This window comes from Schistocerca gregaria, chromosome 4 (assembly GCF_023897955.1).
Source record: "Schistocerca gregaria isolate iqSchGreg1 chromosome 4, iqSchGreg1.2, whole genome shotgun sequence".
Taxonomy (NCBI): Eukaryota; Metazoa; Arthropoda; class Insecta; order Orthoptera; family Acrididae; genus Schistocerca; species Schistocerca gregaria.
Window position 1 is genome coordinate 548,669,803 of NC_064923.1, and position 72,089 is coordinate 548,741,891.

The window sequence follows — 72,089 nt, forward strand, 5'->3', positions numbered from 1 at the left end:
TGAATGAAAAGATGGTAATTAAGACCACTAGAGGTTGCTCACAAGGAAGAGTTCTGTCTCCGCTATTGTGGAATCTAGTAGTGAATGAACTCATTGAGGAACTAAATTCCAGACAATCCTTCTGCCAAGGATACGCAGATGACCTTGTCATAGTAATACTTGGCAAATTCACTGACACAGTCAGGAATATGGCACAAGGAGGGTTGGACATTGTGCAAAAATGGTGCATTAAACAGGATCTGAGAGTTAATCCTAAGAAGACTGTTGTGGCGCCATTTACGAAGAGACATATTCAGCATGCAAGATGGAATCTAAGGCTCTTTGATGAAACTCTACCTGTGAGGGGGACAGTGAAATATCTAGGGGTAACCTTGGATGAGAAGCTAACTTGGACCCCTCATATTAAGAGTATTTGCTCCAAGGCAAAAAGCACTTTAGTGAGTACTAGTAGGGCTTGTCGCAAAAACTGGGGCCTAAGCCCCAGGGGTATGCACTGGATATACACCACAGTGATTAGACCTAGGATTTCCTATAGGGCCGTAGTGTGGTGGAAGAAGGTAGAACAGCGGGTTGCTGCTAAAGAGCTTGCTAAGGTGGAGAGATTGGCCTGCTTAGCCATAACAGGAGGAATCAACAGCACACCAATCGCTAGAATGGAAGCCATGCTGGATATGCCTCCACTTCACCTTTGGGTTAAGATGGAGGCAGCAGCTGGGGCATACAGAATTAAAACTGGTCAAAACTGGCCCTCATTCGGATATCCACAATCACACACTAACGTAGTGGGTGAGGTAAATATAGGTTGTTGTTGTTGTTGTTGTTGTTGTCTTCAGTCCTGAGACTGGTTTGATGCAGCTCTCCATGCTACTCTATCCTGTGCAAGCTTCTTCATCTCCCAGTACCTACTGCAACCTACATCCTTCTGAATCTGCTTAGTGTATTCATCTCTTGGTCTCCCTCTACGATTTTTACCCTCCACTCTGCCCTCCAATCCTAAATTTGTGATCCCTTGATGCCTCAAAACATGTCCTACCAACCGATCCCTTCTTCTAGTCAAGTTGTGCCACAAACTTCTCTTCTCCCCAATCCTATTCAATACCTCCTTATTAGTTACGTGATCTACCCATCTAATCTTCAGCATTCTTCTGTAGCACCACATTTCGAAAGCTTCTATTCTCTTCTTGTCCAAACTAGTTATCGTCCATGTTTCACTTCCATACATGGCTACACTCCAAACAAATACTTTCAGAAACGACTTCCTGACACTTAAATCTATATTCGATGTTAACAAATTTCTCTTCTTCAGAAACGCTTTCCTTGCCATTGATAGTCTACATTTTATATCCTCTCTACTTCGAACCTCATCAGTTATTTTACTTCCTAAATAGCAAAACTCCTTTACTACTTTAAGTGTCTCATTTCCTAATCTAATTCCCTCAGCATCGCCCGATTTAATTTGACTACATTCCATTATCCTCGTTTTGCTTTTGTTGATGTTCATCTTATATCCTCTTTTCACGACACTTTCCATTCCGTTCAACTGCTCTTCCAAGTCCTTTCCTGTCTCTGACAGAATTACAATGTCGTCAGCGAACCTCAAAGTTTTTACTTCTTCTCCATGAATTTTAATACCTACTCCAAATTTTTCTTTTGTTTCCTTTACTGCTTGCTCAATATACAGATTGAATAACATCGGGGAGAGGTTACAACCCTGTCTCACTCCTTTCCCAACCACTGCTTCCGTGTCATCCCCCTCGACTCTAATAACTGCCATCTGGTTTCTGTACAAATTGTAAACAGCCTTTCGCTCCCCGTATTTTACTCGTGCCACCTTTAGAATTTGAAAGAGAGTATTCCAGTCAACATTGTCAAAAGCTTTCTCTAAGTCTACAAATGCTAGAAACGTTTTTTTTCCTTTTCTTAATCTTTCTTCTAAGATAAGTCGTAAGGTCAGTATTGCCTCACGTGTTCCAACATTTCTACGGAATCCAAACTGATCCTCCCCAAGGTCTGCATCTACCAGTTTTTCCATTCGTCTGTAAAGAATTCGCGTTAGTATTTTGCAGCTGTGACTTATTAAACTGATAGTTCGGTAATTTTCACATCTGTCAGCACCTGCTTTCTTTGGGATTGGAATTATTATATTCTTCTTGAAGTCTGAGGGTGTTTCACCTGTCTCATACATCTTGATCACCAGGTGGTAGAGTTTTGTCATGACTGGCTCTCCCAAGGCCGTCAGTAGTTCTAATGGACTGTTGTCTACTTCGGCGGCCTTGTTTCGACTCAGGTCTTTCAGTGCTCTGTCAAACTCTTCACGCAGAATCTTACCTCCCACTTCGTCTTCATCTACATCCTCTTCCATTTCCATAATGTTGTCCTCAAGTACATCGCCCTTGTATAAACCTTCTATATACTCCTTCCACCTTTCTGCCTTCCCTTCTTTGCTTAGAACTGGGTTACCATCTGAGCTCTTGATATTCATACACGTGGTTCTCTTCTCTCCAAAGGTCTCTTTAATTTTCCTGTAGGCAGTATCTATCTTACCCCTAGTGAGATAAGCTTCTACATCCTTACATTTGTCCTCTAGCCATCCCTGCTTAGCCATTTTGCACTTCCTGTCGATCTCATTTTTGAGACGTTTGTATTCCTTTTTGCCTGCTTCATTTACTGCATTTTTATATTTTCTCCTTTCATCAATTAAATTCAATATTTCTTCTGTTACCCAAGGATTTATAGCAGCCCTCGTCTTTTTACCTACTTTATCCTCTGCTGCCTTCACTACTTCATCCCTCAGAGCTACCCATTCTTCTTCTACTGTGTTTCTTTCCCCCATTGCTGTCAATTGTTCCCTTAGGCTCTCCTTGAAACTCTGTACAACCTCTGGTTCTTTCAGCTTATCCAGATCCCATGTCCTTAAATTCCCACCTTTTTGCAGTTTCTTCAGTTTTAACCAACAGGTCATAACCAATAGATTGTGGTCAGAGTCCACATCTTCCCCTGGAAATGTCCTTCAATTTAAAACCTGATTCCTAAATCTCTGTCTTACCATTATATAATCTATCTGATACCTTTTGGTATCTCCAGGATTCTTCCATGTATACAACCTTCTTTTATGATTCTTAAACCAAGTGTTAGCTATGATTGAGTTATGCTCTGTGCAAAATTCTACCAGACGGCTACCTCTTTCATTTCTTAGCCCCAATCCATAATCACCTACTATGTTTCCTTCTCTCCCTTTTCCTACTGACGAATTCCAGTCACCCATGACTATTAAATTTTCGTTTCCCTTCACTACCTGAATAATTTCTTTTATCTCATCATGCATTTCATCAATTTCTTCATCATCTGCAGAGCTAGTTGGCATATAAACTTTTACTACTGTAGTAGGCATTGGCTTTGTGTCTATCTTGGCCACAATAATGCGTTCACTATGCTGTTTGTAGTAGCTTACCCGCATTCCTATTTTTTTTATTCATTATTAAACCTACTCCTGCATTACCCCTATTTGATTTTGTATTTATAACCCTGTAGTCACCTGATCAAAAGTCTTGTTCCTCCTGCCACCAAACTTCACTAATTCCCACTATATCTAACTTTAACCTATCCATTTCCCTTTTTAAATTTTCTAACGTACCTGCCCGATTAAGGGATCTGACATTCCACGCTCCGATCCGTAGAACGCCAGTTTTCTTTCTCCTGATAACGACGTCCTCCTGAGTAGTCCCCTCCCGGAGATCTGAATGGGGGACTATTTTACCTCCGGAATATTTTACCCAAGAGGATGTCATCATCATTTAATCATACAGTAAAGCTGCATGTCCTCGGGAAAAATTACGGCTGTAGTTTCCCCTTGCTTTCAGCCGTTCGCAGTACCAGCACAGCAAGGCCGTTTTGATTAATGTTGCAAGGCCAGATCAGTCAATCATCCAGACTGTTGCCCCTGCAACTACTGAAAAGGCTGCTGCCCCTCTTCAGGAACCACACATTTGTCTGGCCTCTCAACAGATACCCCTCCGTTGTGGTTGCACCTACGGTATGGCCATCCGTATCGCTGAGGCACGCAAGCCTCCCCACCAACGGCAAGGTCCATGGTTCATGGGGGGGCTAAATATAGGTATGGCTGGGGAAATGCCCGCTGAGTATATAATAACTCCAAACTGCTTCGACAAGCCTTACAACATAATAATTGGAAGTAGGGAGCTGTGGGAGAAAGCAGTTTGACACCATACGGGGGACATCGTTTGGTTCACTGATGGGTCGAAAATAGATCAAGGCATTGGGGCAGGGTGGTACGGGGTTCAGCCAAGACGGGAGAGCAGTATCTCTCTAGGGAAACTGGCCTCTGTATTCCAAGTCGAAATTACTGCAATCAGGGCATGTGTGGAGGAGCATATGAGTAGGAGCTACAATGAACGTAGCATCTACATCTATTCAGACAGCCAGGCAGCCCTGAAATCATTGGCAGCTCCTGCAACAAGATCTAAGATTGTTGCAAATTGCCAGAGGGCTCTGGTGGAGCTAGGGGAAGCAGTAGGGTGTACCTAGTGTGGGTCCCTGGCCACTCAGGGATCTGTGGCAATGAACAAGCCGATAGATTGGCTAGGATGGGGGCAACAACTCCATTTATTGGTCAGGAACCTGTCTTGACAATCACCAAGGCTATGATCAATTTAGAACTATGGAACTGGCTTAGGAAACAGCACGTAGCATATTGGACCAAGGTCCATAAACAAAAACATGGTAAGGTAATGATGCCCAAGCCATGTTTTAAAAGAAGTTCTGTAATCCTGGGATTGAAAAGGAAAGAGATCAAACTCATGACTGGACTGATGACCGGCCATGGGAACTTCAAAAAACACCTACACACAATGGGTATAATGGAAGAGGACATTAAATGTAGGATATGTGATGAGGGTGAAGAAACTGCATCACACCTAATCTTTGAATGCACAGCATTGGAGAGTAAAAGATACATAATCTTCGGGACAATTAGACCTAAAGAGATTGTGTCTAACAAAAAACTGGTAGTGGGACTTCTTGCACTATTTAAGGGCACTGGTTGGCTTTACTAGATATACAGGGAGCGATACCGGACAATAAATCTAGTTTCGGTGCGGGCAGTGGCATGTTAGACCTAAGCTGTGTTAGCTCTCCTGTTAAAATCAACCAATCAATCAGTGCTTATTGCCATGATCAAGAAAGCATTATACTGTAACGTATTGGTGTGTAACGAAAAATACCTATCTCATTGTAGCTATACCACACAAGTTACTACTAAAACATGTTTTACTTTCCAGAATAATACAGAAAAACTGTGCATGTATAAAGCGCAAAAGCAACAATGTAAATTGTGTCACTCATTAGTAGCGCCGTGATAAATCGTGTAGCTGTCAAATAAACAAACCACTGTGTCATGTGGTATCTCTCAGAAAGTACTTTAAATCCAGAATGTCTATTCAAGTAAACCAAAATGTTGCATTAAAAGGTAATTAGCAGTATATCTTCTAAGTATGTAAGCCTTATAGTCGTTATGTAATCGTGCAACTAACAAGCAAGAAGGTACACACAGTAACACTGTGTCGTCTGTCCACTGTAACAATGCATTCGTAATTGCTGTCTAAATAAGTTCCCTAGGTTCTTGACTGGATAGTTAACTTCAAAACATTGTTGCATGTTAACAGTTTCTCAGTGTAACAGAGCATACTAGTAACGTGACGTGAAAAGTTTTATGCCAAAGACTAAGTTAAGAAGCAGTTTATCTCTCAATAAACGGTTTTACATGTGAAATGTGGAGTAAACCTTTACTCTTCCTAGTACGCAGAGTGTCAACTTGAACGCAATTATCATGTGGTATACGTCGAATTCTGTAAGGTCCATTGTAAATCAGAAAGAATTTGTGACTCAGTGTTTCTTCTTATGTGGCAATGAAAGAGCCTTAATGAGAACTTTCTGGCCAATATATAGTTTCTTTGAATTTGCTTTACCGTGTAGTCTTCTCCTTTTGTCTGCAGCAGAATTTATATTTTTAATAGCCAAATCAGTTATGTTTTGAGTGGAAGTTTACGTGTATTCTGAAAAGATACAAGCTCTCTGATACTGTTTGGTGGTTCTTCATTCTTCAATACAAGAATAAGTGGTAAAGCAGTGGAGTCATGCGGCATTTCATTCAGCAAGTTCTGAAATAAATGTAAATATCTGTCCCAATACTGATGCTTTCTGTTATAAAAAGTCTGCAAAGCTTACTGATTTCTTTCATAATCCGTTCAGATGGGTTGCAATGTGGCGAGTACAATGAAATAAAAGCAGGTTTGATTTTATGATTCCGAATCATGCGTGACCAAATAGCAGATCTGAATTGCGGTGCGTTATCTGAAATGACTTTAGCAACGTATCCAACTTCAAGTAAGAAATTTTTAACAAATGCGTTGGATACAGACCGTCCAGTGGTTTTACGTAACGGAGTGAAACAAAGAAAATTTTGATTTAAGTTCAACAGCTACTAGAACGTACGAAAATCCATTCGATGTTCTGACAAGGGGTCCCAAGCGATCAACGCCAACAAATTCTTTTAATTTAGAAGGAATGATAGGAAACAACGGAGCAAGATTTGAGATGGTAGATGGTTTAGCTTTCTGACAAAGTTTACAAATGGACAACACTCTCCGAATTCTCTTTTCCATATTGTTAAAATAACAAGTAGTCCAAAGAAAATGATATTTTCGAGAACCAAAATGTGCGTTGCTGAAATGAATGTACCAGATAGCTTATTAACAAAATCGTCAGGGATGCAAAGTACCCATAGATTGTCATCAACAGTACAACGTTTGAAGAGTATGTTGTTTCTAACTAGATAATAATGCCGAATCTCTGTGTGTGTGTCTTTTCGTGCCATTTATTTTTGATGTCTTTCCAAATAGGATCTTTATCTTGTTCATGAGCAACATCTTTTAACGATATGAAGATGAAGTGTTCAAAGGCGACTTTCTGAATGTAAAGAATACTGAATTTTTTTCGAGTTTGCCGTCTGTGTTGCTTCTCTCAAGCCCAGCTGGTGCACGTGACAGTGCATCCGCAACAATGTTCTACTTGCCGGGAATGTAGACTGTTGTGAAGTGTAATTCTTGCAGAAACAGTGCCCAACGTTTTAACCTGTCATGATTTAATTAAGATATAAGAAATTGTAGTGCACGATGATCACTGTATACTTTTACGTGTTTACCAGAAAGAAAGAAACGGACTTTGTTAAATGTCCAAACGATAGCTAAAGCTTTTAATTCAGTAACGGAATAATTTTTCTCAGCAAGCGGCTGGCAAAAAAATTGTTTTCTGAACAGTAGTGTCATTTTCTATGGATTCTTGAAATAAATGGGCACCAAGACCGACTTTAGAAGAATCTGTGCTAAGGCATAAATCTTGTGACAGATCTGGATGAGCTAGTATTGGCGCGTTAAGTAGCGTTTCTTTCAAAGAATTGAATTCCAACTGTGCCTGTTCGCTCCAGTTTCAAATAGTATTTTTTCCAGTGAGAGCACAAAGTTTTGTTGAAACTAGAATTTGCACATTCAGAAGACGACGGTAAAACCTTACGAGACCTAGAAAACTGCGGACTTGTTGTTTTGCGTATGGAACTGGAATGGCTCTGATTGCTTCTAACTTTTCAGGATCCGGCTGAATGCCTTCAGAAGAAATAATGTGTCCCAAAAACTCCACCTTTGCCCTACCGAATTCAGACTTTTCCAAGTTAACTGTAATTGCAGATTCTGCAAAAATACGTAACACATTGTTGAGGATGCGATTATGTTGTTCCCATGAGGCTTCTGCTATTAGAATATCGTCCACATATAAGGTGATATGTCGTTTTAAGAACTCAGGTAATATGAAATTTAGCCCACGAATGAAAGCTACCGAAGAAATGTCCAAACCAAAAGGAAGCGAAACTGATAGCAAACGTCGAAACAAAGAAAAAGTTGCATCTGAGATTAATAGAAGACAACACTTTACACCATTAAAATTTTGAAGAATTTCTTCCAACGTTTGTGGTCTGTCTGTTTCATGAATGATGATAGTATTGATTTGTGTCGAATCTAAGACAAGCCTGATCGATCCATTTTTCTTCTCAACAACATGTAATGGATTGTTGTATGAGCTTACTGCAGGCTCAATAATGCCCTCGTCAAGCATAGACTGTATTTCTGTTCTGACACGGTCCCTATAATGTGCCGGAATTCCGTATGGTCTAACACAAAATTTAGTACACTCACGAACACGAAACTGGTATTGAAATCCCTTGATTGTTCCTGTTTTGTGAGTAAAAAGTGCGGAATGTGCTTGTAAAATCTCAAAAAGGTCCTGTCTATCAGTGTCATTATAATTCTCAAATGTTGAATTTTATTATGAAATTAGTCATTAGTATCAAATTCGTCGTCGACGTCATCCCTGTCAATACTTTCAGAGTGATTGTTAGTGTCAAGTTCCTTCGAAAATTCCGAACTGTTGTCTAACAAGAGGTAAGCCGATTAATTACCTCGTCATGGTTTGAGAGCCAATCTACAAATTCCAAAGCTATTGGCTTACCTTCTTTCTCTAAATTTATTTCAGCATTGTGAAAGTTTAAGATTGCTTTGTATTCCTTCAAAAAGTTACTCCCATTATAATTTCTGTCGACAATAATGGAACAATGAGAAAGTTAATAGTGAATCTGTGGTTTTGACGAAAGAATTCTAAGTTGGTTGTTGGCGTACATTTACACTTTTTCCAAAGATTGGACCTTGTAATTTAATCTTACGAAACGGAAGTGTGGGACAATCGTTCGATTTGTTGCAGTTGCTAAAAGCTATTTCACTAATTACTGAAGTGGGACTGCCAGATTCAAGTACTGCCGTAAATTTTACGCCATTTACTGTAATGTTAATTACAGGATATGCAATGTTGTTCTGTTTCAAAGTCGTGTTCCCGGAGAAAGATGTCCCTAATGTCTTCCATTTTTACGTAATTAATAGCCACAGCAGGTATGTCATCAACTTCATAAGTACTTTTTGTGGCTGCCAACGGTGTGAGTCATTGTCTACTGTCTCTTTGTTATCGCACGTCGTTATTCGGCTAAGGAGACTAAACTTCTACAATTTCGATACTTCGAGAGGGCACTGCCCTGTTTCAGTCCCGCCAGTTCTGATTAAATTCTGGTCTGTTGTTAAGATTATATCGTCTGTCGTCATGTCGGTAGTTTCTGTAATTTCTTTCTTGTCGGTTACGTGGTGGAGAATTTCTCCCTGAGTCGTAATTGCGCGGTGAGCTGTTGCATATGAAATTGTCCTGTCTCCCTTAATAATAATAGTTCTGGTTCCCATATTGTCTCTTTCTATGATTCTCTCTGTCATAATCATTACTGTGAAGAGGTGATCTTTTCCTGCAATTATTACTACTCTGCCAACGGTTGTCATACAGGTGGTGCCTCTTTTCGCTTCCGCGATTGTCAGTGTCAATTTCCAATTCTTGTAAGCGTCGCTGAAAATCTTCGATGTCGTCTTTGCAACGTTCTACCAAAATAATATGTCGTAAATGTTCAGGCAATTTGATTAAGCAAATGCGAATAAGTTCTGAGGGGCTGTATGGGTTTGACAGATACTGATTCTTATGCAACATGCCTTGAAAATATTTGACAAGACTGGAAAATCCAGATTGTTCGAAATGTTTCATCATTATGATGCTATGTTTTACGCGATTTTGAGTAGCTTGAGATCAATATGCTGAGAGGAAGGCATGATAAAATTCTTCTTCACTCTGACAATTGTGAATGACCGATCGCATTCTTAAAGCTGATTCATTCTCTAAGTAGCCACACGTAAATTCTAAGCTGTGCTCTATGACTAGTTGGGAGGAAAACAATGAGAGAATTGATGAAGCCCTGCTTTTAGACTGATGTTGTTGCGGGAATTCTTAAATATTTTGAATTTACGTGTAGTAATGAACAGCTTATAGTCAAAGTCATCATGACGGCGAGTCGCATATCGGTCATCGTTACGTCGTGTCGGCGGTTCCATCTCAACATTCGGCGCACCTTGCCAATTGATTTCATAATTTCTAAAATGCCCTGTGTTATTATTTTGAGGTTTTTCCGTGTTTCTATTTCCCTCTTTCCGTATTGGAGCACGAGTGCCTCTGAAATATGTAATTCTTGTATTACTTGTGCCAACTGATCTTGTACTTCCCAGATTTCTCTTTTGTGTTGCATATTAATTTGATTCTAATTTTGTTTGAATTTCCTGATTTGTTCGTACTCTTCTGTGTCAGTAAAGACTACCGGTCTTGTGTCATTGAGGCTATCGTCTACCTTCGTAGATAAATTATTTAGCTGATCCGAAAGTGCGACTACTTTCTCTGATAGTGAACTGATTTCCTCCGTGTGCCTTTCTGAACCAAGCTTCAGAATATCTACTGTGTCCTTTAAGTTTTGCTGAGTTTTTGCAAGTTGCGTAACCGAATCGGTAGATGCAACTGCGTGAATTGTGGCTTGCAAGGTGTCGTGATTTTCATTTACAGTTCTTTTATGGCTGCTTCGTGATTCTGTAATGCATTTTCATGCCGTGAAAAATTAGGTTGAAAATGCTCATAAGTTTGTGTTTCTACGTCATTACAGACTTTTTGACATTTCGATTTGAGTTTCAGTAAATCAGCAGTTAAATCTTCATATGTTTGTTTAAGTGGTTCTTTGTTTCTGATTTTGTTCCATTTGTTGCTGTGATTGTTTTTGATTTTGTTCCATTTGTTGCAATAATTTCAATAATAATGTTATTAGTGTCTGGAACATGTTTCTTTGTGCCTATCGGCAGTGCATTTGCACCGGCAGTATTCGTATTTAGAAAAGCAGAAAATGTGTCTTGACATAATTGAGAAAAAGGTGAGGACGCAGAACCTGAATCTACAGTATCTGCAAAATCTTGTCCTGTCATTTCTGATTCCTGAGGCGAATTGTTGCCGACCGATCAATCGACAATGCTTCCCTGTTCACTAATTGTTGCACTGTCTACACCATTATTTGCCGCCTGGTCCATTTCCCTATGCACAATTACCAAATTACTATTCTGAATATTTGTTAATTCATTACACAGTGGCGCTAACACACTAGGCGGCTCACATCGAACTGCCCAACGCTAAGAGCTGTTCACATCCAACTGACCAACACTACACAAGAGAATATTCCAACAATGAGTCCAACCAGCCACAGACTGCTCACAGCCCAGTCAGTGATTTTCATACAGAGCGCTACATGGCATTACCAACATAAAAACCTAGACAGCCTACTTACAACTTAGTACACACTATCACCAGCAGAGGGCTCTGCTGTGACAGTAGTGGGGCAACACACACACAGCCCCAATTTCAAGATGGCGGCTGTGACGTCACATACACACATCCCTGTGACGTCATTCAAGATGGCGGTCGTGGTGTCACATACACACCCCCCGTGACGACAATCAAGATGCCGGATTTGGTGGGTAGTTTGAATATTGGTGGAAAAGTGTCACACCTCTCTCCCCCAGAAAATTGGCGCGAAGTTCAAATTCCAGCAGGATAATGCACCACACCACTCTTACTTCTACTAAGCAAAAGAAAATGGCGAGAAATAAGGACTTGTCTTTAACATTTAACCAATTTCAAGCAGGTGTGTTCTCCACTGAGACTGGACTCCAACTGACTTAGTACACAGCGCCACCACCAGAGGGTGCTCTCATCTGTGATATAATCCAAGATGGCGGATTTTGGTGGGAAGATAGGACGCTTGACCTACCTCCACTAACCTAACCCCTCCCTAAAAAAATTGTGCCAAGTTCAAATTCCAACAGGATAATTCGTCACACCCGTGTTATCTCTACTAAGCATGGAAAATGGCGGGAAAAAAGTATTTGTCTCTATTATTTAACCAATTTCAAGCAGGTAAGAAAAGGGGTTCATTATAATTTCAACTACCTAGTTTCAACTGCTTTTCAAGGTCCAGACCACCACCTCTTCCTAGGAACTGCCGCCGAGTTTGAATTCTGGCAGTAAAGAAAGGTCACATCTGCTTTTGCTACCAACCTAAGAAAATTTTTGCAAACGAAGCTCACCTCCACTAACCTAACTGTCCAGGGCATAACCTCTTCCTAGGGCTTTCTGGTGAAAGGACTCAGCCCGCACTAGGCTGATGGAGAGAGGAAGGAGTGTACCTTATTTATTTGGAGGGGAGATAATTTATTTAGGGATGGAGTATATGTATGTATGTGTATATGGATGTGAAACTTGGACAGTTGGAAGAGCAGAGAGAAGACGGCTAGAGGCCCTGGAGATGTGGTGCTATAGAAGGATGATGAAGATCAGCTGGACAGACAAAGTAACAAATGAAGAGGTGCTTAGAAGAGTACAGGAAACCAGATCTCTGTGGAGGCACATCCAAACAAGAAGAGACAAACTTGTAGGGCACATCCTACGACACAACAATATCATTGGAACAATAGCAGAAGGAGTTATTGAGGGAAGGAATCGGCGGGGGCGACCAAGGATATCATACATGCAACAGATCATGAATGACGTTGGATGTAACACATATATGGAAATGAAGAGGAAAGCAGACAGAAGAGAGGAATGGCGCTCTGCTGCAAACCAACCTCAGGGTTGAACACTAAAAGAAGAAAGAAGAATATGTATCACAGAACACACGCTTTGACATGCTCCACAACATACAGACCTGCAAACTACTCCTACATAGCTCATGTATAAGACTCTACACACATGCTTGCTAATCAAAAGCTGGCCTATGCAGTCTGGAACCGCGAGACCGCTGCGGTCGGAGGTTCGAATCCTGCCTTGGGCATGGATGTGTGTGATGTCCTTAGGTTAGTTAGATTTAACTAGTTCTAAGTTCTAGGGGACTAATGACCTCAGAAGTTGAGTACCATAGTGCTGAGAGCCATTTGAACCATTTTTTGAAACCGTCAAAAATAACGCAATGCACAGCCTACATACATGCCAACCGCTCTTAAATAATGCAATGCATTTGCGTCCAGATAGCCAAACAACTCGTAAATTGTCAAAATAACAATCCATCTTAAACGCTCTGCTTGCTAATCGTCAACTTTCGATATCATACACCAACCTTTATTTAAAGAATTAGAGGCAGCACTACGACCCAGTGTATTTGCCACTGAGTCCAGAGCCCAACTGTCTTCGTTCATATCGATGCCACTAGTAGACGCTGTAGTGATGTCAGCTGATGATGCAAGTTGTTGGCTTGTTTTTGGGGAAGGTTACCAGACAGCGAGGTCATTGGTCTCATCGGATTAGGGAAGGATGGGAAAGGAAGTCGGCCGTGCCCTTTCAAAGGAACCGTCCCGGTATTTGCCTGGAGCGATTTAGGGAAATCACAGAAAACCTGAATCAGGATGGCCGGATGCGAGATTGAACCGTCTTCCTCCCGATTGCGAGTCCAGTGTCTAACCACTGCGCCACCTCGCTCGGTCCGATGACGCAAGTACCGTAATCTAAGATTTCGGCGAACAGTGTGTTCTCCACGAGATCTAGTACTCAGTACCACCAGCAGACGACGCTGTCGTCCTTTACGTGACGTAAACCAAGAAGGTGAGGGAAAATGCTGGGAAAACGACTCAGACTGCTCTGGGCTGCTGGGGAGAGTAAGGATGGAGGGCACTCTATTTACACTCCTGGAAACTGAAATAAGAACACCGTGAATTCATTGTCCCATGAAGGGGAAACTTTATTGACACATTCCTGGGGTCAGATACATCACATGATCACACTGACAGAACCACAGGCACATAGACACAGGCAACAGAGCATGCACAATGTCGGCACTAGTACAGTGTATATCCACCTTTCGCAGCAATGCAGGCTGCTATTCTCCCATGGAGACGATCGTAGAGATGCTGGATGTAGTCCTGTGGAACGGCTTGCCATGCCATTTCCACCTGGCGCCTCAGTTGGACCAGCGTTCGTGCTGGACGTGCAGACCGCATGAGACTACGCTTCATCCAGTCCCAAACATGCTCAATGGGGGACAGATCCGGACATCTTGCTGGCCAGGGTAGTTGACTTATACCTTCTAGAGCACGTTGGGTGGCACGGGATACATGCGGACGTGCATTGTTCTGTTGGAACAGCAAGTTCCCATGACGGTCTAGGAATGGTAGAACGATGGGTTCGATGACGGTTTGGATGTACCGTGCACTATTCAGTGTCCCCTCGACGATCACCAGAGGTGTACGGCCAGTGTAGGAGATCGCTCCCCACACCATGATGCCGGGTGTTGGCCCTGTGTGCCTTGGTCGTATGCAGTCCTGATTGTGGCGCTCACCTGCACGGCACCAAACACGCATACGACCATCATTGGCACCAGGGCAGAAGTGACTCTCATCGCTGAAGACGACACGTCTCCATTCGTCCCTCCATTCACGCCTGCCGCGACACCACTGGAGGCGGGATGCAAGATGTTGGGGCGTGAGCGGAAGACGGCCTAACGGTGTGCGGGACCGTAGCCCAGTTTCATGGAGACGGTTGCGAATGGTCCTCGCCGATACCCCAGGAGCAACAGTGTCCCTAATTTGCTGGGAAGTGGCGGTGCGGTGCCCTACGGCATTGCGTAAGATCCTACGGTCTTTGCGTGCATCCGTGCGTCGCTGCGGTCCGGTCCCAGGTCGACGGGCACGTGCACCTTCCGCCGACCACTGGCGACAACATCGATGTACTGTGGAGACCTCATGCCCCACGTGTTGAGCAATTCGGCGGAACGTCCACCCGGCCTCCCACATGCCCACTATATGCCCTCGTTCAAAGTCCGTCAACTGCACATACGGTTCACGTCCACGCTGTCGCGGCATGCTACCAGTGTTAAAGACTGCGATGGAGCTCCGTATGCCACGGCAAACTGGCTGACACTGACGGCGGCGGTGCACAAATGCTGGGCAGCTAGCGCCATTCGACGGCCAACACCACGGTTCCTGGTGTGTCCGCTGTGCCGTGCGTGTGATCATTGCTTGTACAGCCCTCTCGCAGTGTCCGGAGCAAGTATGGTGGGTCTGACACACCGGTGTCAATGTGTTCTTTTTTCCATTTCCAGGAGTGTATTTTCAGACAACTTATTTAAGGATAGAGTATATCTGTCACACACAAAACATTCACCCTGATGTGTCTGGGGTCATGTTGCACAGCCCACAGACACGCAACCAACTCGTAATTTGAGTACACAATAGCAAACTGCTCCTAAATAATTCTTCACCCTGATGTGTAGACACGCTCAGTACTCGTAAACTGTCCAAATAGCGCACAGCAGGGCCTACAGAGCCGCTCGCGAAATAATGCGATTAACGCGCGCAAGCACAGTCCAGTGCCCTCTGTCCAGTAGAGTACTCAGGAGGTAGTGATAAGTGACGCATCTGTCAGATGTCAAACTGCGCACAGCCCCTGCTCAGCTTCCTCAAGCATGAGGTGGCGGCACCCCCATTTGTACATAACACATGAGAAATTCCTGTCCGCTAGACACCGATGATGACATGATCGCACGTACAGTCAACGTAGCCATCAGTTGTCAAACCACCCACAGGCCCTACACCCCATTCATACATAACACCTGAGACATTCCTATCCAAATACGTATTCACCTACACACACGTGCTGACGTGATCAGGCGGGAGCACAACAGCGAGCTGCAGCCAAACGCAAGCCAAAGTTGTATGTTGGCGCCATTAATGACCGGGGGCTTATTTACAGAGCGCACACTCCATGCAGAGCCATGGGCATTCGGCATTCCTCGCTACCCGCGCTCTAACTGCGGTCTGGCGAAGATGCTGCAGAATTCCGTTCCACAATAACAGAACCTGCTTTCTTCTTTGCAGTTCTAACGGACAATATGTCATGTCTGACTCACGCTTCACCGCTCATAGCTGCATACCATCGCAAACGCATCTAGTAATGCTATCAATCTTATACTCAAGTCACATTGCTATCCAAAATAATAACCAAGTCTAACTCTACTAAATTCCATAGCCACCCAGACTCGCTTTCAAATTGTCTCAGCTTGAATACGCCAAAATTCCTGCCCTAACAGAACCTGTTTACCAAAATATCGCCGAATCCAGTCTTCCTCCTGGACATAACGTGATAGCCTTCCTGCCCTCAACATCTGCGAATGTTCTCACCACTCTTATATCCCACCACAATCAATCGAGGATTTTCTTTCTGGGGTTTTCTGTCGTTATTTTGCTAAGATTGCTAAATAGCACCGACAGTTCCCTCAATCTATACACCCCCAACCTGTTCTTTCTTTCTACAGACACTACACTCAGTGCTAATAAACTATTTTACACTGATCACCATTTTGCACCGACAACTAAACATCTACAGGTCATCAAATACATACGATACTCGCAAGAATATTGGAGCGTCAAACCGATCTCCACAGGGAATATATCACCGAGTACTGTTTTGATCTAGTAAACATGCAATTCATATCCCCCACCATACCAAATCATCCCCTTTACATCAGTGAACCAAAGTCACTGTCTCAGAACAGGTGTGAAAGACAGGCTCTTTTCCCTCCGGCACAAATGCGTTACTATTTCCGCTTTCTTGCTCACATTTCTACAGACATCTCTAGACTCGTCGATTAAAAGAACAACCATATTTTCGCCATAATATTATACCATTTTCGCCGTACTTCTCGATGTCCAGCACACAGCAGTAGCCTCCCGATCGCTAACGCAACGTAATACACAAGATATAGACTGTAAATTATTTCTCCACAAACACCAAACTTAAGCGAGGCACAGCATGCTGTAAGCCGTTGACTAACTAGAAACAAATAGAGTATGATGATATTTGCACTCTCGAATAGCGAAGTCGGTGATGGAACAGATTCCAGATGATCAATATTGTTTACAAACCAACTAGGGTCTTTCCCATGTCTACAGAACAGGCAAACGTGTGTCCAACACACCGCAAGCGATATTCCCTCAGCCGCTGGTGAAGTATCAGTGCAGCAGCAGTGCAGTAGCGAGTCGCATTTTAGCTTTCATATTTGTTTCGTAGTTTGATTCTTAATTTCTGTCCGAGTGTTTGTGCGCTTGCATATTTAATTACATAAAATCCTTGCGTATTCTCGTATTTGAGAGGAGTAATATTGCTTACTGATAGCCGTAGAGTATAAATTAGCGGAGTCGTTAGATACTACACTCCTGGAAATGGAATAAAGAACACATTGACACCGGTGTGTCAGACCCACCATACTTGCTCCGGACACTGCGAGAGGGCTGTACAAGCAATGATCACACGCACGGCACAGCGGACACACCAGGAACCGCGGTGTTGGCCGTCGAATGGCGCTAGCTGCGCAGCATTTGTGCACCGCCGCCGTCAGTGTCAGCCAGTTTGCCGTGGCATACGGAGCTCCATCGCAGTCCTTAACACTGGTAGCGTGCCGCGACAGCGTGGACGTGAACCGTATGTGCAGTTGACGGACTTTGAGAGAGGGCGTATAGTGGGCATGTGGGAGGCCGGGTGGACGTACCGCCGAATTGCTCAACACGTGGGGCATGAGGTCTCCACAGTACATCGATGTTGTCGCCAGTGGTCGGCGGAAGGTGCACGTGCCCGTCGACCTGCGACCGGACCGCAGCGACGCACGGATGCACGCAAAGACCGTAGGATCCTACGCAGTGCCGTAGGGGACCGCACCGCCACTTCCCAGCAAATTAGGGACACTGTTGCTCCTGGGGTATCGGCGAGGACCATTCGCAACCGTCTCCATGAAGCTGGGCTACGGTCCCGCACACCGTTAGGCCGTCTTCCGCTCACGCCCCAACATCGTGCAGCCCACCTCCAGTGGTGTCGCGACAGGCGTGAATGGAGGGACGAATGGAGACGTGTCGTCTTCAGCGATGAGAGTCGCTTCTGCCTTGGTGCCAATGATGGTCGTATGCGTGTTTGGCGCCGTGCAGATGAGCGCCACAATCAGGACTGCATACGACCAAGGCACACAGGGCCAACACCCGGCATCATGGTGTGGGGAGCGATCTCCTACACTGGCCGTACACCTCTGGTGATCGTCGAGGGGACACTGAATAGTGCACGGTACATCCAAACCGTCATCGAACCCATCGTTCTACCATTCCTAGACCGGCAAGGGAACTTGCTGTTCCAACAGGACAATTCACGTCCGCATGTATCCCGTGCCACCCAACGTGCTCTAGAAGGTATAAGTCAACTACCCTGGCCAGCAAGATGTCCGGATCTGTCCCCCATTGAGCATGTTTGGGACTGGATGAAGCGTCGTCTCATGCGGTCTGCACGTCCAGCACGAACGCTGGTCCAACTGAGGCGCCAGGTGGAAATGGCATGGCAAGCCGTTCCACAGGACTACATCCAGCATCTCTACGATCGTCTCCATGGGAGAATAGCAGCCTGCATTGCTGCGAAAGGTGGATATACACTGTACTAGTCCCGACATTGTGCATGCTCTGTTGCCTGTGTCTATGTGCCTGTGGTTCTGTCAGTGTGATCATGTGATGTATCTGACCCCAGGAATGTGTCAATAAAGTTTCCCCTTCCTGGGACAATGAATTCACGGTGTTCTTATTTCAATTTCCAGGAGTGTAGCAGTTGGATGGATAGAGTGTGTGCGTGCTGTGTGCGGGCGCAGGAGGAACTGGCCGCGGTTCGCGAGCAGCTGAGCGTGCTGTTGGCCACGGTCGGCCGCCTTCAGGCTGCTGCCTTGAGTGCAGCGACGGCGGAGGGTCTGGCACGTTGCTTGAGACACCCCAGGTGTCGCTAGCTGCGTCCGCTGACTCAGCCGCCGCGGCACCTTCTTGTGTACCCGACGCGTTGGGGCCGCCCTCACCTCAGGGTGGGTGGTGGACGGCAACGCGTTCGCATCGCTCGAGGTAGAGGGTCAATGTGGAGGCTGTCCGGCTGGCCTCGCCCATTCGTCCTGTCAGTGGGCAGGTGGCCGCTCTTTCAGCAGGGCCCGAGCAGGAACACGGGGGCAAAGGCTTGCTAGTTATTGGGAGCTCCAACGTTAGGCAGGTGATGGGGCCCCTTAGGGAAATAGTGTACAGGGCTGGAAAGGAATCTAATGAGCACTCGGTTTGTCTGCCGGGGGGCTTCATCCAAGATGTGGAGGCAGACTTGCCTGCGGCTGTCGAGCGTACGGGGTGCAGTCGTCTGCAAGTAGTTGCTCACGTTGGCACCAATGATATCTGTTGCTTGGGTTCTGAGGCGATCCTCAGTTCGTTCAGGCGGCTGACGGATTTGGTGAAGACCGCTGGCCACACATCTGGGGTGCAAGCAGAGCTCTCTATTTGCAGCATCGTTCCCAGAGTGGATCGGGGTCCTTTGGTTTGGAGCCGAATGGAGGGTCTCAACCAGAGGCTTCGTCGACTCTTTGACGGTCTTGGCTGCAGGTTTCTAGACTTGCGCTATTGGGTGGGGAATCGTAGGAGACCCCTAGATAGGTCAGGGGTGCACTACACAATGGAAGCGACTACTCGGGTAGCAGAGTGCTTGTGGCGTACACACGGGTTTTTTTTAGGCCAGGCAGTAGTCTCAGGTGTACTGATGAACACTCACCAGTCGACATGCAGGCAGGGAAATCAGGACGCACTCAGGGTAAAGACACTTCAGCTATCAAGATATTAGCAGTAAATTTTCAGAGTGTTTGAAATAAAGTTCCTGAATTTACTGCCCTACAGGAAGTGTGTGGCCTCGCAAATGATTCTCAGGACTGAGACCTGGCTGAACCCTGAGATAGGAAGTTCTCAAATATTTAGTGAGGGTTGGAACGTGTATCAGAAAGACAGATTAGACACCGTAGGAGGTGGTGTCTTCATTGCAGCTGACAAAAATATTGTGTCTACTGAAGTCGAAGTAGAGTGTGATTGTGAAGTTATCTGGATACTTTTAACAGGGCTAGCGGAAATAAAGTTAATTGTAAGGTGTCAAGTTCCACCGTGACAGTTCTAGAATCATTCAAAGGGAGTCTACATTCTGCATCACAGAAGTACCCGGATCATGCTATATTAGTCGGAGGCGACTTCAACCTACCTAGTATAGACTGAGATGTCTATGGATTCATTACAGGTGGTACATACAAGCCGTCGTGTGAATTACTTTTGAACACAATATCCGAAAACTGTCTTGAGCAGCTAAATCGACAGCCAACGCGTAATGGAAATATTTTAGATCTGATAGCCATGAACAGACCAGACCTCATCGACGGTGTCAGTGTTGAGACAGGGACTAGTGATCATGATGTTGTCATTACGACTATGGTTACGAAAGTTAAAAAGTCGATCAAGAAGGCTAGGAGAGTATTCTTACTAGAAAGAGCAAATAAGCCGTTGTTAGCATCCCACTTGGTAAATTAATAGACTTCATTTACTTCCGGTACGATGGACGTGAAAGAATTATGGGCAAATTTTAAACACATTGTAAATCACGCATTGGACAAGCATGTGCCGATAAAGTGGGTTACGGACGGAAAAGACTCACCGTGGTTTAACAGCGCAATTCGGAAAATGCTCAGGAAGCAAAGGCAGTTGCACTCGCGGTACAAGAAAGATCGGGAGAATGAGGACAGGCAAAAGTTAGTAGAGATTCGTGCTGCTGTAAAAAGAGCGATGCGCGAAGTATTCAACCACTACCACCGTCATACCTTAGCAAAAGATCTTGCTGAAAACCCAAGGAAATTCTGGTCTTACATAAAATCAGTAAGCGGGTCGAAGGCTTCCATCCAGTCACTCACTGATCGGTCTGGCCTGGCAACGGAAGAAAGCAAAACGAAAGCTGAAATTTTAAATTTAGCATTTGAGAAATATTTCACGCAGGAGGATCGTACGAACATAACGCCGTTTGAGTCTCGTACAGATTCCTGTATGGAGGACATAGCGATAGACATCCCTGGGGTTGTGAAGCAGCTGAATGGGTTGAAAATAAATAAATCGCCAGGTCCTGATCGGATTCCAATTCGGTTTTACAGAGAGTACTCTACTGCATTTGCTCCTTACTTAGCTTGCATTTATCGGGAATCTCTTGCCCAACGTAAAGTCCCGAGCGACTGGAAAAAAGCGCAGGTGACGCCTGTATATAAGAAGGGTAGAAGGACGGATCCTCAAAATTACAGACCAATTCTCTTAACATCGGTTTGTTGCAGGATTCTCGAACATATTCTCAGTTCGAATATAATGAATTTCCTTGAGACAAAGAAGTTGCTGTCCATGCATCAGCACGGCTATAGAACGCATCGCTGCTGCGAAACGCAACTCGCCCTTTTTTCACACGATATTTTGCGAACCATGGATGAAGGGTATCGGAAGGATGCCATATTCCTTGACTTCCGGAAAGCGTTTGACTTGGTGCCCCACTGCAGACTCCTAAGGTACGAGCATATGGGATTGGTTCCCAAGTATGTGAGTGGCTCGAAGACTTCTTAAGTAATAGAACACAGTACGTTGTCCTCGATGGTGAGTGTTCATCGTAGGTGAGGGTATCAGCTGGAGTGCCACAGGGAAGTGTGGTAGGTGCGCTGTTGTTTTCTATCTACATAAATGATCTTTTGGATAGGGTGGATAGCAATGTGCGGCTGTTTGCTGATAATGCTGTGGTGTACGGGAAGGTGTCGTCGTTGAGTGACTGTAGAAGGATACAAGATGACTTGGACAGGTTTTGTGATTGGTGTAACGAATGGCAGCTAACTCTAAATATAGATAAATGTAAATTAATGCAGATGAATAGAAAAAGATACCTGTAATGTTTGAATACTCCATTAGTAGTGTAGCGCTTGACACAGTCACGTCGATTAAATATTTGGGCGTAACATTGCAGATCGATATGAAGTGGGACAGGCATGTAATGGCAGTTGTGGGGAAGGCGGATAGTCGTTTTCGGTTGATTGGTAGAATTTTGGGAAGATGTGGTTCATCTCTTGAGTACTGCTCGAACGTTTGGGATCTCTATCAGGTCGGATTGAGGGAGGACATAGAAGCAATTCAGAGGCGGGCTGTTAGATTTGTTACTGGTATGTTTGATCATCACGCGAGTGCTACGGAAATGCTTCAGGAACTCGGAGGAAAGGAGGAGGAAAGGAGGCGTTCTTTTCGTGAATCGCTACTGAGCAAATTTAGAGAACCAGCATTTGAGGCTGACTGCAGTACAATTTTTCTGCCGCCAACTTACATTTCGTGGAAAGACCATAAAGATAAGATAAGCGAGATTAGGGCTCGTACAGAGGCATATAGGCAGTCATTTTTCCCTCGTTCTGTTTGGGAGTGGAACAGGGAGAGAAGATGATAGTTGTGTTACGAGGTACCCTCCGCCACGCACCGTATGGTGGATTGGGGAGTATGTATGTACATGTAGATGTAAATAAAGGAGTCGACCGAACAATTTACATGGGAAGGAACAACGCTCCACCGCAAACGCACCATCATCTCAAATGATACTTGATCACGAAAGCCACCCAGCACATTCGGACGACTGCTGCCATTAACATGGGAAGGCGAATCAATACCACCACAGACTTCGCATACACGAACAAATTCTAAAAAATCCCTCCCATATTTCTCCTATCATTATACTTACAATTAAATCTTACGATCGAGGTCTTAGCTGAACGATATTCGGCAATGACCGAAGTATTGGAAATACACTCTGTTGACTGCTGTGGCTCTGGAAATACCTGTAACTTCCTTACCACTTGACATACTCTTCCCTTCGCTATGACAGTACTCCAAGTCAACTCCGTATCCTCCTTACAACAGCACATAGATATTTCCTTTAAACAAACAGATATACCTGATCCTCAAATGTGAACATATCACACACCCAGCACTAATACTGTGAATCATATTACCGCCTCAATAACTTGATGCATACGACACAAAATAATAGCCGGCCGTTGTGGCCGAGCGGTTCTAGGCGCTTCAGTCGGGAACCGCTCTGCTGCTACGGTCGCAGGTTCGAATCCTGCCTTGGGCATGGATATGTGTGATGTCCTTAGGTTAGTTAGGTTTAAGTAGTTCTGAGCTATAGGGGACTGATGACCTCAGATGTTAAGTCCCATAGTGCTCAGAGCCATTTGAACCAACCAAATAACACTGACCGAAAATCAACGATGGGTGTGCATGTCTCTTATGTTCTTCCTGCAAGTAATACCACCGTGTCATAGACATAATCGATCACATGTTAAAGAAAAAATACCGATCCCAACAACTACTCCATGTTACTCTCACAAGCGCTCTTTGTTCTACAGGTGCACCCAAGTATCCATGTTAAAACCTATAACCGCTTTACGAATCGAGGTACGACATTACCTCTGAATGAGGTGGTGTTTTCCGGACAAATACCATGACGGTGATCATAGAAATGTGTGCATTAAGAGCCAATGATGCAACCTCGCGATAAACTCAATGAACTTTGAAAGTCACTGGGCTAAGGAACGTGATATGCAAGCGCTATTTGTGATTCCATCACACCACATGCAATTACGTAATTCATTAGTTCTTGCAACGCATTCTGTCTCGAGACCATATCAGACGTTCCGTGATATATCCGCTGAGTTATAGGTGGTGACAGACAGCAGTAGTAGATGATGTGCTGATTGAGGTCCTAAGAAGGAAAATATACACTAACTTCTCAGATGTCCAGCCTTACGCTATATACTAGTCAGTCAGTTGGAGTCCAGTCCCAGTGGAGAACACACTTGCTTGAAATTGGTTAAATAATGAAGACAAGTCCTTATTTACCGCCATTTTCTTTGCTTAGTAGAGTGTTGTGGTCCATTATACTGCTGCAATTTGGGGGGGGGGGAGGGGGGCATGGCACTTCCCGCCAAAATCCGCCATCTTGATTGACATTACTGTGTTTCTGTGACGTCATGACGGCCATCTTGGATGACGTCACAGGGGGTGTGCCTGTGACGTGACGGCCGCCATCTTGGATGACGTCACAGGGTGTGTGTCTGTGATGTCACGACAACCATCTTGGATGACGTCACAGGCGGTGTGTCTGTGACGTCACAGACTTGAACTTGGGTCCATGTCCTTGCTGCCCTTGTTGTGACAACATCTGATGATGCAAGTACCATTATCCAAGATGGCGACATACATTGTGTTCACCATGTAGTCTAGTACCCAGAGGGCGCTGTCATCGAAGATGGCGGGAAACAGTATGTTCACCACGTGGTTTGGTACACAGCAGTAGCACCAGAGGATGCTGTCATCTGTGACATCACCCAAGATGTTGGCAAGCATTGTGTTCACCACGTGGTCTAGGACATAGCCAGAGCACGCTCCCATAACATAATCCAAGATCATTGCTCACAGTACGTGAAAGACGCGTCGCCCTCGCCCCACCTGTAGTCAAGCGCTAAGAGAGAGATGTCTCAATGCCTCTTCTTTCCACACCATCCTAACATACCACGCCTGACGTGTATAGCCCTCCCGTGGATGTACTGACATTACAGCGTCTAGCCCGCATGCGCATACTGACATCACAGAACGTGCTCTATAAGAAACTAATGGAACACGTCTAACGCGTACAGCTCGCTAGCTCATGTTGATGTCACAGACAATGCTCTAGAAATCTGCTCGTGATTCAACAGGTTACGCGCGACTTACCACGTGTTCGTAGCTACGTACCGCCACAAGTGTATCTAACAAAGTTCTCAAGTCACATAACTATGTAAAAAATAAGAACCAAGTCGAACTCTCTGAAATTCTACAGTGTCCCACAAATACTTGACGTTCGCTTTCTTGATGTCTCCATAGAAAATTTCATTCTCTAACATAAACCGTTTATCAAAATAGCTCAAAATATTATCTTTTCTGCTGCACACTATTAATAAATACTAAAAAAAATTAGCATTTCATCATCTCAAGACTTTCTAAATGAATTGCTTCAGTGTTTACGAAGCTAAAGTAAATCTAACAAACACTTGTCTTAATACCAGCAGGTTAGGATTACGTATATATAGCATTCACGCTCGAAACAAACACTGAGCTCACAGACTTTGAGCGAGATGCAATAGATCCCAGATCAAGAATATATCTAATTGCGTCTTCCTCAGACGACTTCGTAATATATTCGCATAATGACTTCAGATTCAAAGGCTAAATTCATACAATATGTATTCCAAACACCATCTTCACTCATATGAATTATTTCGCTGTAAATTGAAAAATTATCATAGGCTCAGCTCTCCTAGAGGTACTGGAAGCATCTGACTACTTCAGTTTTCAGTCACTAGGGGTACTAGTGAGTCCATCCCCCCCCCCCCCCCCCACATAATAATTAACACCCATTGGTTCACTCTGAGATCCTCGGGCATGGATGTGTGTGATGTCCTTAGGTTAGTTAGGTTTAAGTAGTTCTAAGTTCTAGGGGAATGATGACCTCAGGAGTTAAGTCCCACAGTGCTCCAAGCCATTTGAACCATTTTCACGCTGAGATCACGTGATACTACGTCATCATATCTACACTCCTGGAAATGGAAAAAAGAACACATTGACACCGGTGTGTCAGACCCACCATACTTGCTCCGGACACTGTGAGAGGGCTGTACAAGCAATGATCACACGCACGGCACAGCGGACACACCAGGAACCGTGGTGTTGGCCGTCGAATGGCGCTAGCTGCCCAGCATTTGTGCACCGCCGCCGTCAGTGTCAGCCAGTTTGCCGTGGCATACGGAGCTCCATCGCAGTCCTTAACACTGGTAGCGTGCCGCAACAGCGTGGACATGAACCGTATGTGCATTTGACGGACTTTGAGAGAGGGCGTATAGTGGGCATGTGGGAGGCCGGGTGGACGTACCGCCGAATTGCTCAACACGTGGGGCATGAGGTCTCCACAGTACATCGATGTTGTCGCCAGTGGTCGGCTGAAGGTGCACGTACCCGTCGACCTGGGACCGGACCGCAGCGACGCACGGATGCACGCCAAGATCGTAGGATCCTACGCAATGCCGTAGGGGACTGCTCCGCCACTTCCCAGCAAATTAGGGACACTGTTGCTCCTGGGGTATCGGCGAGGACCATTCGCAACCGTCTCCATGAAGCTGGGCTACAGTCCCGCACACCGTTAGGCCATCTTCCTCTTACGCCCCAACATCGTGCAGCCCGCCTCCAGTGGTGTCGCGACAGGCGTGAATGGAGGGACGAATGGAGACGTGTCGTCTTCAGCGATGAGAGTCGCTTCTGCCTTGGTGCCAATGATGGTCGTATGCGTGTTTGGCGCCGTGCAGGTGAGCGCCACAATCAGGACTGCATACGACCGAGGCACACAGGGCCAACACCCGGCACCATGGTGTGGGGAGCGATCTCCTACACTGGCCGTACACCTCTGGTGATCGTCGAGGGGACACTGAATAGTGCACGGTACATCCAAACCGTCATCGAACCCATCGTTCTACCATTCCTAGACCGGCAAGGGAACTTGCTGTTCCAACAGGACAATGCACGTCCGCATGTATGCCGTGCCACCCAACGTGCTCTAGAAGGTGTAAGTCAACTACCCTGGCCAGTAAGATCTCCGGATCTGTCCCCCATTGAGCATGTTTGGGACTGGAAGAAGCGTCGTCTCACGCGGTCTGCACATCCAGCACGAACGCTGGTCCAACTGAGGCACCAGGTGGAAATGGCATGGCAAGCCGTTCCACAGGACTACATCCAGCATCTCTACGATCGTCTCCATGGGAGAATAGCAACCTACATTGCTGCGAAAGGTGGATATACACTGTACTAGTGCGGACATTGTGCATGCTCTGTTGCCTGTGTCTATGTGCCTGTGGTTCTGTCAGTGTGATCATGTGATGTATCTGACCCCAGGAATGTGTCAATAAAGTTTCCCCTTCCTGGGACAATGAATTCATGGTGTTCTTATTTCAATTTCCAGGAGTGTATATAAGGAATCACTCTCCAGCACTCTTTCTCATTCGTACTTCGTTCGTTTCGGCGTTCCTTCGTTCGCATGTGTCTTTTGTGCTCGCTATATCGTTCACCAGTTCAAAGTTGAAGAGAGTTAACACCAACACCTAAGAGTCTACTGACAAAAGACTCAGTGTTTAGGATATAGGATTGCCAAGTAAATATATAATTTGTATTTTGAGTGTGAATTTTCGTGTTTGTGTTAAATTCGCCTTATTAAATGTATCTCCTTGTTATAGTGCAACTCGCGGATTTTATCCTAAGGTGTGACGAGCGGGCTGGACCGCACCAGGTTCCGGAAGTCCAGCCTCCTGTGTTCGATGCACTATCGGAATTTCCTTGTGAGTGTAATTTTCACTATAATTTGTTCTTCTTCTTCTTTTATATTAGTCATTCAAAAAAACATTTTCTGATTTCATATTTTTTTTTTCGAGATCACTTAAGGCAAATTCATATCGAGTTCGAGGCAGAGCTGGGTGCTGTTCCACGTAGCGCTGCCGCACTTCATAATTGTGTTCAGCCCCCAACTGTAGATAGCCGAGAACATCATTCACGTAAGTATAGAGAAAAAATATCCATGTGTGTGATCTTTCAGTATAACTAAGCATTCAAAATAAATAAAATTATATCTCATCCTGTTATAGGAACAGCTCTAGACGATCTCGATTTCATACACAGGCAGCTGGAGGCTATTCATCGGTGGATGCAGGAGCAGCCTCCAGAAAATAATAATGAGATGGCGAGAGAGCATACTTGTAAGTTTAAAAAAAGATTAACTTTGTTTATTAGTAGTGCTAGTAGTAGTAGTATAGGAAGTTTTTTTCCTCTAACAAATCTATTTATATATGTCTTTTGTTCTAGGCGATGATCAACAAGATAAATCACTCCTATACGACAATGGCTATGAGTTTTTTGAGGGGGTGGTGGAGTCACCTGACATATTGTATATGCCCTGGAGCCAGAGCGAAAAAGGTAATTACTCATCCTCCTTATAACCATGTCTGATCATTACAATTCATTTTCTCCACCGCACCAGCAGCGGTAGACAATGTACACTACTGGCCATTAAAATTGCTACACCACGAAGACGACGTGCTACAGACGCGAAATTTAACCGACAGGAAGAGAAGAAGATGCTGTGATATGCAAATGATTAGCTTTTCAGAGCATTCACACAAGGTTGGCGCCGGTGGCGACACCTACAACGTGCTGACATGAGGAAAGTTTGCAACCGATTTCTCATACACAAACAGCAGTTGACCGGCGTTGCCTGGTGAAACGTTGTTGTGAAGCCTCATGTAAGGAGGAGAATTGCGTACCATCACGTTTCCGACTTTGATAAAGGTCGGATTGTAGCCTATCGCGATTGAGGTTTATCGTATCGCGACATTGCTGCTCGTGTTGGTCGAGATCCAATCACTGTTAGCAGAATATGGAATCGGTGGGTTCAGGAGGGTAAAATGGGAATCGGTGGGTTCAGGAGGGTAAAATGGAACGCCGTGCTGGATCCCAACGGTCACGTATCACTAGCAGTCGAGATGACAGGCATCTTATCCTCATGGCTGTAACAGATCGTGCAGGCACGTCTCGATTCTTGAGTCAACAGATGGGGACGTTTGCAAGACAACAACCATATGCACGAACAGTTCGATGACGTTTGCAGCAGCATGGACTATCAGCTCGGAGACCATGGCTGCGGTTACCCTTGATGCTGCAACACAGACAGGAGCGCCTGCAATGGTGTACTCAACGACGAACCTGGGTGCACGAATGGCAAAACGTAATTTTTTCGGATGAATCCAGGTTGTGTTTACAGCATCATGATGGTCGTAGCCGTGTTTGACGACATCACGGTGAACGCTCAGTGGAAGCGTGTATTCGTCATCGTCATACTGGCATATCAACCGGCGTGATGGTATGGGGTGCCATTGGTTACACATCTCGGTCACCTCTTGTTCGCATTGACAGTGGACAGTGGACATGTCAGCTGATGACATGAGTACCATTACCCAAGATGACAGGAAACAGTGTGTTCACCGCGAGGCCCAATTGGTCTAGAACACAATACAACCACCAGAGAGCACTGTCGTCCATTCCGTGACGTAATCCAAGATGACGTTCTGGGGTGGAGGGAATGGCGAGAACAAATAGGAACCCTTAATCCAGTCACATGTGAGATTTCAGACAGTAGGATGGTAGTATCTGGTGACTTCATTGTAGGAGATATAGGCGAGGCTCAGCAGCTCTGGGACCTCAGTCTTGTCCAGTCAGTCAGCAGCAGCAGAAGAAGAACAATGAAGCGTCAACAGCAGTCACACACTAGCACAATCATGCAGAACAGAATTAAACGGAAAAGTAAGCATCCCATATCACATCTATCTCTGTTGTTAGCATTATTATTATTATTATTATTATTATTATTATTATTATTATAATTATTCAATGTTTTCACATCATGGTCCATGTCTAATCCTTCCATGTCATTGTTCAACAGGTTTCAACGCCAACATGCCAAGCTCTGCTGCCATGTCCAGACCTGTTTTGGGATGAATCCAGGTTCTGTTTACAGTATCATGATGGTCACATCCATCTTTGGTGACATCGCAGTGAACGCACATTGGATGCGTGTATTAATCATCGCCATAGTGGCGTATCACCGGCTGTGATGGTATGGGGTGCCATTGGTTACATGTCTCGGTCACCTCTTGTTCGCACTGACGGCACTTTGAACAGTGGACGTTACATTTCAGATGTGTTACGACCCATGGCTCTACCCTTCATTCGATCCCTGTGAAACCCTACATTTTAGCAGGACAATGCACGACCCAATGTTGTAGGTCCTGTACGGGCCTTCCTGGATACAGAAATGTTCGATTGCTGCCCTGACCAGCACATTCTCCGAATCTCTCACAAACTGAAAACGTCTGGTCAATGGTGGCCGAGCAACTGGCTCGTCACAATACGCTAGTCACTACTCTTGATGAATTGTTGTATCGTGTTGAAGCTGCATGGGCAGCTGTACCTGCACACACACCATCCAAGCTCTGTTTGACTCAATGCTCAGGCGTATCAAGGCTGTTATTAATGGCCAGAGGTGGTTGTTCTGGGTACTGATTTCTCAGGATCTATGCACCCAAATTGAATGAAAATGTAATCTCATGCCAGTTCTAGTATAATATTTTTGTTCACTGAATACCCATTTATCATCTGCATTTCTTCTTGGTGTAGCAATTTTAAAGGCCAGTAGTGTAGTTTACGACAGTATTGTAGGCAGAGTCTATGCTAGGCAACCAATGGTTTAGTCTGTCCAGTGCTAGATGTATGGCAGTGTCCATCTCGTATAACTTCATAACTGAGGCATGTCTTAGATAAACACAGTTGTCAAGCTATTTCACACATAATACACAGTCATCATACACTGTTGTAATAGAAAGTGTCAATCCAGTAAGGCGAATGTCTGGTGGGAAACGAGTTGGACAATACTCTGTAGTCATCTTCTCATTAATGTAGCGCATCCCAGTCGAACTCGGAAATTGACGCTTTAACACATCTGGATACACTTTCAATCTCCATTCTTACATGCAACCCCCAGACATGATGCGCTTCTATGGCAATGCTTACACGTTTCAATCCACTGGGAGTTCAATTCTATGTGGTGGTGAAAAGCGTAGGTGCACTCGACGCCTTAATATCCACAGTATCTGCACTCTGTGGTTGAACTATCACAGGTGTGTTCTGCTGGGATGAGTCATAATTTGGCCACCAGTACTGACCTCCATCTTGTTGTTTAACACCGCCAGCGACAGCATTCGATGTGTCAGGGGCAGATCGCGTGTCCTCGACACACAAATCGATGAGTGGGACGGACAACGGCAACTTCTTGTCCTGCTCCATCAAGTGGACTATGTATGCTACCGGATCCCACGTGGCCGCTACTGGTTCAGATGTGCTGGATGCTGTTGCTGCAGGTCTCGACAAGATGGCTGTGGAGGTTACTACAGGTCTGGACATGGCAGCAGAGCTTGGCATGTTGATGTTCAACCCTGTTAAACAATGACAAGGAAGCATTAGACATGGACCATGATGTGAAAACATTGAATAATAATAATAATAATAATAATAATAATAATAATAATGCTAACAACAGAGATAGATGTGATATGGGATGCTTACTTTTCCGTTTAATACTGTTCTGCATGATTGTGCTAGTGTGTGACTGCTGTTGACGCTTCATTGTTCTTCTTCTGCTGCTGCTGACTGACTGGACAAGACTGAGGTCCCAGAGCTGCTGAGCCTCGCCTATATCTCCTACAATGAAGTCACCAGATACTACCATCCTACTGCCTGAAATCTCACATGTGACTGGATTAAGGGTTCCTATTTGTTCTCGCCATTCCCTCCAACCCAGAACGTCATCTTGGATTACGTCACGGAATGGACGACAGTGCTCTCTGGTGGTTGTATTGTGTTCTAGACCAATTGGGCCTCGCGGTGAACACACTGTTTCCCGCCATCTTGGGTAATGGTACTCATGTCATCAGCTGACGTCATGTCCGTCATGTTGGACAACAGTGCCCTCTGCTGGTGGCAGTGTGTACAACGTCAGTTGGAGTCCAGACCTCATGATGAACACACTGGATGGCTGTACTACATGAAATTGTTCAAATAAAGACTGGCGCATGCAAAATAATAACGACTTATGACCAGCTCTGGTTGGGTCCTTTTCCCACGAATCCCTATGAGGAGGTGGCTGTCGGTGACTTAGATTAGTGGAGGTAATCTTTCTTTCGCGCCATTTTCTTAACTTAGTAGAGATGCGCAAATTGACCTTTCTATACCACCAAAATTGAAACTTGGCGCTAGTTCTTAGGAAGAAGTGGCGGTCGGATGGCTTCGCTTAGTGGAGGTAGCCCAAGTGACCTATCTTGTCGTGATTTTCTAAGGTTAGTAGAGGTGTGATGCATTATCCTGTTGGAATTTGAAATTTCCGCCTTTTTTTGGAGGAGCCAGAAGCCGCCGTCTTGGATAACGGTACTTGGGATGACAACCCTGTAGCCCCCACTACATATGGTTAGCAGTAGAATGCCATACTTGTATTTGTGTTGCAGTAGTCGGCAACACTGCAGAATGTCACGGTGTCTGCAAATCTTTATGTACCACTTTATTACCCATAGCATCTCATATACACTCCTGGAAATGGAAAAAAGAACACATTGACATCGGTGTGTCAAACCCACCATACTTGCTCCGGACACTGCGAGAGGGCTGTACAAGCAATGATCACACGCACGGCACAGCGGACACACCAGGAACCGCGGTGTTGGCCGTCGAATGGCGCTAGCTGCCCAGCATTTGTGCACCGCCGCCGTCAGTGGCAGCCAGTTTCCCGTGGCATACGGAGCTCCATCGCAGTCTTTAACACTGGTAGCATGCCGCGACAGCGTGGACGTGAACCGTATGTGCATTTGACGGACTTTGAGCGAGGGCGTATAGTGGGCATGCGGGAGGCCGGGTGGACGTACCGCCGAATTGCTCAACACGTGGGGCGTGAGGTCTCCACAGTACATCGATGTTGTCGCCAGTGGTCGGCGGAAGGTGCACGTGCCCGTCGACCTGCGACCGGACCGCAGCGACGCACGGATGCACGCCAAGACCGTAGGATCCTATGCAGTGCCGTAGGGGACTGCACCGCCACTTCCCAGCAAATTAGGGACACTGTTGCTCCTGGGGTATCGGCGAGGACCATTCGCAACCGTCTCCATGAAGCTGGGCTACAGTCCAGCACACCGTTAGGCCGTCTTCCGCTCACGCCCCAACATCGTGCATCCCGCCTCCAGTGGTGTTGCGACAGGCGTGAATGGAGGGACGAATAATGGAGACGTGTCGTCTTCAGCGATGAGAGTCGCTTCTGCCTTGGTGCCAATGATGGTCGTATGCGTGTTTGGCGCCGTGCAGGTGAACGTCACAATCAGAACTGCATACGACCGAGGCACATAGGGCCAACACCCGGCATCATGGTGTGGGGAGCGATCTCCTACACTGGCCGTACACCTCTGGTGATCGTCGAGGGGACACTGAATAGTGCACGGTACATCCAAACCGTCATCGAACCCATCGTTCTACCATTCCTAGACCGGCAAGGGAACTTGCTGTTCCAACAGGACAATGCACGTCCGCATGTATCCCGTGCCACCCAACGTGCTCTAGAAGGTGTAAGTCAACTACCCTGGCCAGCAAGATCTCCGGATCTGTCCCCCATTGAGCATGTTTGGGACTGGATGAAGCGTAGTCTCATGCGGTCTGCACGTCCAGCACGAACGCTGGTCCAACTGAGGCGCCAGGTGGAAATGGCATGGCAAGCCGTTCCACAGGACTACATCCAGCATCTCTACGATCGTCTCCATGGGAGAATAGCAACCTGCATTGCTGCGAAAGGTGGATATACACTGTACTAGTGCGGACATTGTGCATGCTCTGTTGCCTGTGTCTATGTGCCTGTGGTTCTGTCAGTGTGATCATGTGATGTATCTGACCCCAGGAATGTGTCAATAAAGTTTCCCCTTCCTGGGACAATGAATTCACGGTGTTCTTATTTCAATTTCCAGGAGTGTAGATACGGTGATATGATAATAGTGAAGGAAATCTGCTCTGAGAATTATTTCAGCGACATCAGCAACAGAAAAGACCAATTTAATTTTCGTGAAAAACCCAGACTCAGAGTTGCCCTTCGTAGCTGTATATAGGAATCTTGAATTCATTTGCTGCCAATAGCCATGATTGTGTGGAAAAACGATTAATTGTTGTAGGCAGAAGGAGGCTGACATCCCAATTTGTGTCAACTCAATAGATGAGTTTGTTGAACATGCCTGCGACGTTCATTTAGTGTGACATGGAGATACTGTAAAGTCGGAAATGCTTGCTGGTCCACCACAAGATAGAGATACACCGCCAATGCTAAGTACCATGTGGTTATGGCTTAATGAAAACCTATTATATCTTGTCACTGTGCACTTGAGCGACCAGCTGTGCCTCAGTCGGGTCCCTATACTCGTTTGGGTTAGCACATGGCTAACTACATTGGCATGCCAGTTGCCCAAAACGTGCATGGTGACAGAGTAGTTTCCCCTTTTAGCTACCATCAACTCTCGTTTGCTTCGTCTTACATGTTGTGTGCCAGTGGAAGTGTTTGGAATCGCACAGATTTGCCACTGGACCGCGTCGTCGTATTGCACTTATCGGTTCCTCTAGCAGTCGCGACTGAGATGTCGCAGCGAACAGACATGGAGAGTGCGCTCGCGCGCTTCGCGAACGATGCGGCAACCGCAACCGCGCCGGCCGGCCGCGGTCCGGCAGGGCCTGCCCTGCCGGCCGCCCCGCCATCAGCCGGCGCATCTATGACGACCCAACCCGCGGGACAGGGAAGAAGTAGTACCTCGACCGCGGAGACATACATGGACGCTGATATGGAATACGGTTCGGATTCGAGTGCCGCTACAGCGGAGGACGACAGAGTGGAAAGGAGGGGGTCCGCGCTGTACAGAAGAAGCCGACGAGACCGATCTTTAGAGCGTCACGCAACGCGCCGTGACACAACTACAGAGGGCTTCAAGCAGCCGCCGCCGAAGAAACAAGCCCGCGCGAAAAACCTTACGGTTGTAGCGCGAGAGCTGGACGTGAGCAACCGCTACCAGCCTCTGCAGGGGGAGGGGGCGACCCTAGAAGAAGCTGGCCGTTCCCTCGCCGAGCAGCAGAATCAGAGGGAAGAGCAACAGCATGCTGCCAACGCATCGCACCAGCAACAGGACGACGCTCCGCCATCGCCGGGCCAGAATGCAGGAAGCCGCGCACCGCCGCCTGGTCCACAGCGACGAATCCCGCCGATTGTGCTAGTCTACAAGGAATCATATACGGACTTCAGAAACTGGCTCCATTCCACGTGTACACAGCCGTTCACCGTGCGTCAAGCCGGAAACGGCGACACGCTGAAGTTGCAACTGAACTCAATCGATGACTATGTGAAAGTCCACGACGAGCTTGGGAGGAGGGGCGTCCCGATGTACACGTTCCAAGCTGTTCGCCCTCCAACTTTGAAGACGCTCATCAGACGCATTCCGCCGTCGCTGCCGAATGATGAATTAAAAATCGCCCTTGAAGATGCAGGGTTTGCAGCTTCAGTCGTTGACCACCATCGCATGCCGGGCACTAATGAAAAGACGGGACACAGAGTCGTTGTCCTGTCCGACACGCCAGCTCACAGGAAAATATTTTAGCTGACCAGGCTGTATGACTTGGACATCAAAATTGAGAAGCTCAGGAAGTCAAGGGGGCCGGTTCAATGTTTCCGGTGTCAGGGCTTCCGCCACGTTGCCCGCCTCTGCACCATGCCTTGGCTCTGCGTCAAGTGCGGCGGGAACCACGACAGCCGACAATGCACCAGGAGCCGCGAACAACCCGCTACCTGTGGCCTTTGTGGCGGTAACCACCCAGCTAACTACCGCACCTGTGTTAAACACAAAGAAGAGAGCCGACGTCAGCGAGGTCTTCCACCTGCTCCGCCGAGGCCTCCCAGGAACCACAGACGCTGGCAGCAACTGCCACCAACAGCACCCCCGACGCCTGCTGTGACCAAAGCGTGGCCCTCGCTGATAGAGCGGAGGGCAGCTCGACTTCACTCGCAGCAGACTGCTACGGATGCCATGAAGCAGACACAACCACCCTCGACCACGTCGACTGCCCTACCAGGACCAGCAGCACCGCCACCTTCAAGCCAGCCGACTCATCCAGCACCATGAACATCACAGACTGAGCTGAAGGACCTATTTACACTTTTGACGACCATCGCGGCGTCACTGGCAGAGGTCACCAAGACGCTGGCCCAACTACCAGCCACCATCACCGCCACTGTTGAAGTGTCGGTCAGCAGAGCCATCCAGGCACTCAGAGAAGGCAACGTCCACCATGCCTAGACACCTTCCTCTTGACGACCTTCGTATCCTCGAGTACAATGCAGACAATCTCACTCATGACGTCGCAGAACTCCAGCAATTCCTCAGTGATCATAATATCGACATCTGTCTTGTCAATGAGACTTTTCTTAAACCGGGGATCAGAAGCAACGTGGCCAATTACTGCTGCTATCGCACGGACCGCCTTACCCATGGGGGTGGCACTGCCATCTACATACGTCGCTCCATCAAACATTACGAAGTGCAGGCGCCTACCACAAGGACCATTGAAGCAACAGCGATCGTAGTGGAAACAAGGACTGGACCTGTGACATTTGTTGCGGTGTACCGCAGCCCTCGTCGCCTACTCGACCTCGACGACGCCAGAACGCTATTATGGATGCCGGGAAAGTTCCTTATAGCTGGGGACCTGAATTCCAAGCACGCTGCATGGAACTCGCTACACACGAACATGAGCGGGCGTCTTCTCCTGCAGGCTGTTGAAGAAGCCCAAGCACACGTCTGTGGCCCTGAAGAGCCAACTTGCTACCCATCCAATGGCGCACCGGACATCTTAGATGTGGCAATTACTAAGGGAATTCCCCAATACATGACTGCGGAAGTGATCCATGGACTGAACTCCGACCATCTGCCGGTATTATTCCAGCTTCAGGTTGCGCCGGAACTTTCTGCAGGACGCCTCAACCTGAAGCACACGAACTGGGACCAATTTCGTGATTCTGTTGCCTTCTCTCTTGACGTCATCCACGACCCAGACGAAATCGACGAGACCTCCGTAGAACGGTTCGCCACTTCCATCACGGACGCCCTGGAACTGGCCACACCACCTCCAAGGCCACCTCATCGTCCACCACCGGATCTGCCACCGCACATATTGGACTCCATACGCACCAGGAATAGACTCTGCCGTGAGTGGCGCCTCACGCGCGACGCAGCACTGAAACAACGCATCAACCAACTTAGACGAGACATACGGGCAGCCATAATTGAACACCGGAACCAGCGATGGGCTGCGAAGCTGCGATCGTTTACGCCCGACCTGATGAACTTTAACTCCATCAGGTTCTTCACAAATAGACGAAGCCGGATACCGCCGTTGACAAATGATGACCGCACTGTGTACAAGTCGGAAGACAAGGCCAATATGCTGGCGGACGTTTTCGAAACGAACTTTCGACCGCTGGACGACGGAGTTGACCCCCAGCGGGTTGCAGACATTGAAAACGAAGTTACTACCATACTTCGTGCAGCCGACGACGACGTCGACAACGATGACGACCTCATCCCTCCAGTAACGCCTGCTGAAATCGACGCTGGCATCCGGGCCTTACCCGCCAGCAAAGCACCTGGCTGCGACGACATCACGGGAAGGACTTTAAAACAACTCCCGTGGACCGCGATTGTGCACTTGGCAACCATCTTTAATTGGATTTTTGCTACGGGCAAGTACCCAGCAGCGTGGAAACATTCTATAGTGGTGGCTGTCCCGAAACCTGGGAAGAACCGACGACTACCCACCAGTTACAGACCGATAAGCTTGCTACCACACCTCAGTAAGCTCTTCGAAAGGCTCCTGTTGAAGAGGCTCCACACCATCATGGACCGCCTCCAAGTTCTGCCACCGGAGCAGTTTGGCTTCCGATCTGGTCATTCCACAACACAGCAGATTCTTAGGGCAACAGAATATATTACGTCAGCCTTCAACAATGGAGAGTTCTGTGGTGCTGTTCTTCTGGACGTGATGAAGGCGTTCGATAGTGTATGGCATCAGGGCCTCATTTGGAAGCTTAGCGCCTTCGGATTCCCCAGGGCGTACGTCAAGCTCGTTGCCGCCTACCTCCACCAACGCACCTTTGCGGTCAGAGTAGGGGATGCACTTTCCACGGCTAGACCTATCCGTGCAGGGGTCCCACAGGGCTCAGTCCTCGGACCAGTCCTGTACTCCGTCTTTACATCGGACCTTCCGACACCACCAAGAGTCGACAAAGCCATTTACGCCGATGACACCATGATATACACGAGGGAGAAATGGCTTGAAGTCCTTGTCCCACGACTGCAGAGTGCCTGCTATGCCCTGGAGGAATGGGCAGGAAAGTGGCGCATCCGGTTCAACCCACAGAAGACGCAAACCATCATCTTCACCAAGAGGAGACCTGGCCCTCGCCGACTTCGACATCTTCGGAACCTCCGACTTTATGGAACCGAACTGCAGTGGACGGACTCTGTTAAATACCTAGGAGTGACCATGGACAAACAACTTACATGGAAGCGCCACATCGACGACGTCCGCGCTAACGTGTCACGAAGGATAGGGGCACTTTTCCCCTTCATCAACGAAGGCTCGGACTTATCGATAGCCAACGGACTGTTGATATTCAGGATGTACATTCGCCCCATCTTTGACTATGCCTGTGAGGTATGGGGCAATGCAGCAAAGACACATCTTCAGCGCCTTCAATCGCTCCAGAATAAGATACTTCGCCGTGTTTTCCACGTTCCCCCGCAGTTTCCTCACCGATACATTCATGAAGCAGCCGAAGAATTGGAGGTACCGCAGAGACATAAGCAGCTTGCACGACGATTTTATGCCAGGACTGAAACTTCGACCAACCCACTGATACGACACCTTGGAGCACCGCCTCAGCCAAGGGAACGCTATGCGCGACCCATTGCCATTCTTGAACGGTAAAAATGTAAAAAGAAAACAATCCGAAATACGACGGAATCTGCACCCAAGATGGAAACTGATTCATGCCCGCCCACACCCAAGACACACAAACAAATAAAGATGTTCAACACAAACCTACCCCCCTGAGAGATGTAGGAAATGCTTACAAGTAAACCCTGCACCACCAAGCTGAAGCAGATCAGCCAGAAGAAAAGCGGAAGTAGTAGGTTCCTCTAGCTGGCGTTGTTGATCTTTATCCTCAACGTCTGCGTCCATAATCCCTACACCGTGTTGTCCAGTTTGTGAAACTCCTCTTGTGTCTCAGAGCGTCAGAGCGTGACAAAGTTGGTCTGCGACTAGTAGCTGTTAGTCGAATGAATAGGAGCCGCCAGACTGCAAAAAGTAACTGGCCCACCCAAACTTGCCTAACTGTAAGTGTAACGTCAGAAACCTCAGTTGCAGAAATCTGCGATTGCAGGTGTTGCCAAAAGACTGAAACAGTCTTGTCTCCCATTGTCTCTCTTTGCGGCATTTGCTGAATGAGAATGTTCGCCAGCTGGCGCATTCATTGGAGTACATAGGTTTCGATGTGTGCATATTTCCTTTCTGGAAGTGTGCTGTGCACTAAGTCCACTAGTAACAATGGTGTTTTTGAGTAAAATGCCTCCACAGTGATGACGAATTGCATGGTGTGGTGCATGATTCCCTAGGCTTCTAAAGAAAACTCAAGAAACCAGAACCTAAGATCTGGATGCTCAAGCATGTACAACAGCGCGACGAATTTACTATGCGACGCGGAAGACACGCTGCAGCGCATTGGCGAGATGTCTGTGAGTAGCTCGGACGTTAACCTTCTGCATCCGCTCCTAATACGCGTTCCACAAGCATAGAGCCCGCCTCATCAGGTAAACTGAAAGGATTCTTAACTGATTTATCTTCTGCCATAGCCAGAGTTATAACTTGTGCGTACTACACTCCACAAAAGATTAAAAGCTTCTGTAACATAATATTCTTCATTTAATCCTCGAGCGGGCACGCTGTTTTTCATACCACTAGCGGGCGTGCGGCGGACTTTATATACATATAAAAAAAAAGCTCTCTTTACGTTACAAAGGTAAACATGTACGAACAAAATTACAGTTATATCTTATTTTAGTTAAGTAACTACAGAATTAGATTAGGAAATGAGACACTTCAAGTAGTAAAGGAGTTTTGTTATTTGGGGAGCAAAATAACTGATGATGGTCGAAGTAGAGAGGATATAAAATGTAGACTGGCAATGGCAAGGAAAGCGTTTCTGAAGAAGAAAAATTTGTTAACATCGAGTATAGATTTAAACGTCAGGAAGTCGTTTCTTAAAGTATTTGTATGGAGTGTAGCCATGTATGGAAGTGAAACGTTGACGATAAATAGTTTAGACAAGAAGAGAATAGAAGCTTTCGAAATGTGGTGCTACAGAAGAATGCTGAAGATTAGATTGGTAGATCACATAACCAATGAGGAGGTATTGAATAGAATTGGGGAGAAGAGGAACTTGTGGCACAACTTGACTAGAAGAAGGAATCGGTTGGTAGGACATGTTCTGAGACTTCGGGGGATCACCAGTTTAGTATTGGAGGGCAGCGTGGAGGGTAAAAATCGTAGAGGGAGACCGAGAGATGAATACACTATGCAGATTCAGAAGGATGTAAGCTGCAGTAGGTACTGGGAGATGAAGAAGCTTGCACAGGATACAGTAGCATGGAGAGATGCATCAAATCAGTCTCCAGGACTGAAGACCACAACAACAACAACTATAGAATAAATGATGCTATAAGAGCTACATTACTATTTAGTTAATTAGTAACAAAATAAGACTTTAACTGTATCTCTCATTTTCAGCACGCGAATCTTATCCCACAGAAATTACCCACTAAAAGCATTAAATAGCGCAGTTGCATCAGATCCCTGCCAAATGTTTATTTGGTCATTAATCGTCTAATCGACAGCTGCTTCATTGTGGGACTGTTCTGCTAGGTCCAAATCTGAGTCGTATTCTTGCACCGATAGTAAATTTTTTTCTCATCTAGGTTGGAGCTTATTTTATATTACTACAGCTTACTTGCACATATGACAACGCAACTTATTACTTTGTTAGCTGAAGCAATAATGAATGAACAGGTAGGGTCTCACAATTGTAAGACATTACTGGAACAGTATAAAAATTTTTGTATGTTGTTGCTGCACTTTATATGCGGGCGCTCTCTCTCTCAAGGATTAATCAGTTCTGCAATTTTTATTTCTTAAAGAAACATTGAACTTCAAGGTCATTACATAAAATTACTAAGTTAAAAAACAACAGCATAAATCTTGTTTCTCGTCCATCACCTAGGTCCAGAGGTATTCTACTACACTCCTCACTTTCCTGTTGACGTCGCCACAATATCATTTCATGATACAGCAGGGGGATTTCACACCTATTACAAGGAATTCGGGAAAGAGTAATCTGCATTTTATAAATATATTAGAATACTGAAGCACCAATTTTTATTTGTTATGTCAAATTGTACCCAGAATTACTAAAAGAACCACAGTGTTATAAGCTACTCTCACATCCTTTGAAAAAAAGTTGCCAGTCCATTGCAGATTTTTATGCATTAGGCTTATCTCCCTTAGCACCTTTCCCTTCAACATTTATAGGTTTTTTTTACATTTTGTATTTGACCTTCTTTGTACTGGCTTTATGCAGTGAAATGACATAAATATTGACCACCGATGCTTGGAAAACTATTTCACACACAATCCACATAACTGCTTAACAGTATATAAACCAGCTACAAATACATACTTAAACAAGCAACTCTAATGTCTTACTTGATGCATACTTCATAAAGAAAAGCATTTTGCCACTGTTGCAGCATCTGAAGGTTTCAGTACATTTCTTTGTCAAACATTATGAATGTCTGATAACATACAAATAAATTCCTCTTACTAATCAGCCTGATTCGTCCCAGAGCACGTCTTTCACTTCCAGTTGTAGCCATACTGCTATCCATTTCAGTGCAAAATATTAAATACTAGTATGTACATAAATCCACTTTATAACTGTAGTAGAGGGCATGTAATTTAGAGGTACTATTATAAATCAATTTCTGGAGCAATGTAATTACAAAATACATGTGAGAAGTTTTAAGATGTTTGGGAATCATGCATTAGAAATTCTTCATTTGTTCCACTATGTTTCTTTCCTAACAGAGTTTGATTACCTCCTACCGCCCATGTTGTACAATTCAGACTTCTGCCTCACTGCTTCATTTAATCTTTCGTCATACATACTAAAATTATAAATTTTAACAAAATAAATAATAGAATGAAACAATTTACAACAAATAACAAAGACTTAAATACACATCTGACATCAGTAAGAAAAGCATGGCAAAGCGAAGTTTGGAGGATGAGTGGACAGCTGTGTATCAGAGGAAATGAGCTTGGAGGTCACATGAACAACAATGGACGATGACATCAGCCACCAAAACTGTCTTCCTGAGAAATCTTGATGGTACCGTGACATGACAAGCAGTGTGGATGCAGCAATTTGAAAGGAAATGTGGGGATGTAAATGTGACAGTCAATGTGAATTGGCCTTTTTGTAGTCGTAGTAGTAGTAGCAGTAGTAGCTTTATTCATCTGTAGATCTATTTTTACAAGGATTTAGGACATGTCAAGGTATTTACAAGTTTAGACCAATTTAAAATAAGCTAATTCGTATACTCATATATTTACAGATTTCTAGTTACAGAACATCATTAGATTTACTCCTGGTGTACAATACTTTATTTTTTAAAAAAAAACTTATTAAATAACGTAATGCGACACTATTCACTCATATCTCACTATCAGTCATTGTACACACTATGCACACATTGTTTCTTAACACTTCACTCATTACACACACAAAATGTATGGTATTACATCTGAAATATAAGTGCTAAATGTTGTTTGCAGAAACCGAAGAGTAATTAAAAGAGCATCTCTTGGTAACATTGCTTGCAGCATTTTTGTCTTCTGCTTTCGAATATTTTAGTATACAATAGACAGGAGATTTTTGAAACTTGCTTTCGACATTCTCAGAAATTTTTAATCTGCAAGGAGTCTTTCGATTTTTGTTCATTTAGTAGCATTTCTTGATAACTTTCATATGGATATATCTTTTTCCGTTTCTTCAAATGCACACATTTTATCTTTTCTCAGCTTTTGGCTTTTGCTAACGATTTCTTTTCAACAGTAATAATTTGACAATGATTGCAGGTATTCTGGTTTTCAACCCCAACAGTGTAAAAATCCGCTTCCCTATCTCACCATGAGACTCTATAGGAAACACTTCTGCAAGTATTTGCAGGAAGTTCCTGAAATTAAATTGCTCAAACGACTTGCAAAAGGAAACGTGCTCAAATTTTTGTTCTAACGTAAAAATTCCAGCACGTGTTTACAGAAGTTACCATCATTTGGGGTTGCTTTGCTTCAGCTTTTACAGATTTTTTAACAGATTATATTCACCTTGGGGTTTCTGGAATGCTTATGTTTTTCAGAAATATTTTAGCAGTTAACACAATCTTTAGCAAAGCAACCTGTATTGCTATCTCTCAAGTTAACTTTTCATTTTCATTTTAAATTGTTTATTAAAAAAGTAAAGCATGCGTTCCTTGCCCTTGGCATACCTTACACTGAATGTTTAAATTACAGTAAAAATCAGGATTTCAGAGGGTTGGAGTAATGTTTTACTATAGGAATGAAAGAAAAGGCAGCACTTACATTAGGTATAACGATTAACAGAGTACTGGAGCAATGTTTGACCACAGGAGTGAAGGAAAAATAGCAATCATATAAGAACAAACAAACTTTATTACCAAAATAGCTTTACAAATGAGAGATTTAAAACAAAAAGTAATCTGCATTGTGATTTATTAACTCCAGCATCTATCAACCACTGGCACAGCGAATAAACCATGTCGACTTACCTGTTTTGGAGACTGAATGGTGCAAATTATTTCATCAAAATTACACTTCATTTCATCTTTCAGCACTGGCCACTTCCATGATTTCTTAAACTTTTTCATTGAACATATTGTAGCTCTATCATCACTAACGTCAGTAATTATTCCAGGAAAATTTACCCTTCATGTTTGAAGATCATGTACTGGCCTACAGTGTGTACAGCTTTGCCAAATTCTGGACCTCTCACCCTTGGCCTGGTTATTAACTAGGTACTATTCACTTCAAACACTATAGGTGATGGTGACCTGATCTGAGATCCCTGATAATCCTCATTTTCAGAAGAATCCATGAAGGATGCTTTAGAATCTTCCTCTGAACTACTTTATTGGTTTTTGTGACTATGTCTTTGTTTCTTAATAATTTCTTTTCTCTGCATCACTGTCACACTTTTACCAGGTGTCACTGTAATCTTCCTTTTTCCTTCTTTACAGGTAGCACCAGTAGTCCGTTCATATCTCTTATTTTGAAGGGCTTCAAATAAAGAATCTTGTACTGCATCTTTGTCGTAAGTACATGAAGGAACACAACAAAGAATTTCAACAGTACTGATTGGATGTACACTACACTTTCTGAAGCCTGCTATCATTTTTTTGCTGCGTTATTACCAGCTATATCCATCAATCTTCTTAAAAGAAATGGAAAGTACTGGTTCTACAAAACAGTGTCTTTGGAACCTCGTTTGCAGCTTTTCCACTCTGTAAGCATCTGTTTCCCGGCTGCTTTCATGGGCCCAAAGAAAGAAACATCAAAGGCTGTGTAATATGGCTATTGTTCGCTGCTAGAGGGATAATGAAATGTCATTCTCACCACAGAACTCTGGCACATAGCTTGTCAAATGTGAGGACTAATTATCACAGAGTACAATCATTTTTCATTCCAGGTTTTTCAATCTCGGTAGTATAAACTTGGTGAACAGCTCATTAAGTGCCTTACAGCAAAACCATCCACTAGGACCATGTAAGTAAAGGTATCCAAAGGTCCCATTTGCTGTCTATGTAGACCAGGAATACACTTATCTGTAAACAACAAATAGAGGCAAAATTTCTCCATCAGCATTTTCAGCAAACATTACATATATTCTGCTCTGAGAGGAGCCACAATTTTTTTCTGAATATTTTCAACCTCTTTTTGCGAGAACTTTATTTTTCCCAGGATCGTCGGTGAGATTTGTTTCATGGAAGTTCCATATATTGCTTGCTGATACAATTTCATCTCAGTATGCAAGTGTTGAACATATTCTCTGAAATCACTCATCAACAGCAGCTGTACTCCTTTTAATGTTGGTTGCGGAAGTTCCATATATTGCTTGCTGATACAATTTCACCTCAGCATGCAAGTATTGAACATATTCTCTGAAATCAGTCATCAACAGCAGCTGTACTCCTTTTAATGTTGGTTGCAAAGCATACAGAAAGTTCATGGTGCCGTCTGATGAAACCCAAGAATCATTCATGGCCCCGGCAGTTGTGTTTAAATTTAGAAACTGAATCCTTGTCTGAAGATTATGATTTCACAATCATTCAGAGTTCCATTGGAGTGAAAAGAAACCAAATAGCAAACCACGTTCTACAAACTGTCCTCCTTCTTCATTACTAAAAATCTGAGAGAGATTTGAATGTGAATTAGTTCCTTCCTTTGACTTCAGTTTATTAATTTTGGTTCTTCTTAGGACATTAAAAAGTTTCTCAGCTTTCCTCTGTGACATCGCTTTCCTCCTGAAGGCTTGTAGGCATTTCTCCAGAGTTTCTGGGCTGCCATGGAAGCACACAGAATTGTCAGAAGTAGGCAATAGTGTAATCAGAGCATTGTCCACTTCTGACAATCCTCATGTTCTCCCATGGCATTTTTACCTATCTGAAACAGATTACAAACATTATTCACTGCCAGTGAATAGTAGTAAATCAAGTCTGAAATGTCTGTAGTTATGTACGACATGCACCCTGGGATGCTTTGCTCCACTTCTGTTGTAGTACAATGTTTCCCCAAAATAAGAAATTTCTGAACCTACAAAAGTAACCTGACAATAACACAAACAATACTCCATTAAAGGACAAACTACAATCCTTTTCAGCAGCTAAACATTCTGCATAATTAAAATAATGGTGACTGACCTTCACAGTGACCAATTAACCATGTGAAAAAGACAGATTTTTTCCAGATTGATTTTTTGTGCATTTGAACCCGTCTTTACTTAGAAGCTTGTGAAAGATAAAAAATAGCCGACAATGGAACAGGCAAGCAATATTGCCAACCTAAAAGTGCTGTATTACATAGCAAAAATAGTTTGCAGATATACAGCAAGCAGGACAGCATCTATGAAGCAAGGAATCTTTTTTCCGAATGGAGCAAAGTTTGACACTACAGAGCAAACTTACCCCATATGACGGTACTTGCAGAAGCTGCTTGCTAGTGAACACATGCCAAGGCTCTTGTTATGACACAAAAACAGAGAACGACAAAAGTGGCCAGTCAGTGATCTTTGAAAATGTGGATGGTGTAGAAATCCATGTTTTTAATCTGAAATGCGAGGTTTAAATGACAATATTTTTCTTTTATACTTTAGAGACTGGCTTCATTGCCTCGTAGTAAAGTGCGTGCATGGAAATTTGACCGTTAAAAGCAATATATTTCAGAAATCTCAACAGAAAACTAAGATTAACTATGTGTAGCTGTGGTTCAGTCAATTCGTAAATGACATTTAGACTGCAAAATTTTATATTAAAAAAAATTAAAATTATAATGTGGAACATGTGGCCATTATCAATGGAAATAATTGCACCTTAGCACACATCAAAACCTCAGTATCATCTGGCATGACATGGAACAGTAGCTAGTTTCATCGCATTGTGTTCCTGATCATGACTTCTTGTGTCTATTCAACTCTTTGAACTGCATTGTAAAAATTTAGCTCCTATTCTGACTGAATTTTGCACGCATCTGTAAGCTGGATGTGGATTAAATGATTCTGAATTTATTTTTGTTTCGTATAAAACAGAAGCTGGATTTGACACAAAGTGTTCTCTTGCCTTTTGTTCGTGCCTATGAATCTGTGTATGAATTGGCGTTGTAAATAAGTTGCTCATACTCTAATATATTTTTGTTCACATCCACTTTTTGGCACTTTCTCGCCTTTAATGGGGAACTGCATGTTAGGAGCTTTTGGCAGAATTGGTATTCAACTTTATTACATCTTGTCACAGAATAAGTATGTATTTCTACTTTGAATGGTGATGTTTCTTGCCACTGAGTGTTTTTTGTATTCTCAGCAGCTAAGGCATTCTTCCTTTTAAATGCTACAAATGCAACTATAATTGTGTATCTCTGTTCACGTGTTATTAACTGGCACTACAAGCAACACATTTTAGCAGAAAACAATGTACTACAATGAATTTTCCACTCCAACGAAAATTTAAAAGCAAAAATTACACACTCTCATACTTTCATCGTTGAATCTGTTAGTAAATTCTGTGTAACTAGAATTTTCTAAAATCAGTGGTATTCAGAATAGTGGAAGGACATTCACATTGCACCACACAAACCCAAGGACAAATATGCATTCCAATGTAGCACGTATTTTTGGCTTATGTTTACCTGGCACACCAACTACATGCATTTTTAGTTTTGACAAGGAAGAATGCTCTGGACACAATAGTACAAAGCAAACTCAGTGGCGAGAAGCAAGACCATTCAAAGCAGAAATACAAATTCATTTCATGATACTGTGTAATGAAGTTGAATACTAATTCTGTAAAAACCTGCTAACATTGAATGCCCCTTTAAATGCGGGTAAGTATGAAAAACGGATGTGAACTAAAATAAAATATAATATGAACAACACACTTAAATTGAGCAGTTCTTTACCAGCAGAACACTATACAACAATACTAGGTTCCGTTCTGCACGAAATGGAAACAAATATGGAATTACTGACTCCAGCCAATATTATGGATACATACAAAAATAAAGCAAAATCCAAGAAACATAATAACAATACAATTCAAAGAATACAATACATACATGAAGTCGTAATCAGGAACATAATGCTATAAAAAGCCTTTTTTTCAACAAACCAAAACAAATATGGAAGACTTAAAAATCAATCAATAAAAAATCGAGATGATGGTTTGATACACTTCCAGCCCTCCAAGTGACCAGGCAAAGAACAAATGTTGTGCTACCAGAAGTCCCTGTGTGAGTTTTACCATGGAGGTGGCACTACAGACTTACACTGTACATTGTTTTGAAGCAAGAGTGGACGGAGCCTGCCACCATTTTAAGTAGCCCAAAATACTAGCAGACTACTGTTTACGATTGCTTCTTGTTCATTATTACTGGTGTGTGCGTGCAACAACCGGCTTATAAACTAAAAATTATAGGGCTTTCATGAATGAATAGCTTTCGTAATCCTTTTAATTCCTCTTTTACTGCATTTGTATCAATAACAAAATCCGAAACCAACGCTTCTTTGTTTTCTAATGCGGTACTGCTTCTTTTTCGTCACATTTTCAGCTTTCAGTTAATATGCACAACATTTTTAGTGTTTATGTTTGCAAAAAATTTACCTATCCATTCTTTGCTAATTCATAAATGTGTGCAATGAGGAAAGAAGGAATCCATGCTATAGTATCTCATGCATTCCAATAAAGTGTATGATTATGAAAATGTTAAAGAAATTATTGAAATGTCAAAGATACAGAGCTTCATAGAAGTATATCTGCATGAAGTATAGAGTTCTTGTTTTATTAGATTATTAGTGTATTAGCCACACTGTAGTTTACCCACCTTCTCACTTTCAAATCTTACCTATGATGTTATTCAGTCTGTGGTCAATAGCACCAACTTACAATGAAAGAAAAAAGATATAATTTTTTAAACTTATCCCAGCGTTGTGTAATGCTATAAATATGATTAAGAGAACGGTCTCAAACGTTTAAGACCCCTCAGAATGTATATTTTGCTTTAATACATATTAGAGTATTTTTTTTAGAAATCATAGCCTAACCTTTCTAAAATGTAGGCCTATTTTTCCAACATTGGCCTATTAGCTTCCTTTCACAGAACAGAGTTTGACAGAGCACTGAAAGACCTGAGTAGAAACAAGACCCTGGGAGTAGACAACATTCCATTAGAACTACTGAAGACCTTGGGAGAGCCAGTTCTGACAAAACTCTACCATCTGATGAGCAAGATGTATGAGACAGGCGAAATACCCTCAGACTTCAAGAAGAATATAATAATTTCAATCCCAAAGAAAGCAGGTGTTGACAGACGTGAAAATTACCGAAATATCAGTTTAAAAGTCACAGCTGCAAAATACTAACACGAATTCTTTATAGACAAATGGAAAAACTGGTAGAAGTCGACCTGGGGGAAGATTAGTTTGGCAATGAGGCAATACTGATCTTACGACTTATCTTAGAAGAAAGATTAAGGAAATCAAACCAACGTTTCTAGCATTTTTAGACTTAGAGAAAGCTTTTGACATTGTTGACTGGAATACTCTCTTTCAAACTCTAAAGGTGGTAGTGGTAAAATATAGGGAGTGAAAGGCTATTTACAATTTGTACAGAAACCAGATGGCAGTTATAAGAGTCGAGGGGTATGAAAGGGAAGCAATGGTTGGGAAGCGAGTGAGACAGGGTTGTAGCCTCTCCCTGATGTTATTCAATCTGTATATTGAGCAAGCAGTAAAGGAAACAAAAGAAAAATTCGGAGTACGTATTAAAATCCATGGAGAAGAAATACAAACTTTGAGGTTCACCGATAACTTTGTAATTCTGCCAGAGACAGCAAAGGACCAAGAAGATCAGTTGAACGGAATGGACAGTGTCTTGAAAGGAGGATATAACATGAACATCGACAAAAGGAAAACGAGCATAATGGAATGTAGTCGAATTAAATCAGATGATGCTGAGGGAATTGGATTAGGAAATGAGACAATTCAAGTAGTAAAGGAGTTTTGCTGTTTGGGGAGCAAAATAACTGATGATGGTCGAAGTAAAGAAGATATAAAATGTAGACTGGCAATGGTAAGGAAAGCGTTTCTGAAGAAGAGAAATTTGTTAACATCAAGTATAGATTTAAGCATCAGGAAGTTGTTTCTGAAAGTATTTGTATGGAGTTTAGCCATGTATGGAAGTGAAACACGGATGATAAATAGTTTGGACAGGAAGAGAATAGAAGCTTTCGAAATGTGGTGCTACAGAAGAATGCTCAAGATTATATGGGTAGATCACATAACTAATGAGGAGGTATTAAATAGAATTGGGGAGAAGAGGAGTTTGTGGCACAACTTGACAAGAAGAAGGGACCGGTTGGTAGGACTTGTTCTGAGGCAGCAAGGTATCACAAATCTAGTATTGGAGGGCAGTGTGGAGGGAAAAGTCGTAGAGGGAGACCAAGAGATGAATACACTAAGCAGATTCAGAAGGATGTAGGTTGCAGTAAGTACTGGGAGATGAAGAAACTTACACAGGATAGTGTAGTGTGGAGGGCTGCATCAAACCAGTCCCAGGATTGAAGACCACAGCAACAACAATAGTTTCTGTGAATTGCGGTAACTGACTGTCACTGTTTTTTCATTATTTATTATTAGCTTGTTTGTTCTGAACCATTGTGCTAAATATTGTATTATGCCTGTAACTGTTTTTTGTAAGCTTTCCTCATCATATGATTTGATTCGGATATTTGTACCAGCTGCAAAATGTACTATTGTTCCTTTAGTTATTTTTTCCGACAAATCGTTATACAAAGAATTAAAAGAATTGGCCCAAGGACTGACCCTTGAGGAACACCATATGTAATGTTTTGTGCATTACTGTAAAAATTACAATATTTTTGTGTTTTTGTGTCTTTGTATTTTATTTGAGTGATCTGTTGATGGTCATGAAGGTAGGCCTCTATACAATAATTACCTAGCTTCTGCAACAGAATATTATGATCAGCTACATCGAAGGCCTTAGTAAGGTCAAAAAATGTGCCAGTCACATGTTGCTTATTATCTACTGCAGTTCGAATTTCATTTAAGAAGGTATAAATAGCTGACTGTGTTGATCTGCCAGTTCTGAATCTGTGTTGCGCATCAATTATTATATTTTATTTATTTAGAAAGGCCGTCAGCCATCAAAGAAATAGTTTTTCAGAATTTTGACAATATTCATACAGGTCTACGGTTTGCAGCTTCATGTTTGTTCCTTCTCATGTAAGTGGTGTCTCTTTTGCCATTTTCAGATTTTTCAGGAATATACTACTCATGAATGATGAATTGAAAATATCTGTTAATGGCTCTACAATAGATGTTACACTTGCTTTGATGATAATATCTAGTGTTCATCAGTACTTGCTGAATACTTATTCGTTAACCTCTTTATTGACTGATAATTCCTCAGGTGTTGTTGGAATCATAAATAGGGTTCTTGTAAGAATTTTTGTATCTGACTGGAATGTATTGCTGTCTGGTTGTGAGTTGTAATGTTTGGTAACAAGGCGGTGTGCTATGTTAGAAAAGTAGTTGTTAAATTTATTAGCCACTACTGTGGGGCTGATTATTTGTTGTTGAATTTCATTAATTTCTATATTCTTGTGGGCTGATGATGCAGTACCTGTTCCTCGTTTTATGATACTCCAGGTTGTTTTAGTCATATTCCTGGAATTTTTTATTTGTTTGTCATTTTCATTTCCTTGCTTTTGTTATAACTTGTCTAAGTGTTTGTTTCTATTGTTTAAAGTAGTTGATAAATACAGGATTTGTGGTTTACTTTGAGTATTCATACAAGTTCCTTTTATTCTGGCATGATATTTTTATTTCTGTTGTGATCCATTTATTTGGTTTGTGTACAGAATTTATAAGTGACATTTGTTTAGGAAAGACTATTTTTAAAAAAATGTTTGTACGTGGCCATAAATTTATCAAACTTGTCATCTGTGTTGTTTGAACTGTAAGCATCAGTCCAGATTTCTCTTCTCAAGAGAGAACAAAAGTAATCTATGTTTTCCTTATTAAACTTCCAGACAATAGCTCCAGTTTTCTGGGCTTTTGTGTTTCCTGGAATAGCGATTGCTGGTATTTGGGCATTGTGATCAGTAAAACCAGTGTTTGCACTCTGTGTGTTGCAGGTATATTTATCTGTATTTACAAACATATGATCTATGGTTCTTGTAGAAGTAGTGGCTATATGAGTTGGGTTAGTTACAGTTGGTTTTAGCTTAAACGACTTCAGTAAATCTTTCATTTCGTCTTTAAATTTACTGGGTTTGGTGAAATCAACATTGAAATCTCCACATATGATAATACTTTTTTTGAAGGTGTTGAAATCCTCTATCAGTTCTTGCTATGATTGTAAAAAAAAATTTTATCACCATCTGGTGACCTATATACACAGATGATTAGAGAATTTCTAGCTGGCAGTTCTACTATTGAGAGTTCTATGTCTTTTTCTTTAGATAAGCTGACAAATTTGATAATGTTAGTGAAGTCTATATCTTCTCGAGCATATATGCAGCTACCACCATGTCTGAGTACTTCTCTACAAGATGTGCCAGCTAATTTAAACTGAAGTAGGTCTGGTAGTTCTATCATGTCTTTATTTAGCCAGTGCTCAGTAAAGAATAAAACAGAACTACCACTGATATCATTTAACAAGATTTGTATTTCATCCAGATTATTGGAAAGAGACTGTACATTCTGATGGAACAATTAAATGGATGAAGCAGGGACTACGAGGGTCAGTGCAAAAGAAATGCACACTATTTTTGTAAAAATACAGTTTTAATTCCGCATGTGTGAAAGTTTTACAGTGTGTAGATACCCCTCCGCTTGTTTTCAGAATTAGTTCAACCTGTTCCCGTTAGTGGTGCTGTCACAGCATGTCTTCAAGATGGCTGCTACCTTGACGTTCGTCAGAAGCAACGTGCTGTCATGGAATTCCTGTGCTGTGAAAACGAGACAGTGGGAAACATCCACAAGAGGTTGAAAAAGGGTATATGGAGATGCTGCTGTCGATCGCAATACAGTTAGTCGGTCGGCAAGCAGGTTGCGTGATGAAAGCAGGCACGGCAGTAATAAGGATTGTCCTCGTAGGCGTAGGTCTCGTACTGCACACACTCCAGACAATGTGCAGAAAGTTAACGAATTGCTGACTGCTCACAGGCACATCACAGTTAACTAATTGTCACGCTACGTTGGGATAGGGGTAGGAAGTGTTTGAAGAATATTGAAAGTGTTGGCGTTAAAAAAGGTTTTGCCAAGTGGATTCCCAGGATGTTGACAGTGGCTTACAAAGAAATAAGAATAACGGTATGCAGCGAACTTTAAGAACAGTGCGAGAATGGTGCAGATGAATTCCTTGGAAGAATTGTGACAGGTGATGAAACATGGCTCCATCATTTTTCACCAGAGTCAAAGAGGCAAAAGCTGGAAAAGTTATGACTATGGTGTTTTTCGATTCCGAAGGACTCTTGATTGTGGACATTATTCCAAGTGCAACCACCATAAATTCAGATGCATATGTGACGACACTGAAGAAACTTCAAGCTCGACTGAGTCTTGTTCAACCACATCGGCAAAAGCAGGATGTTTTGCTGCTGCAAGACAATGCACAGCCACATGTCAGTCAAAAAACAATGGAAGCGATCACAAAACTCGGATGGCCAACACTGAACTCCCTGCCTTACATTCCTGACCTGGCTCCATGTGACTATCATCTCTTTGGGAAACTGAAAGACACTCTCCATGGAACAAGGTTTGAAGATAATGTCTGCCTTGTGTACTCTGCCAAACAGTGGCTCGAACAGGTTGGTCCAGAATTTTACCGTGCGGGTATACAGGCACTGGTTCCAAGATGGCGTACGGCAGTTGAGAGGGACGGAAACTATGTGGAGAAAAGAAATTATTGTTCCTAAAGGCTATATCTAAACACTGTAAAACTTTCAAACATATAGAATAAAAGATGGATTTTAAATAAAATACTGTGCATTTCTTTTTGAGTGACCCTTGTATACTGTGTCTTGCTTGACCACTAACTCTTTTTTTTTTCATGTAGTATTGTTAGCTGTAAAAAATCCTCCTTGTTTTGAGGTGTGGGTGTTGTCTTCTTGCTAGCTGGTTCCCTGGATTCTGGGCCCTTCCTTTCATGTGCTGTGGTGCTTCTAATGGTAATCCACTTGTCAAGTAGCATTTGTTTCAATTTAGGCTCTTGTATTTCACTAGTTTTCACATTGTATCCATTTTGGTGAAACGCTGATGTTTTCAGGTAGACTGGTCGATTCAGACATAAATGTATCTAGTTTGTACGATTGTTAATTTTAATTAACGAAGACAGTCTATTGCATACTTGCTCCTTCCCCTGTCTGTTCAAGTGGAATCCGTGATGTGTGAATTTACCACAAGACATTCTTTCCATTTCAAAGTTTATGGATAGACTACTTTTATTTCAAGATTTTGAACAGTTCACTGTTTGCACTAAATAATGATTAACCATGTCAATTTTTTTGTTCGTACAGGGTGGTCCATTGATGGTGACTGGGCTAAATATCTTACGAAATAAGCGTCAAGCGAAAAAACTACACAGAACAAAACTTGCCTAGTTTGAAGGGGGAAAGAAGATGGCGTTATGGCTGGCCCGCTACATGGCGCTGCCATAGGTCAAACTGATATCAACTGCGTTTTTTTTAATAGAAACCCAAAGAACTGGAAGCGAGGTGTAGCAAAGCTAATGCAGTGAGCGCTCAGCTACGATCTACCCTCTTCTGCAAGAAGGAAGTCAGTACCAGGACTAAGTTATCTGTGCACCGTTCTATCTTTCGACCAACTTTGTTGTATGGGAGCGAAAGCTGGGTGGTTTCAGGTTACCTTATCAACAAGGTTGAGGTTACGGATATAAAAGTAGCTAGGATGATTGCAGGTACAAGTCAGGAGTTGTCGGTGGATCATGACAGCAAATATCCTTTCAACTTTCCCCACAGAAAGAAATCCGGGGACGTCAGATCCGGTGATCGTACGGGCCATGGTATGGTGCTTCGACGACCAATCCACCTGTCATGAAATATGGTATTCAATACCGCTTCAACCGCACGCGAGCTATGTGCCGGACATCCATCATGTTGGAAGTACATCGCCATTCTGTCACGCAATGAAACATCTTGTAGTAACATCGGTAGAACATTACGTAGTAAATTATCATACTTTGCACCATTTATATTAACATCGATAAAATGGGAACCAGTAATCCTTCCTCCCGTAATGCCGCACCATACATTAACCCGCCAAGGTCGCTGATGTTCCACTTGTCGCAGCCATCGTGGATTTCCGTTGTCCTATATTGCATATTATGACGGTTTACGTTACCTCTGTTGGTGATTGATGCTCCGTCGGTAAATAGAATGCGTGGAAAAAATATGTTATCGTCCCGTAATTTCTCTTCAGCCTAGTAGCAGAACTGTACCGACGTTCAAAGTCGTCCCCATGCAATTCCTGGTGCATTGAAATATGGTACGGGTGCAATCGCTGTTGATGTAGCATTCTCAACACCGACGTTTTTGATAATCCCGATTCTCGCGCAATTTGTCTGCTACTGATGTGTGGATTAGCCGCCACAGCAGCTAAAACACCTACTTGGACATCATAATTTATTGCAGGTCGTGGTTGACTTTTCACACGTGGCTGAACACATCCTGTTTCCCTAAATAACGTAACAATCCGGCGAACAGTCCTGACAGTAGTATGATGTCGTCCAGGATACCGAGCAGCATACATAGCAGACGCCCGTTGGGCATTTTGATCACAATAGCCATACATGAACACGATATCGACCTTTTCCGCAATTGGTAAACGGTCCATTTAACACGGGTAATGTATCACGAAGCAAATACCGTTCGCATTGGCGGAATGTTACGTGATATCACGTACTTGTACGTTTGTGACTATTACAGCGCCATCTATCACCAAGCGAAAAAAGAGGTCCATCTGAAACATTCATATTTCTTTACATACTACACGAATATGTAATAGAAAATGGGGGTTCCTATTTTTAAAAAAACGCTGTTGATATCCGTTTGATCTATGGCAGCGCCATTTAGCAGGCCAACCATATCCCATCTGGTTTCCCCCTTCAAGCTAGACGAGTTTCGTTCTTTGTAGATTTTTCGTTTGACGCTTATTTCTTGAGATACCTGGCCCGGTCACTATCAGTGGACCACCCTGTATATTCTTTGTCGAAATTTTTGGGAACTGGATCCAAATGATATTTGTCTTGTTACTGAGTTGGAGAACACTTGGTAAGAGTCTTCAGCCATTCGTATAAGAGTATCATTCTGCTAATTTGTCAATTCGATTAAAAATTTCACAGAAAGGAGTATTTGGTTTAATAAAACTTTGAATGTCATATCTTGTGTCTAGTTTTGTCTCCAGAATTTTTCTGCAGTACCTCCTTTGGCTATCACTCGCTATTAAAACTTTCGGATTCCGTACTGCATCCCTTAACTCGTAACTTTGTTTCATATGTTCAGGGGCTTTATCTTGTGGAACACTATAGGTATCATTCAGTACAGTTTCGTTTTCGCTGATTGCCATGTAAACACTGCCTTCTGTTACACTTACACATTGCACTGGCTTTTTACCAGCTAACATCAGAACAGTTTCTTTATCTGAAAGTGCACTTACTTCTTTAGACGCAATTTTTCTGGATACCGTTGGCGTTGCAGATACATGATAACACGAGTACATCTTTAGTTGTGATTTTAAATTATGTGTATTTGACGCTCTTTTTACGATACACCACTTTTCACTGCTTATATATTTGCTTAGTTCTTGTTCTAACTCGTTGAATCTTGCTAACAGAACGTTTCTATCCTCTTGCAACACTTTCATTATTTCGTCTTTCGATGCTGAGTCCGTTACGAGTTTGTGATCGCCATGTGGCACCAAAACACAGTTCTTCGTTTTTGATCGTGTAAACGTACCTTTACAGTTATTTGGTTTTACAGCAAACGAGTTGCACAGATTGTCTTTATCACCACCATTTTTTACACATTTCACATATAATAGTCTCGTATTCATATCAGTTTTCGTGAGCTTTGAATATGTTACAATTTTACTCTGCGCCATCTTGTCAACGAGAAGTTCACCCCTTAAAAGTCTGTGGGGAACTTGCCCTCTCCACTTAAAGTCACTGAACTGACATTTACAGCTAAGTATGTACGTAGATACAACACACTTTTATGGGCAAAGGCTGACAGAAAATTGACAATGTTATCTGTTGATGTGAAATTTCATTCATGAAGCATACCTGCATCGTGGCAAAACAGCTTTAACTCTCATTATTAGCTGTATTCGTTCAGAAAACAAGATCTTTCTGATCATTTCACTACATTTACCTACAAAAATGAGAGATTTTCAGATTGTGATCACTAAAAAAGCCATTTTAGTCAGATCAAAACATGGTATGAAATTTGTTTCAGGTTAGGCACATTTGAGCATACTCATAAACCGAAAATTGTGCACTTAATGTCAGTCAAAGCCTTCCTTTCTCTCACATAATATTATCTTCACAGAATATTTAGGTTAATCTAAATGCTGTCTATTTCGTTTTTCAGTTTTGCATATTCCAAAATACATACCTGTATTTTATTCTTTGAGAACACATATCTCTGGAGTACAGCGGTTTATTTATTATTTTAAAATGAATATGAACAGTCAAAACTGCAATAAAATTTTTTGATAAAATGTTACCATTTAAAGTCTGTGTTAGAACATCTTCAAACCCACACCATGATGGTAGCAGTGAGCATTCGTGCAGGTGTGACGCCTGCTCCGTTCATAGCCACCATCTACCACCACGGTGTGGGTCTGAAGATGGTCTTAAACAGACTGAAACTGGTAATCTTTTATAAAAAAAAGTTTATTGTGGTTGTGGTTGTTTGTATTCAGTTTTTTTATGTGTCATGATTTTAAGTAACCATTGTGCTCAGTAGTGGAGATTTATTCAGTTATCACATTTCATGACACCTTTGTGAGTATATTTGAAAACAGTTTCTCTAAGAAAACAGTGAAATTTAATTGTAAGAAACCAAGTTAAAAGCCATGGCATATTAAAGGGATAAAAACATCTTGTGAACAGAAAAGCAAAATGTATCTGATACCTAGGAGGAGTAATGGTCCCAAAACAATGAAACATTATAAAAACTACTGCACTGTATTAAGAAAAGTTATTAAAAAGTCCTGAAGTATGTGCATTATGTCTGAGATTAGCACATTTGATAATAACCTTAAACCAATATGGAATATTGTGAAAAGGGAAACAGGTCTCAAGAAGACTGTATTTCTATCAAAGAAGAAGTCAGAAGTAGAAAACATTTTTAATAATTTTTTGATAAGTGGTGTAGAGAAAATAAGTTCTAGCTATTCATTAGAAAATGCAGAGCAGTATATGGAAATGGAGTACCTACAGAATTTGGTAAAACTGAAATTCAGGCCATATCTCCTACTGAAATTAGGAAAATAATAAATTCACTCAAAAGTAATCGCTCACATGGAATTGATAGCATTTCCAACAAAGTATTAAAAGCTTGTTCACAACCAATGAGTAGGATTCTCAGCCACATATGTAATAGCACACTGAAATAGGGAGTTTTTCCAGATCGACTGAAATATGCTATTGATAAAACATTGCATAAAAGAGGGGATAGATCTGAAGCTAACAACTACCGGCCAATCTCACTTCTGACAGCTTTATCCAAAATTCTTGAAACAGTAATGTATTCAAGAGTAGCACCACATATTTGTAAAAATGAAGTACTAACAAAATGTCAATATGGTTTTCAGAAAGGCTTTTCAACAGAAAATGCTATATATGCTTTCACTGATCAAATATTAAATACAATGGATAACTGAACATCACCCATTAGGATATTTTGTGATCTCTCAAAGGCTTCTGATGGTGTGACTCATGAAATTCTTCTAGATAAGCTTAAGTATTCTGTAATGAATGGGACAGTGCACAAATGGTTTAATTCATACTTAACTGGAAGAATGCAAAAGGATGAAGTTAACAGTACAGATAGACTACGAAAACCAGCAGAGTCCTCTAACTGGGGAGGTATCAAGAATGGTGTCCCACAGGGTTCAGTCTTGGGTCCCTAACTGTTCTTAACATACGTATATTAACGACTTGCCACTCTGTATACATGAAGATGCAAAGTTAGCTCTTTTTGCTGATGATACAAGCACAGTAATCACACCCAAGACACAAGAATCAGTTGAGGAAATTCAAATAATATCTTTCAGAAAATTGTTAAGTGGTTCTCTGCAAATGGACTCTCACTAAATTTTGAGAAAACATAGTTTATACAATTCTGTACAGTAAATGGCATCACACTATTGGTAAATATACACTATGAACGGAAGTCTTGGTAAGGTAGAATACTCAAAATTTCTGGATGTGTGCACTGATGAGAAATTGAGTTCGAAGAAACACATCAATGATCATCTGAGACAGTTAGGTTCAGCTACTTGTGCTATTAGGGTTATTGCAAATTTTGGTGATAAACATATCAGTAAATTAGCCTATTATGCCTATTTTCAGTCACTGCTTTCAGATGGCATCATATTTTGGGGAAGTTCGTCATTAAGAGGGAAAGTATTTATTGTACAAACAACTGTTATCAGAATAATAGCTGGAGCCCACCCAAGATCACCTTGCAGAATTTATTTAAGGAACTCGGGATATTCATAGAACCTTCACAAGACACATATTCACTTATGAAATTTGTCATTAATGACCCATCCCAATTCAAAAATAACAGTGCATTACTACATCACTAGAAGAAAGGCTGATATCCAATATTCTGGATTTAATCTCACTTTGGCACAAAAAGGGGTGAACTATGCTGCAACAAAAATCTTTGGTAATTTGCCAAATCGTATTAAAAGTATGACAGGTAGCCAACCAACATTTAAAAGCAAATTAAAAGAATTTCTGAATGACAACTCCTTCTACTAGATAGATAAATTCTTATATATCAAGTAGTAACTGTAAAAGACTAAAATTAATTAATTAATTAGTGTAAAGAAAACATTTTGAAGTGACATGTTCCACTTCATTACGAAATGTCGTATTCATGACCAAACGGACCAATGTATGTATGTATCTAAGGAAATTTAAATAATTACTCTGTCTCACAAATCCTTCATTTCAAGTCACAAAATTATTAAATTTAGGGCCATTCTATAGAAAGTGAAACCAAATTGCGTAACTGAAGTGCAACAGATTTTGCATTCCTGCGTATCAATTCAAAAGTCAGAATGTATAATTTATGAAACTGTCCAATTCTTACACCAGAGCTATGTATACATACTATTCTTGCTGAAAAGGAATGGCAAATAATACTCAAAATGGATAAAAATTAATGACTTTTGGTGCAAAATGCACCACTTTGATATGTCATTATTTTCAACAAATAATTCAGACATCTCCATACAATTCTAAACCTTTTCTACATTTTTAAACTCAAGGATTAAATAGTTCAGCGAACATGTTCACTCTTCATCAGTAACAAATTACATGAAAAAGGTTGCACTACACCTACAATTTCTTATTTACTGACACAAAAATTATTATGCTGTTTTAATTGGCCATTACAGATAATTTTCCAGTGAAAAAATATTTTAAAACATCACAGCTGCAAAAAACTGTGTTATAGATGTAATACTTGATGCTTCTCTAATGTTTGAGATAATAATAATAACGAAAAAGTGTAAAAAGTAATTGTGGCAATGTGCTGGATGAAGTCACAAAGGGTATGGCAATAAGTTTCAGATCCATGATGATACATCACATTAGGCCTCTATTAGAAATAACAGTAGTCACTAGAACAGCTTTTTGTAAAGAGAAACAACAAAATAATAGTTTGAAATGGACCATCCACATTTCGAAATTGCTTTCTCATTCTTTATATTTTTTGACCATGTCTAATTCTTTTTCCCAATATTTCAACAAATATTTGCATTTGCAGTTATCATAACTTCAGTCTTCTACTATCCAGCACATTCAAAAGTATCAAAACGTTTTCCAATGAAATGCAGACAGTTTATAAAACGAAACATTAAAAAAACTTAGGTATTTGGCACAGTCAGAAATGTGGATATTCAAAGATTTAGGAAGAATTCCTGAACGCATTGCATTCTTATTCAAATAAACTTGTCAGCTAATACCAGTGAAATAATGGCAAGTCAGGAAGAGAAATTAAAGTGATGCTGAAAGGTTCTATGGGTGTTGCTTTCAAAATGTTGAACAACAAATTACAATGTTTTATTATCTACTGTTTCACCAAATATAAGCAAACCTTTCTTTGAAATGACAAAAGCTTAAAATTTTGCCGTTAACATAATGTATGTTCTCCAGATTGATTTTACCAAGAACTTCACTAATGCTCATCAGCATAAAGTGCAGAGTGCTCACTGAAGTTCTAAACAAATCATTATCTACACAGAAATGGTCAACACAGTTTCGTGTGATATTATATCTGATTATTTATAATATGATGATCTACCTGGTCATGCTTTTAATCAACAAATACTTTAATACTTACAAAAGTAACTATTCTAATCTTAAAGTGGTGGAAGTATTCTCTTGACATTCGAAACAGCAAAACACATTAACCAATACAATTTTCAAGAAAGAAAATTATAATTTAGTGTTAAAAGCTGCATCATATTTTCTAGGAACAACAGAACCTGTAGTCTTTGTAAACTGATATGATAACAACTATTCACTTGGTCCTGATACACTTTTCAGCAGTGAAACAATTTCTTCATCCATATAGTTATTCTTTAGCAGTTCCTTCGTTACAGTATTCAAATTAATATTTTGCAGAAGAAGCTTTATTTTCTTCACACACTGTGTTCAATTTTCTCTTTGGATGAGCAGTAACGTCATCATACACACACACACACACTCACACACACACACACACACACACACACACACACACACACACATATATATATATATATATATATATATATATATATATATATATATATATACTCCTGGAAACTGAAATAAGAACACCATGAATTCATTGTCCCAGGAAGGGGAAACTTTATTGACACATTCCTGGGGTCAGATACATCATATGATCACACTGACAGAACCACAGGCACATAGACACAGGCAACAGAGCATGCACAATGTCCGTACTAGTACAGTGTATATCCACCTTTCGCAGCAATGCAGGCTGCTATTCTCCCATGGAGACGATCGTAGAGATGCTGGATGTAGTCCTGTGGAACGGCTTGCCATGCCATTTCCACCTGGCGCCTCAGTTGGACCAGCGTTCGTGCTGGACGTGCAGACCGCGTGAGACGACTCTTCATCCAGTCCCAAACATGCTCAATGGGGGACAGATCCGGAGATCTTGCTGGCCAGGGTAGTTGACTTACACCTTCTAGAGCACGTTGGGTGGCACGGGATACATGCGGACATGCATTGTCCTGTTGGAACAGCAAGTTCCCTTGCCGGTCTAGGAATGGTAGAACGATGGGTTCGATGACGGTTTGGATGTACCGTGCACTATTCAGTGTCCCCTCGACGATCACCAGAGGTGTACAGCCAGTGTAGGAGATCGCTCCCCACACCATGATGCCGGGTGTTGGCCCTGTGTGCCTCGGTCATATGCAGTCCTGATTGTGGCGCTCACCTGCACGGCGCCAAACACGCATACGACCATCATTGGCACCAAGGCAGAAGCGACTCTCATCGCTGAAGACGACACGTCTCCATTCGTCCCTCCATTCACGCCTGTCGCGACACTACTGGAGGTGGGCTGCACGATGTTGGGGCGCGAGCGGAAGACGGCCTAACGGTGTGCGGGACCGTAGCCCAGCTTCATGGAGACGGTTACGAATGGTCCTCGCCGATACCCCAGGAGCAACAGTGTCCCTAATTTGCTGGAAGTGGCGGTGCGGTCCCCTACGGCACTGCGTAGGATCCTACGGTGTTGGCGTGCATCTGTGCGTCGCTGCGGTCCGGTCCCAGGTCGACGGGCACATGCACCTTCCGCCGACCACTGGCGACAACATCGATGTACTGTGGAGACCTCACGCCCCATGTGTTGAGCAATTCGGCGGTACGTCCACCCGGCCTCCCGCATGTCCACTATACGCCCTCGCTCAAAGTCCGTCAACTGCAGATACGGTTCACGTCCACGCTGTCGCGGCGTGCTACCAGTGTTAAAGACTGCGATGGAGCTCCGTATGCCACGGCAAACTGGCTGACACTGACGGCGGCGGTGCACAAATGCTGGGCAGCTAGCGCCATTCGACGGCCAACACCGCGGTTCCTGGTGTGTCCGCTGTGCCGTGCGTGTGATCATTGCTTGTACAGCCCTCTCGCAGTGTCCGGAGCAAGTCATCCTCCCCCAACCCCGCCCCCTCACTCCTCCCAATGACCTCTACTGCCACTACAATAACATAAAATAAAAACTGAATCTCATTGACCTCCTCCTCCCTCTTATCACAAAGCTTACATACAAGTAGCAAATAAGATGTAAGATGCTCTACTGTATAAATTTATTCAGCCAGCGGGATCTATAGGAGAAAAAAATTGGGAACCACTGCACTAGTTGCTTGATATTCAGTGTAAAACTTATTCTTTTGATAACTTCTTCACTGTTCATTCACCTCTTCCTCATGTTTTGCATACAGGATAATCTCCTGCAATGGTTTCTTCAAACACATATCTGATTTGATACCAGCAATATTACAACATTTGCTCAAGTATACAGCATCTATTCAGCAGACTTTGTTTGAGACCTATGGCCTGAAACTGTAATAAATCTGCCATATGATACCTTGTGTTATTTATACTACTAGTGGTAGACATCAATGTGATACCAAAAAACTTTCACTGTCTCATTAGAAGATTAACAATACATACAGAGACTGGTTAGCAGTAGTATAATTGTTACAAACCACTATCTATAACTACTACTACATTGCAATAACATACGCAACAGTTTTGCATAGCCAATATGAGCGATAAATCTTAAACTAGAACATACAATTCATACAAGAGGATGTTGATAGAATTTTGCACTGCCAGCCAGCTTCTGAAAGCATTATCAGGTATCATTGTGTATCACACGAAATTAACTGTTAAATGGACTGTAAACTAGCTTGTGTCCACAGTGGAATATTACACGTGCACCCTGGGTAACACTAAAAGAGCTAGAACGAAAAGGCAGCCAGATCAGATATTGAATTTCTTGGCTACAGACATGCAGACAAACCACAATCAAAAAGCTTTGAAAAATGGACCTTTTCAGGACCAACTGATTAAAAGACTTGATCCTTCAATCCGAGTATACCATATAAACATAGAAGGTATTAGCTGAACAAAAAACGAGTTCCTATCTAAACTGCTTGTAGATAATGATATTGTTGTAGTTCTAATCCAGGAAACACAATCGCTAACTATGGAAGACCTGCGTAGGAGAGGTAGGATCCATGACTACTATCTTATGGGTGCTACATATCACAGGTGTTGCCACCTATGTAAGGAGCAATATCAAGCATGCTAATCTCATTTCGACAAATACAGAAAATGAGATCCACTACGTCTCTACGCAAGTGGAGGAGACCATTATAAATAATATTTACAAGCCACTTAATGTGTCATGGCCACTGGATGTTCTGCCAATTACTGCTCGCCAATTGATTTATGCTTGAGATTTTAATAGTCACCATGGTCCCTGGAACTATGCACATGACAATGAGTGTGGTATTGCACTCAGTGACTGGACTTAGAATGAAAATGTTGAAAGGGTACAGTACCGCCCGACATTGAAAATAGGTACAACATTCTTCGTTATTCTTGTCAGAACAACATATTGTTTGTAATAATAACTCAATTTCACTTAATACACCGAAGCCAGATACCAGTGTAGGAAAGAATGACAATTTATGTATTTAATTGATCACATGTGCACTCCCACAATATAAATCCCTACACCCAATTTGGTGAGATCTGTGAAATGAATGAATGTGTGGTCGTCTGCTAACCACAGATAGTGAATGTGCAATATATGATCATCTTTGAGACGATCCTTTGGTCACCTTTGGTGGAACCAAAGAGATGAAGTTTACCTGAACTTTGGGCGCCTGAAATGTGGCTGACCGATACAGTAGCAAAGTGCTCCCCCACTTTGGCAGAGGTGAGAGATGACCTCAAGAACGGTCATGTTTCAGCACTCTCTCGCTGGATCTTGTGTTGGTTAGACCTGTCTTAGGTGTGCTCCGTAAAGATAAAAGAGTGCAGCAAATGGTATGCATGTGAAATACTTAAGAGTAGTTTGGAATAATTGTTTCTCTATTCCAGGAACTTTTGGGGGGAGAATTAAATGACAGGCAGGTAATATTAAGGGGATCGAAGTAATCTTCAGAAGTGACCAATGGTCAAAGTGAAACCACGTGTAGCATTAAGTTGAAATACTTGCGAGTGCTAGTACTAAGTTGAAATACTTCCGAGTGCTAAAGTTAAACTGAATTACTGGCGTGTGTACTATAAGGACTTGAAATTAGAGACGAGTACTTCCACGTGGTGAGTACTGTGTGAGTCTCAATCTGTGTATGAGACAAAAGGATAAAGAGAAGTACTCGTCCATGGTATCAGTTAATGACTCACGTGTGTGACGAATATGTTCTTAATATTTCTTTGCGTGTTATATTTCCGTGTGACACTGGATTCAAGCTCTAATACTCTGAGAGAGAAGCAAGGTGAGCCAGCCGTCTATACAGCAACGCCACTTGGCTTGCATTGCACAGGAAGACGTTCATATATCCTCCAGAGTTCGTAGTAGGAAAGAAAAGTTACGAAGTGGGGTAGTGTCGTGTGAAACTGGGATGAATACTAATTGAAGTGGGAAAGCTGAAAGGGAAGTGAGTCTAACGTTGTCACTATTCTTTGTGATGTATGTTGCCAGTGTGATGTATTTCATGTAATTTAAGTATGTGTGGTTTGCATGGGGAAGTAACAAGATAGGTTCAGAGGCAGTGGGTCATGCATGTTCCTTTTTGTACCGCTCGGTCTGGAGGAAGTTTTCGTGATGATGGGTGTGACAGACGAAGTGTGAGATATAGCAAAAGATCCACCATCCTATCCAGAAAGTGTACTGTAGCGTTAAATAATTACGAGATCATAAGATAGAGAATCACCAATGCAAAGCCATGCCCACTGGGCGGAGTTTCTCATGTGTAATTGTTGCATAAAATGTAATGGTGTGTTAAATCTTGGAATAATAATATAGTTTATCGGAATAAGAAGGTTAGTGAAAAGAATAAGATTGGTGGCCTTGTTCTTCGATAGTGTGTAGTCATGATACCCAGAATTTATAATGTTGCGCCATTCATATTCAGTGTGATGGCCACGTGTTGGTCCAAGCCGTTGGGTAAGAAAGAAAATTTGGTATTGCCATAACGTAGTGAACAATCAGAGTTGTGTAAATTACTAGTAGTCAGACGTACGTTATCCGTTTCCGTAGCGTAATATTCAAACAGGAGAATAATGTGTAGCTTAATTGTGGGTACTAGGGCTCATAATCATTCATTGCGAAATATGAATAAGTCCACTCGCTTGGCAGACTACTCATCTTGCAGGCCTGACTGCTTGGTGCCACAGTATGAGCAAGGCATGTGGGTGCCTCTAAATCTATACTTGGTTTACGATTGCAATGATTTGGGAACTTTCATATCGGCTGCTTGGTGAAGAGATTACAACCTGGATCTCTGCTTTGTGTTCCAGGAATGCAGATGGTACCCAGGGCCTATATCCAGAGAGGTCATACCTAGCTTCCCCAGACAGCCAGCACAGACCAGTAATCCTTGATATGAGGCTCTCCGACCCAATAGCGAGATCTGTACCATGACCCTGTTGAAATTTCCGCAGGGATGATTGGCGGAGTTTTTCTGACCACCTAGATAAATATATCTGGTTTTTTTTCATTTTTTTCACCAGAACCATAAATTGCCCTCGATTCTTTGGGGCTGCTGCTGAGAAGTTTATCGATCGTGGTTGCAGAAAGGAATATACACCACACTGGAATGAACATTGTGAACAATTTTATGAACAGTGATATTGCAGATGACCTCCTCCATAGTCTTGACTCTGCTAAAAGAGTGCAATGGTGTGAGATGGTAGAAAATGTAAACTTCAGACAGTCAAGTAGAAAGGAATGGAGCCTTCTGCGTAAGCTTAACGGAGCCTCGAATAAACCTGGGCAGAAACTTGGTATTTCAGGTAACCAAATTGCTAACCATATAGTTGAAATTGTAAGTAGGCAGTTTAGGTTTTTATATTGGTAACGCCACATAGCGCTCTGTATGAAAATCACTGGCTGTGCTGTGTGCAGTCTGTGGCTGGTTTGCATTGTTGTTAGCCATTGTAGTGTTGGGCAGCTGGACGTGAACAGCGTGTAGCGTTGCGCAGTTGGAGGTGAGCCGCCAGCAGTGGTGGATGTGGGGAGAGAAATGGCGGAATTTTGAAATTTGTAAGACTGGATGTCATGAACTGCTATATACATTATGACTTTTGAACACTATTAAGGTAAATACATTGTTTGTTCTCTATCAAAATCTTTCTTTTGCTAACTGTGCCTATCAGTAGCTAGTGCCTTCAGTAGTTTGAATCTTTTATTTAGCTGGCAGTAGTGGCGCTCACTGTATTGCAGTAGTTCGAGTAACGAAGATTTTTGGTGAGGTAAGTGATTTGTGAAAGGCATAGGTTAATGTTAGTCAGGGCCATTCTTTTGTAGGGATTTTTGAAAGTCAGATTGCGTTGTGAAAAAAAAATATTGTGTGTCAGTTTAAGCACAGTCATGTATAATTTTTCTAAGGGGACGTTACATATGTCGACCCTTAGCCGAGTATACCTCACTGGAATCTTCTGATTTTGTCTTGTAGTTTGTGTAATTAGTGTAGCTTTTGTTTATTGCTAGCGCTTAATTGTAGAGAGAATCTCCTTTGTAGTCGCAGTCTTTCATTGTTGTACAGTAAAACAGTTGTGGCATGCATGTAGATTTGCACCAAGTATTTCGCAGCTGCGCTTGCAATTAACTAGATATTATTTTCAGTGCTATGTTAATGTGTTCTCTTAATTTTGCTCTTCAAATTGTGCTTTTCTATGTTATCGTGTGAAATATTGCGACAATAATGGCGTGTGAGAAACGTAACAGTAGGCTCCAAAGTAAACTGAGAAATAATAGTGACGACGAGCGTAGCTTATCAGCACCACTATGTAATGAATTAACATACATTCGAAGTAGTAATTTGGTCATTGTGCATAGGGAAATGGAGTGGTCGGCAAATAATGGTGTAGACAGTGAAACAAACAGTGAACAGGTAAGCATTATCGATCGATCGGTTGGCAACAGCTCACCTCAGGAATCCGAAATAACAGAACACAATGTTGCAAATACTGTACATTCAGGTTTTGGGTCCTCGCCGTTTTCTCAAATGAGTCAAGACACATTTTCTGCTTCTCAAAATGCGAATGTTGCCGGTGAAAATGCACTGCCAAAATGCATAGAGAAACAGATTCCAGACACTAATACATTATTATTGCAATCAATGCAACAAATGAAAAAAAAAACAGAGACAAACAGAGCAAAAGCTTCAAAAGTTAGACACAATGGAACAAAATCTTCAAAAGTTAGACACAATGGAACAAAATCTTCAAAAGTTAGACACAATGGAACAACACCAGAGACAAACACAGCAACAGTTAGACGCAGTGGAAAAAAATCTTCAAAAGTTAGACACCACACTTGAACAAACACGTGAAGATTTAACTTCTGAGTTACATAAAATGGAATCGAAATGTCAAAAAGTCTGTAATGACGTAAAAAAAACAAATTTGTGAGCATTTCCAATCTATTTTTTTTTGCGTCATGAAAATTCATTACAGAATCACGAAGCAGCCATAAAGAAACTGCAAACTATAGTTTATGAAAATCACGACACCTTGCAAGCTAAAATTGACTCAGTTGCATCTACCGATTCGGTTACGCAACTTGCAAAAACTCAGGAAAACGTTAAGGGCACAGTAGATACTCTGAAAATTGGTTCAGAAAGACACATGGAGGAAATTAGTTCATTATCAGAGAAAGTAGTTGAACTTTCAGATCAGCTAAATAATTTATCTACAAAGGTAGATGATAATCTGAATGACACAAAACCGGTAGTCTTTAATGACACAGAAGAGTGCGAACAAATTAGGAAATTCAAACAAAATCAGAATCAAATTAATACGCAACACCAAAGAGAAATCCGGGAAGTACAAGATCAGTTGACACAGGTAATACAGGAACTACATATTTTAGAGGACACTCGCGCTCCAATGCGGGAAGTGGGACATAGAAATAAGGAACAGCCACTAAATAATAACACAGGGCGCTTCGGAAATTATGAAAGAAATTGGCTAGGTATACCGAATTTTGAGATGGAACCGCCGAAACGACGTAACAATGACCGACATGCGACTCCCCGACATGATGATTTTTGACTGTAAGCTTCTTATTACTACACGTACATTCAAAACATTTAAAATTCCGGCAACGACATTCATCCACAAGCGTGTCTTCATCAATTCTCTCATTGTTTTCCTCCCAACTGGTCATAGAGCACAGATTAGAATTTACGTGTGGCTGTTAGAGAATGAACCAGCTGTAAGAATGAGATTGGTCATTCACGATTGCCACAGTGAAGGATAATTTTATCATGCCTTCCTCTCAGCATATTGGTCTCAAGCTACACAAGACCGAGTAAAACATAACATCATAATGATGAAACATTTCGAACAATCTGAATTTTCCAGTCTTGTGAAATATTTTGAAGACATGTTGCACAAGAATCAGTACCTGTCAAACCCATACAGCCCCTCAGAACTCATCCGCATTTGCTTAACTAAATTACCTGAACATTTACAACACATTATTTTGGCAGGACGTTGCAAAGACGACATTGAAGCTTTTCAGGGACTGTTACAAGAACTGGAAATTGACATTGACAATTGCGGAACGCGAAAACAGGAGCACAACAATTACAGGTCACATATGTCACAATTCCGCGATGAAAGAAATAATAACTGAATACGACAAGGCTATTCTCACAACACAAACCGTGACCAAAACAGACACCACCCATATGACAACCGTTGGCAGAGTAGTAATAATTACAGGGAAAGATCAATTCTCTGTGGTAGTGACTATCACAGAGACAATCAGAGAAACAGACAAAATCGGAACCAAAGTAAGTATTATCAAGGGAGACAGAATAACTTTATACGCAACTGTCCAGTGTGTAGTTACGATTCCGGGAGAAATTCTCCACCATGTGACCGACAAGAAAGAAACTATGGAATCTACCGACATGACCACAGACGATAGCGGTCCAGTGCGTAGTTACGATTCTGGGAGAAATTCTCCACCATGTGACCGACAAGAAAGAAACTATGGAATCTACCGACATGACGACAGACGATATGATCGTAAAGACAGACCTGAATTGCATCAGAACTGGCGGGAATCCAACAGGGCAGGACCCTCTCGACAAGGTGAATTTGTAGAAGATAGGTCTCCAAATCCCAATAACGACACCCGCCATCAAAGAGACAATAAGCATTGACTCATACCGCTGGCAGCCACAAAACCTACTTATGAAACTGACGACAGCTGCCGTAGCTAGTAATTACGTAAAAATGGAAGACATTAGGGACATCTTACTCCAGGAACACGACGTAAAACATAACAACATTGCATATCCTGTGATTCACACTACAGTAAATGACGTAAAATTTACGGCAGTACTTGATCTGACGGTCCCATTTCAGTAATTAGTGAAACAGCCTTTAGCAAATGCAACACATCGAACGATTGCCCCACACGTCCGTTACGTAAGATTAAATTACGAGTTGCAAACGTGGGAAAAAGTGTAGTTGTACGCCAGCAAACCAACGTAGAATTCTTTTGTCAAAGCCACAACTTCTCTATGAACTTTCTTATTGTTCCATTATTGTCAACGGAAATTATATTGGGAGTAGACTTTTTTATTGAATACAAAGCAATTTTAAACTTTCACAATGCTGAAATAACTTTAGAGAAAGAAGGTAAGTCAATAGCTTTGAAATTTGAAGATTGGCTCTCAAACCATGACGAAGAAATTAATCGGCTTTACCTCCTGTTAGACAACAGTTCGGAATTTTCGACGGAACTAGACACTAACAATCACTCTGCAACTACTGACAGGGATGATATCGACGACTTATTTGAAACTAATGCGTTAATTCAGAATAAAATCCAAACAATTGAAAATTGTAATGACACTGATAGGCAGAACCTTTTTGAGATTTTACAAGCACATTCCACAGTTTTTACTCACAAAACAGGAACAATCAAGGGATTTGAATACCAATTTCGTGTTCGTGTTGTTATTGTTGTTGTTGTGGTCTTCAGTCCTGAAACTGGTTTGATGCAGCTCTCCATGCTACTCTATCCTATGCAAGCTTCTTCATCTCCCAGTACCTACTGCAACCTACATCCTTCTGAATCTGCTTAGTGTAGTCATCTCTTGGTCTCCCTCTACGATTTTTACCCTCCACGCTGCCCTCCAATACTAAATTGGTGATCCCTTGATGCCTCAGAACATGTCCTACCAACCGATCCCTTCTTCTGGTCAAGTTGTGCCACAAACTTCTCTTCTCCCCAATCCGATTCAATACTTCCTCATTAGTTATGTGATCTACCCATCTAATCTTCAGCATTCTTCTGTAGCACCACATTTCGAAAGCTTCTATTCTCTTCTTGTCCAAACTATTTATCGTCCATGATTCACTTCCATACATGGCTACAGTCCACACAAATACTTTCAGAAATGACTTCCTGACACTTAAATCTATACTCGATGTTAACAAACTTCTCTTCTTCAGAAACGCTTTCCTTGCCATTGCCAGTCTACATTTTATATCCTCTCTACTTCGACCATCATCAGTTATTTTGCTCCCCAAATAGCAAAACTCCTTTACTACTTGAAGTGTCTCACTTCCTAATCTAATTCCCTCAGCATCACCCGACTTGATTCGACTACATTCCATTATCCTCGTTTTGCTTTTGTTGATGGTCATCTTATATCCTCCATTCAAGACACTATCCATTCCGTTCAACTGCTCTTCCAAGTCCTTTGCTGTCTCTGACAGAATTACGATGTCATCGGCGAACCTCAAAGTTTTTATTTCTTCTCCATGGACTTTAATACCTACTCCGAATTTTTCTTTTGTTTCCTTCACTGCTTGCTCAATATACAGATTGAATAACATCGGGGATAGACTACAGCCTTGTCTCACACCCTTCCCCACCACTGCTTCCCTTTCATGTCCCTCGACTCTTATAACTGCCATCTGGTTTCTGTACAAATTGTAA